We start from the raw sequence: 63,555 nt of genomic DNA on the forward strand, positions 1-63,555 counted from the left end.
CACTTTTATATGGAATCTCAAAAAACCAAGCTCACAGTTATAAGGAACAGATTGGTGGTTGCCACAGGTGGTGGGTAGGAGGTGGGTGAAATGTGTGAAGGGAGTCAAAAGGTACAAACTTCCAGTTACAAAAAAAATTCTGTAACTATGTATGTTGACAGATGTTAACTAGACTTACTGTGGTGATCATTTCAAAATATATACAAATATCGAGTCATTACGTTGTACACTTGAAACTAAAATATAAAGTATGTTAATTATACCTCAATAAAAACTCTTTCTCTGAGATTATTGTTTATCAAAAATGGGAGAACTACAGGGAAAATTTTTTCTTCAAAGGAAAATTATGTATAAAACCTTCTGGTTTATTTGATTCTCATTCTATGGGAGCTATTTATAACTGAGAGCTTTAGGCAACTTAGAGCAATGGAAATAACTCTTGTCTAGAAATATGCAAATAGACTTTGGCAAGACTGGGAAGGAAAGGCCATCCCCTCCTGGAGAAAAACCGCTGAAAAGGAGGCCAGGAATTTTCAGTTGATCTGATTACCTGCAAACAATACCTGGAACAGTTTTGGTCTCAGAGCATTTTACAGATTTAAAAAATATGCAGTTTTAAATTTTTTATGTGGGTTATATCTGTCAACATCTACTGTATTAAATATTAACATGAAGAATTTTAATAGATTTTTAAATTCATTTAAAGCTTACAATAAAGTAACTATTACATCATATAAACTTAAATTATAAATTCTCACACAAAATGTATTTCCTAAAAGAGTCATGAGGAGATAGGAATTTTAAAAAAATATTTGAATACAACTCAATAACAATAAAACCCAACCAAAAAAATGGGCAGAAGACCTAAGTAGACATTTCTCCAGAGAAGACATACAGGTGGCCAATAGGCACATAAAAAGATGCTCAACATCACTAATTATCAAAGAAATGCAAATCAAAACTACAATGAGGTATCACCTCACTCCAGTCAGAATGGCCATCATCAAAAAGTCTACAAATAATAAATGCTGGAAAGGGTGTGGAGAAAAGGGAACCCTCCTACACAGTTGGTGGGAATGTAAATTGGTGCAGCCACTATGGAAAACAGTATGGAAGTTCTTTAAAACAATAAAAATAGGGCTTCCCTGGTGGTGCAGTGGTTGAGAGTCCGCCTGCCGATGCAGGCGACACGGGTTCATGCCCCGGTCCAGGAAGATCCCACATGCTGCGGAGCAGCTGGGCCCGTGAGCCATGGCCGCTGAGTCTGCGCGTCCGGAGCCTCTGCTCTGCAATGGGAGAAGCCAAAGCAGTGAGAGGCCCGCGTACCACAAATAAATAAATAAATAAATAAAAATAAAGTTACCATGTGATCCAGCAATCCCACTCCTCAGCATATAACTGGAGAAAACTCTAATGTGAAAAGATACATGCACCCCAATGTTCATAGCAGCACTATTTACAATAGCCAAGACATGGAAGCAACCTAAATGCCCATTGACACGAATGGATAAAGATGTGGAATATATACAATGGAATACTACTCAGCCATGAAAAAGAATAAAATAATGCCATTTACAGCAACTTGGATGGACCTAGAGATCATCATACTAAGTGAAGTAAGTCAAAGAAAGATTAATACCATATGATATCACTTATATGTGTAATCTAAAATATGATACAAATGTACTTGTTTACAAAACAAACAGACTCACAAACATAGAAAACACACTTATGGTTACCAAAGGGGAAAGGAGGGGGAAGGAGTAAATAAAGAGTTTGGGATTAGCAGACACAAACTACTATGTATAAAACAGATAAACAACAAGGTCCTACTATATAGCACAGGGAACTATATTCAATATCTTGTAATAACTGTAATGAAAAAGAATATGAAAAGATTATATATATGTATAACTGAATCACTTTGCTGTACACCAGAAACTAATACAACATTGTAAATCAACTATACTTCAATTTAAAAAAAGAAAAAGAAAATCTCCTTAATATCTGTTTTAATATGTCTGTTGAATTCTTATACATGTTCCTGCATTTAATTTGTTGTCATTATGGTACATAATGAATCTCTGGAAAATTTTGCCATACATTCATGAGAAAATGAGAGTGAAAAAGGTAAATAACTTTACCTTACAGACCCTGTGAAAGGTTGACCTAGAAAAATAAAAGAACTGACTCTTTAGTAAAGTGGTATAATGCAACATTATTGAACAAAACTCACTATTTCATTTTGAGCAAATTAGACCATAGGTATATTAAAATGTAGCTGATAATATTTAGTTCTTTGTAAAAAGATGTTTAAAAATTAGCAGGATGCCACACTTTAAAAAATAAAGTAGATCAAACTTTATTAGAATACAGTTCTTATTAAGAAAACTGAGGTGGCTCTGAAAAGAGCCTTTGGTTTGCGATGCTCAGCTGGTCTGGAGGCAGCTCATTTGCGGGTGGTGTTTCTGATGACTACCTTGGTGGCCTCAGACACGACGTGCTTTCCGATATTCCCAGGCAGCAGCAGGCACAAGGAGATGAGGATCTCTCTGGAGGTGATGATGGAGCACTTGGTGGAGCGGGCCAGGAGGGAGGCATAGTCTGAAATACTCCCAGTGATATTGTTAAGAAAATAATTCATGCTGTGCATGACATTTAATGAAATACCAATGTTAGAGTGGACCTGCTTCAGAGCCTTGTAGACAGGGGTGGAGTAATAGCTACTAGAGTATCTCTATCCATCTCCCCCTTCTCTGTTTTGGAAGTGGCTTTATTGAAGCCCTTCTTGGCAAAGATAGATTTAGAAGAATGCTCAGCCATGATGGACATAGTTTTCCAATACCTTAGAATGAAAGAGAAATGTGGTAGTGACCGCGAGCTATTTATATACCGTGTATGCAGATGAGGTATTGAGTACCGGCAACATCTGACTAGATGAAATGTAATGCAGGAAACCCTATCAATGAGCCCCTACGTGGTTAAATGTGATTGGGTAGTTCTACCTGGCAAAAGCCAATTAGAAGGCATCGAATAACCTGACTATCTAAAAGCTTCCTGTAGCCTCCACTGACAAACCGCTTTACAGGCGCCATCTACAGCGCCTAAGTTGTAGAAAATTCAGCTTCAGGTCTTTGAGACTATGACTTCTGTAACCCAGGTACATAATGCCAGAGCAATGACGCTGGCCACGTTTGGGCCATTTGTCCACCAACCCAGAATCTGATATCCTGGGCTAAGCCACCCTGGCTTGAACAGGAACTCTCCAACTTAGGGGATGAGCTCCTGGAAAACAAGGGACCTGCCTGGAAAGTCACTGCTCCAATTCTGACCAAAAGCCTCAGTGAATTGCCAAAAAGGGAAAAATGGCAAAACCAGTCTCCAAATACAGAACACAAACAAAAATAAGTATATTTATGAAAAATGTAAAATATCCTTAAAAGTTAACCAAGATTAAAATTGTTTGTCTTTACTTTTTTATTTTATTTATTTTTGGCTGCGTTGGGTCTTTTGCTGCATGCGGGCTTTCTCTAGTTGTGGCAAGCGGGGGCTACTCTTCGTTGCAGTGTGCGGGCTTCTTGTTGCAGTGGCTTCTCTGCTTGTGGAGCACAGGCTCTAGGTGCACAGGCTTCAGTAGTTGTAGCATGCAGGCTCAGTAGTTGTGGCACACGGGATTAGTTGCTCTGCGGCATGTGGGATCTTCCTGGACCAGGGATAGAACCTATGTCCCCTGCATTGGCAGGCGGATTCTTAACCACTGCGCCACCAGGGATGTCCCAAAACTGTTTGTCTTGACAATACACAAATCCAAGAAAACCACCCTTAACCATATAGTTGGTGAATAAATATGAGAGCTGTTGCCTGGGGAAAAAAATAATAGATTACACATCTAAGTAACCTCCTTAGGGAAAAAAAGGAATAATATAGAAAATATTATTCTATGAAAAAGATAGCTCTTTCAAATATCTATGTGATACAATTGAAAATATTGATAAAATGTGTGGATTTGTGGAAAGTATAAATTACAGAAATTAAACCTCCCCCAAAAAAAGACTTAAGGATTAAGAAAATGGAAGAAATTGAGGTCATCAAAGAGCTACCATCCCAAATGGCCAGGCTTCCAAAAGTACTTAATGTCAGACCATTAAGAAGAGGTATTTTTGTTGTTGTTGTTGTTAATGAAAACAATAGATTATGAAGAAAATTACATTTTTATTTAAAGGAAATATATGAAAGAGCATGCTAAAAAGAGTTGAGTGGTCATATTTATAAACAAGGATATAAAAATTCTACATAAATGATTAACAACTATATCTGGTATAGTAAAAGATGAACAAAAAAAGACATAGCAGACAAAATGTTTCAGATTGAGTAAAATACAAATATGTTTCACTTTATAATGTAAAGGGGAAAAAAACCTTCAATTAATCTCCATATATGCTTTAAATCCCTTTGCTAATATGATGTTTGTTTCATGGTGAAATACTAAAATTACCATCATTAGAGACAGGGTGCACAAAAGCTGAGCCTTCTCATCAGGACTATTATTTATCATTATCTGGTATATTAGAAAAATTTTATAAAAGGACTTGAAAAAGGATTTTATGGCAAAGACGTAGACAAACTATCACAAAATAACCTGCAAGTAAATCCCCTGTGGGGGAACAGAATGCCACATTATTGTCTTACACATCAAAATAAAATTTGGGGAAAGCAAAGGTTCTTTTTAGAGTTGCGTGTTCAGAGAAAGCTGTGGACATGTTCAGAAAAAACAATTCACTAAGTCAATTATATCATGCTAATTGTTGTTGCTTCAAAACACCAGTGTTTGTCATTATACCATACAAATGTTTTTACCAAAGTTATTCTAGCACATTTGTCTCATACATATTGTATTGGAAGGCATTTTGATGTATTGAATCCATTAGGACAGTTGCGTGCTTTGGCTGTTTGGTACTTGTAAATTCAGAAAATAAACAGAAGGATTAATAAAAGAACATCTAAAATGCACCTATAGGACTTCCCTGTTGGCGCAGAGGTTAAGAATCCGCCTGCCAATGCAGGGCACATGGGTTCTATCCCTGGTCCAGGAAGATCCCACATGCCATAGAGCAACAAAGTCCGTGCGCCAAAAATACTGAAGCAGCCTGCGTGCCTAGAGCCTGTGCTCTGCAACAAGAGAAGCCACTGCAATGAGAAGCCCATGCACCGCAACCAAGAGTAGCCCCCTCTTGCTACTGCATGAAGACCCAATGCAGTCAAAAATAAAATAAAATAAAAATAAAAAATAAAATGCACTATAATTTGGCTGAGAGTGCAGGGGTGATTGAGACAGATGGATCTGGTAAGTAGAGAGAAAAACCTCGCTTGGTGTTAAAGACTAGAAGGGACAATGAGTACATCTGATTTTTTACCTGGTAGGCGAATGAGGAGCAATCATGTTCTAATGCTCTGTTTTTTGAAAAAGGCTAAATAAGGGAAATGGCTTTAACTACAGTAAATAACATATTGTAAGCATGAATCAGGGAGAAAGAGTGTTAATAGAATAAAAATACCACAAACTTCTTTTGAATTGATTTTAATAAATAAAAGAAACAAACTAAAAGCCCAGAAGCAGATAAATCAAAATTTTCAAAAAAACAGTATCTTTGTCCAGGTTCCAAGACTCTGAAATTACTATTCTATTACATTCAGATTTATTTGGTTTTATTCCTTTCTGAACTGTAATCTTTCATTTAAAAAAACCTAAACTTAATGACCTGCAGTTATGCATCATTCTGATGATGGGAGAGTCCAATGAGAGCAGTTCATGCCCCATTCTCCACTGGCTCAGCCAATGAAGGACCTGCCTCTTAATCATATTAAATGAACCATGGTATATATGACAAACCCACAGCCAACATCATCCTCAATGGTGAAAAACTGAAAGCATTTCCACTAAGATCAGGAACAAGACAAGGTTGCCCACTCTCACCACTCTTATTCAACATAGTTTTGGAAGTTTTAGCCACAGCAATCAGAGAAGAAAAGGAAATTAAAGGAATCCAAATCGGAAAAGAAGAAGTAAAGCTGTCACTGTTTGCAGATGACATGATATTATACATAGAGAATCCTAAAGATGATACCAGAAAACTACTAGAGCTAATCAATGAATTTGGTAAAGTTGCAGGATACAAAATTAATGCACAGAAATCTCTGGCATTCCTATACACTAATGATGAAAAATCTGAAAGTGAAATCAAGAAAACACTCCCATCTACCATTGCAACAAAAAGAATAAAATATCTAGGAATAAACCTACCTAAGGAGACAAAAGACCTGTATGCAGAAAATTATAAGACACTGATGAAAGAAATTAAAGATGATACAAATAGATGGAGAGATATACCATGTTCTTGGATCGGAAGAATCAACATTGTGAAAATGATTCTAACTACCCAAAGCAATCTACAGATTCAATGCAATCCCTATCAAACTACCACTTGCATTTTTCACGGAGCTAGAACAAAAAATTTCACAATTTGTATGAAAACACAAAAGACCCCAAATAGCCAAAGCAATCTTGAGAACGAAAAACGGAGCTGGAGGAATCAGGCTCCCTGACTTCAGGCTATACTACAAAGCTACAGTAATCAAGACAGTATGATACTGGCACAAAAACAGAAAGATAGATCAATGGAACAGGATAGAAAGCCCAGAGATAAACCCACGCACATATGATCACCTTATCTTTGATAAAGGAGGCAGGAATGTACAGTGGAGAAAGGACAGCCTCTTCAATAAGTGGTGCTGGGAAAACTGGACAGGTACATGTAAAAGTATGAGATTAGATCACTCCCTAACACCATACACAAAAATAAGCTCAAAATGGATTAAAGACCTAAATGTAAGGCCAGACAGTATCAAACTCTTAGAGGAAAACATAGGCAGAACACTCTATGACATAAATCACAGCAAGATCCTTTTTGACCCACCTCCTAGAGAAATGGACATAAAAACAAAAATGAACAAATGGGACCTAATGAAACTTCAAAGCGTTTGCACAGCAAATGAAACCATAAACAAGACCAAAAGACAACCCTCAGAATGGGAGAAAGTATTTGCAAATGAAGCAACTGACAAAGGATTAATCTCCAAAATTTAAAAGCAGCTCATGCAGCTCATTATCAGAAAAAGAAACAACCCAATCCAAAACTGGGCAGAAGACCTAAATAGACATTTCTCCAAAGATATACAGGTTGCCAACAAACACATGAAACAATGCTCAACATCATTAATCATTAGAGAAATGGAAATCAAAACTACAATGAGTATCATCTCACACCAGTCAGAATGGCCATAATCAAAAAATCTAGAAACCATAAATGCTGGAGAGGGTGTGGAGAAAAGGGAACACTCTTGCACTGCTGGTGGGAATGTGAATTGGTACAGCCACTATGGAGAACAGTATGGAGGTTCCTTAAAAAAATACAAATAGAATTACCATATGACCCAGCAATCGCACTACTGGGCATATACCCTGAGAAATCCATAATTCAAAAAGAGTCATGTACCAAAATGTTCATTGCAGCTCTATTTACAATAGCCAGGAGATGGAAACAACCTAAGTGTCCATCATTGGATGAATGGGTAAAGAAGATTTGGCACATATATACAATGGAATATTACTGAGCCATAAAAAGAAACGAAATTGAGTTATTTGTAGTGAGGTGGATAGACCTAGAGTCTGTCATACAGATTGAAGTAAGTCAGAAAGAGAAAGACAAATACCGTATGGTAACACATATATATGGAACCTAAGAAAAAAAATGTCATGAAGAACTTAGGAGTAAGACAGGAATATAGACACAGACCTACTAGAGAATGGACTTGAAGATATGGGGAGGGGGAAGGGTAAGCTGTGACAAAGTGAGAGAGTGGCATGGACATATATACACTACCAAACGTAAAATAGATAGCTAATGGGAAGCAGCCGCATAGCACAGGGAGATCAGCTGGGTGCTTTGTGACCACCTGGATGGGTGGGATAGGGAGAGTGGGACGGAGGGAGATGCAAGAGGGAGGAGATATGGGAACATATATATATGTATAGCTGGTTCACTTTGTTATAAAGCAGAAACTAACACACCATTGTAAAGCAATTATACTCCAATAAAGATGTAAAAAAAATGAACCATAGTAATAGATCAAGAGAAAACTGACTCTCCCCCACTATATTTTTCCTCAAGCTATCTGAATATTAAGTTGATTTTATTTTTTCACCTTCCAGCATATATGCCTGGCAAAATAAAACCCACCACATTAACTTGGCAGGATGAAAATCTCACTAAAATTTTCTCCAGGACAGGGGTCAACAAAATGGTGTTGGTCGTGATTCCTAACCCATCATTGCCCTCCTCCTCTTTGATTATGACTGGTTACTCCTGGATAAGAAGAGAATGGAATGAGTGTGGTGTTGGGGAGGAGGAAGTTTGAAAAAATGGCCATTTGTGCTTTCTCCTTAATATGAGGGAGTTTAAAAGCAAATCTAGGATTACTTGTGGGCATGAGTGGAGCGTGGGAGCTCTGTACTCCCCTCTAGCAGGTTGTCAGTCCAGTCCTTGCCATGTGTCCTAGCGTTCATCTGGGGGTTGTGACATGCTCAGTCCTGCCCCTCACTGATCTGCTGTTGCCCTAAAGTTCTTGTGAAATCCTGAAACCTGACCATGATGTCACTAAGTATTCCTTCAAAAGGTCCTTATACAGAGGTACGTGTGAACAATGTCAGCTCTTGGGAGTTAAAGTTAGGTGGTGACCGTATGACTTTGGGTGGACATGATGTTTGACCAGGTATTTTGTCGTACACCACTGGGAATTTTGTTTTAAGAAAGCGTAAGGTTCATAGTTATTGTTCTTGTTAAAATAATTGGACTGGCATAGTGAATTCTATCCCTTCTAGGAACACAGTGTCTTTTCCCAGATGGGATCTTCACAGAGAGGTGAAGGGCATTACCCAAGGTCACACAGCTATTGGGTCAGAACTGACACCAGGACCCAGGTGATCTCCTGAATCTCACTTTACTGTCTGGTCTATCAGACATGGTATTAGCCTTTGAGTGTTTGAACCTATTAGAAGTGTATAGAAACTGTGCTTCTCTGCATCAATCTGCTTGACAGGAAATACTTTAAAATAAAAGCTAATACAGTGTTAATTTGTTTGACCCATCTTAATCTCCATTTGGAGAATTAATTCAAATTAAAATTCATAAGCATAAAATGCATAATGTTTTTCCCTTAAACTCCAACAGCTGGGGATGTCAGACATCAGGTTGAGTTCTAGGGGCTGTTCTGCTTTTCCCTCTCCCTAAATTCTTTCTTGTGGCCTCAAATCTGCCCCCATTTGTGACTTCACAGGTATGTATTTTTGTAGGGAGGAGAGAGATGGAGGGATTACAATGGAGTATCAGTGTTATATTTGTGATATTTATCCCATGTTGTTGTTTGTGGTTGTAGTTTGTTCATTTTCATGTCTGTACTGTAATGCATTATAGGACTATAACACTCTTTTTCTGTTAATGGACATTTGCATTGCTTTAAGTTTTGAGCTTAATAATCAGTCTTGTTCATGTCTTTTGGTGTACACAAGGACATATTTCTGTTGAAATATACCAAGAGTGCAACTGCTGAGTCAAAACGTATTTGAGTGTTTGGCCTTAGTAGATATTGACAGTTTTCCAAAGTGGCTATCAATTTACACTTCCTAGAGTAGGTATGTGGGTTCCAGTTACTCTATATCCTTGCCAACACTCAATACTGTCAGTCTTTTGATAGTTATCCATTCTCCCGTTTCATAGATGGGCAAACCAACTGGGCCTAAAAGAGGTTAAATACTTTTTTAAAGTGCAAAGTCTGAATTCTAGACTCTTTCCATTAGGCCATCAACTTTTACTTTATGGGTTTCCAGTACTCAAGAATTAGTTGTTTCAAAAATACACAGAATAATTTTTGTAAGTTTAAAATTGTATTAAATAAAGTTACTCCCCTTAAAAGAATGAAATGTTACCTGTACCCTGATATATATCTATATTAGTACTTACTCAGCATCATATCTTAATGATGATGGTTGTGGTGGTGGTGGAGGTTTAGTTGTTCCCTTTGGTCTAAGACATGGACTGACAAAATTTTCTGTAAAGGACCAGATAGTAAATATTTTACGCTATGTGCACTATCTATTATCATATTTGGTATTATCATATCCTTTCTTTAGGTTGTTCTGGTTACTATTCCTGCATAACAAATTACTCCAAAAATTAGCAGCTTAAAATGATCACTTATATTCAGGAAGTATTCAGCTGCTAGGTTCTTTATTATTATTATTATTACCACTATTTTCTTCCAGTTTTCTTGAGATATAATTGACATACAGCACTGTATAAATTTAAGGTGTACAGCATAATGATTTGATGATTTACATACATCATGAAATGATTATCACAATAAGTTTAGTGGACATCCATCATCTTATGTACATACAAAATTAAAGAAATAGAAAAAAATTTTTTTGTGATGAGAACTCAGGATTTACTCTCTTTTTCATATATAACATACAGCAGTGTTAATTATATTTATGTTGTACATTACATCCCTAGTAATTATTTATCTTTTTTTAAAAATTATTTATCTTATATTTGGAACTTTGTACCTTTTGTCTGCCTTCATCCAATTCCCCCCTCCCCCCACTCTAGCAACTACAAATCTGATCTCTTTTTCTATCAGTTTGCTTATTTGTTTTTGAAGTATAATTGACCTACAACACTAAGTTAGCTCCTGTTACACAACATAGTGATTTGGAATTTCTATACATTTCAAAATGATCACTACAATAAGTCAAGTCACAATATGTCACCATACCAATATATTACATCGCTATTGACTATATTCTGCACTGCACATTTCATACCTGTGACTCATTTATTTTGCAACAGGAAGTTTGTACCTCTTAATCTCTCTCATCTATTTCTTTCCTCCCCCCAACACCCTCCTCTCCGGCAACCACCTGTTTGTCCTCTGTATCTATAACTGTTTCTGTTTTGTTATATTTGTTTTGATTTTTAGAATCCACATATAAGTGAAATCATACAGTATTTGTCTTTGTCTGACATTTAATTTAGCATAATACCATCTAGGTTCATTCATGTTGTCATAAATGGCAATATTTCATTCTTTTTATGGCTGAGTAGTATTCCATTATATATCACATCTTCTTTATTCATTCATCTATTGATGGGCACTTGGGTTGCTTCCATATCTGGGCTATTGTAAATAATGCTGCAGTGAACATAAGGGTACACATCTTTTGTAATTAGTGTTTTTGTTTTCTTCAGATAAATACCCAGGAGTGGAACTGCTGAATCATATGGTAGCTCTGTTTTTAGTTTTTTAAGGAAACTCCATACTGTTTTCCATAGTGGCTGCACCAATTTACATTCCCACCAACAGTGCATGAGGGCTCCCTTTTCTCCACATCCTCGCCAACACTTATTATTTGTTGTCTTTTCAATAATAGCCATTCTGACAGGTGTGAGGTGATATCTCATTGTGGTTTTGATTTGCATTTCTCTGATGATTAGCGATGCTGAGCATTTTTTCATGTGCCTGTTGGCATGTATCAGCTCTTCATTCCATTTTTATTGAAAAATAGTATTCCATTATTATACCACACTTTATTTATCCATTCATCAGATGATGGACATTAGGGATATTTCCACTTTTTAATTATTATGAATAATGATGCCAAGGACTTTTGCATACAAGTTTTTGTGTGAACGTAGTTTTTCATTTCTCTTGGATCTTTACTTAGAAGTGAAATTGTCAAGTCACATGATAACTTAAGGTTTAACATTTTGAGAAACTGCCAGACAGCCTGTTTTCCACAGTGGCTGCATCATTTCCCATTCCCACCATCACTGTGTGATGGTTCTAATTTCTCTACATATTTGCAAACACTTGTTATTATCTGCCTTTTTTTATTATATCCATTCTAGTGAGTATGAAGTGGTATCTCAATGTGGTTTTAATTTGCATTTCCCTGACAGCTAATGATGTTGAACATCGTGCTTATAGGTCATTTGTATATTTCCTTTGCTGAAATATCTATTCAGATCCTTTGCCCATTTTTATTTTATTTATTTATTGGCCACATTGCTTGGCTTGCAGGATCTGAGTTCCCCGACCAGGGATTGAACCCACACCCTTGGCCGTGATGGGCAGAGTCCTAACCACTGGACTGCCAGGGAATTCCCTGCCCATTTTTAAATTGTTTATTTTTTTTATTGAGTTGTAAGTGCTCTTTGTATATTCTAGATATAAGTCCCTTATCAGACATATTACTTTCAAAATTTTTCTCCCTTTCTGTGAGTTGCCTTTTCACTTTCTTAATTGTGTTGTTTAAATGAAAAGTTTTACATTTTGGTGAAGTCCCATTTTTCTATATTTCTTTTATTGCTTAAGCTTTTAGTGTCATATCTAAGAAACCATTGCCTAATCCAAGATCATGAAGAATTACACCTTTATTTTCTTCTAAGAGTTTAATGGTTTTAGCTCTTATATTTAGGACTTTATTTTTTTTGAGTTAAGTTCTGTATGTGGTGTGATGTGGGAGTCCAAATTCATTTTTTGCATGTGGATATCTAGTTGTCTCACCATCATTTGTTGAAAAGACTCTTCTTTCACCACTAAATTTTCTTGGCACTCTGGTTGAAAACCAACTGACTGTAAATCTGAGGGTTTATTTCTGTACTCTCAATTCTATTCCATTGGTCTATATATCCTTATGCCAGTACCACATTGTCTTTATTCCTGTAGCTATATAATAAGTTTTGAAATACGGAAGTATGAGATCTCAAAATTTATCCTTCCCTTTCAAGATTGTTTTTGTCTATTCTGAGCTCCTTGCATTTCCATATGAATTTTGGGATCAGCTTATCAAAATCTGCAAAGAAACCATCTGACATTTTGATAGAGGTTGTGTCGAGTCTGTAGATCAGCTTAGGAAGTATTGCCCATCTTAACAATATGAAGTCTTCCAATCTATAAACATAGGCTATCTTTCCATTTATTTAGGTATTCTTTAATTTTGTTCAACAATACTTTATAGTTTTCAGTATACAAGTCTTGGATTTTCAAAATAAATTTATTTCTAAATGGTTTATCATTTTTGATGATTTTTTTTTAAATCTAAGCAAGTTTTTAAATTTTTATTTATTTTTTTGGCTGCCCTGGGTCTTAGTTGCGGCACGTAGGATCTTCGTTGCTGTGTGCAGGATCTTTTAGTTGTAGTATGCAGACTCTTAGTTGCAGCATGTGGACTCTTAGTTGTGGCATGCATGTGGGATCTAGTTCCCTGAGCAGGGATTGAGCCCAGGCCCCCTGCATTGGGAGTGTGGAGTCTTAACCACTGGACACCAGGGAAGTCCCCTCTTTTTGATGATATTTTGAATGGAAATGTTTCCTTACTTTCCTCTTTGAATTGTTTTTTGCTAGCATATAGAAACACAGTTGATTTTCGTATGTTGATCTTGTATTCTACCACATTGCTGAACTCTTTCTTTCTCATAGTTCTTTAGTGGATTCCTTGGGATTTTCTATATGCATGATCATGTCATTTGCAAACAGAGATAGTTTTACTTCTTTCCTTCCATTCTGGATACCTTTTGTTTCATTTTTCTTGCCTACTCTGAAAAGCATTTAAGTGTATGTCAGAAAATATGGCTCTTCATTTTCCTTTAACTATTAAAGTAATTATACAAGTTTAATTTCCATAATAACCTATATCTTACTACTGATCAGAAATGCTTCCTTATCATATACTAAAAACTTTTATACCTGGAGATGTTAGTGGGCTCTCTGTTTTATTCCTCTTTCTATCTTTATTCCAGTACTACAGTGAGTTAAGACTGTAGCTTTATAAATCATTCCGCTTCATTGAAGTATGAGTTCTTCAATCAGATATAAATGAAATCTACACCAGATAAGGTAGCTAGCATAATGCCTGGCAGATAGGTGGTATTCTCTAGAGGTCAAAACCACATCCTCTGGTTATCCTTTGTGTCCCACCATCCACAGTAATTTGGGGTTATGGATAGTTAATAATTAATTTTACTGCATATTGAGCACCCAACATAAAAGGATTATTTTTCTAACCAAATGTCCAAAGATAACTAGGGTAAACAAATGTACTAAGAAGATTATGTAATTAAATCTGTACCGATGTACAATTGTGATGCTCCATTTTTTTCCCTTTATAAACAAAGCCTACAGAATCACTACTGGAGCCCCAGTTCCAGCAAAGGATAAATGCATAACAAATAATTGTTATGGGAATTTAAAACCATAAAACGTTTTAAAACATAAGATTCTATTTTAGCACCTTACTAATTATCTCCATGGATAAATATTAAAGGTGGAATTGCCGGGCCAAAATATAAAATATTTTTATTTTTAAAAAATTTACAAAGTTGCCCTTCAGAAAATTTTACCAGTACACTCAACAAGAGCAGGCAGGGTAGGGGGGTGGGAGAGGGTAGGAGCAGGAGTTTGGGATTAGCAGATGCAAACTGGTATTTATAGAATGGATAAACAACAATGTCCTACTGTAGAGCACAGGGAACTATATTCAATATGTTTTGATAAACCATTATGAAAAAGAATGTATATATATATATATATATATATGTATAACTGAGTCACTTTGCTGTACAGCAGTAATTAACACAACATTGTAATTCAAGTATATTTCAATAAAAAATAAATTTAAAAAAAACAAGAGCAGGGAGAAATGCATGTGTCCCCAATCCCTTAACAAATCTGTTACACATTTTAATGTAATCAAATCCATCAACGCTGTTCTTGTTTAACTTTCAGTTATTATATTTTTAAAGACCTTCTACACAGAAAGCTTATGTAAAAGCAGAGGCTAGTTATTCACAGCGTGTTATAACAAGGGAGTTAGCTCCCCTAACTTGTGTTTGGCAGAGACTTAAAGACAGGCAAGGGAATGGGAAAGCTTTAGAGTGAAAAAAAGGAAGACCAGGTTTTCTCTAATTGGAAGTTGTTGTCAGGGAAAAGCTGGAAGCCAGGTAACTAGAAGCAGCGGCATTTTGTTACTGGTTTGGGTAGCATATTTAGGTTTCTCTAATTGGGGCTGGGCAAAAATAGGGAGGCTGGCAGTCATTGATCAAGTCCTGAAGATTGCTGTAGAGGCTGTGATTTGGCTTGCGGGGCTGCTTGCTACAGAGGTTGTGGGTCACAATTCTATTGTCATATATGGTCTGGTCATCGTCCGTTGTGTATTCAGTCTCTCACTTAAAAAACTCATTCTTTCATTCTGCTTCAAATATAATTTCATTTTCAGATCTAAATATTTAATTCATTAGAAAATTTATGTTTGAGCATACCAGGAAAAAGGGACAGCTTCATTTTGACGGGAACATTTTTCTTAATTTTTTTCTAAAGTGCAATATTCTACCCTTTGTACAATATTAAAGTTCACATGCGTAAGATTTCATTGGTGAGTCTACGTTCTCTCAACGGAATTTAAGAGCAACGTTATAGACTCCTCCCCCGGACCGCCCAGCCCATTAATAAAAGCTTCTGTGTTTTTTATTAAAATTCTTTCTGTGACCAACTTCCCAAGAAGAGGAAAAGGACAAAAGGGCCGGGAGAGGTTGGCTGGGGGACCTGCCGGAGGGAGGCGGTGGGCGGCTTGCAGACTCCGGCTGGTGGGCGGGGTGCGAGGGCGGAGCTCGGGTGACGCAGCGCTCACGTGACCGCCGGGCTCCGAAGTGGGCACCGGTCTGGGTGCCAGCTCTCCCTCCCTGCTGTCGGACCGGGAGCCGTCTGGGCGCCCCTAATTGTTGCTCCAGGTTCTTTCAGGTCAGTGTGAGAGCTCTCGTCGCTGCCTGCGTGACATCGGAATGGGGAAGGAGGAACGGGCGCGGAAAGGAAAAAGGTTGGGGATGGGGTCCGGGTCGAGGGGAGCTGGCCAGAGTGTAGATAGAGATGGCGGTGGGAAAAACGGCTAAGGGGGAGCAAGCGGCCATTGGGCAGAGGGTGGGGAAGGCGGACACCCCAAGTACCCATTCGCCTTTCTACACACTTCTTCTCTACCCTCCGTCCATTTTGGAGCCGGAGATGATGAGTTGGGGGGTGCCCCAGCAGTGAGACAGTGGAAATAAACCCCTTCTGGCACTCTGTGCGCAGAGTAAAAGTTGACCTCAAGGGTGGGGGGGCGAGTTTCCTCTGGGGGAGAAGGACGCAGAGATCCAAAATTAGTTTGGAAAACATCCTGGTCTGGCGCCGGAGGAGTGAACAGAAATGGCGGCTGGGGTGCTGTGGGGGCGGAGGAGGTGGGGGAGGGAAACGTTGGATGAGGAGGACCGGGATTCGGAAAAAAGACCCGAGTCCCTGTGCATCCACCGATGCCTCATTCCCGGTCTCCTGTCTGTCTTAAGGTGTACGTGTCTGTTGTTCCCAGTGCTCTACTGGGCTAGAGAAGGAGGAGGAACCTGTCCAGAATACCCGCAGGTCAGTGAAGGAGGAGGGCACTGGACAGGGACCCAGAGGGGTGGGGAGTGTGGACGGCACGGCTCGGGCAGAATTGGGGGCCCCACTGCCCACTTCCCAACACATTTACACACACTCTTCCATGCTGAGCAAGCGTAGGGAAAAATGGCAGGATCTGTCTGGGAAATGGTTGGCTCACGTGTGCACGAGGAATGGTGGGGTAAAGGGTGGGCAGAAGGCACACTAGGAAGGCCGGGCCAGGTCAGGGGATCCCTGACAAGGGACGAGAAGCGACTGCTACTATCCGGACCTGCATTCCGTCCCCAAGCCCTCAGTCTCCCTTGTTTCCTCTTTGTCTTCTCTTCCCCCTGCCCCATCCCCAGGACAGGAAAAGGAAGGGACACTCAACATGGAAAAACTCTGCAGTGAAAATGAAGGAAAGCCTGAGAACCAAGGCAAGATGGAAAACAAAGGACAGCCACCGGATGCGGGAAAGCCGGGAGTAGCTTGTACTGTGGAAGACAAGGAAAAGTTAGAAAACAAGGGAAGGATAGATCTCAAGGGAAAGACAGAAGATGAGGAAGTACTAAAGGATAAAGAAAAGCCAGACAGTGAGGCAAAGCCAAAAGAAGGAAAACCAGAGAGTGAGGGAAAGCCAGTGAGCGAGGAAAAGCCAAAAGAAGAAAAGCCAGCCAGCGAACCAAGGGCTGCAGGAAAGCGCCCAGCTGGGGATGATGTACCCAGGAAGGCCAAAAGAAAAACCAACAAGGGGCTGGCTCAGTGTCTCAAGGAATACAAGGAGGCCATACACGATATGCATTTGAGCAATGAAGAGATGATACGAGAATTTGACGAGATGGCCAGGGTGGAGGATGAGGTGAAGAAAACCAGACAGAAATTGGGGGGGTTTATGTGGATGCAAAAAAGTTTACAGGACCCCTTCCACCCGAGGGGCCCAAGGGAACTCAGGGGTGGCTGCAGGGCCCCACAAAGGGGCTTTGAAGACATTCCTTTTGTGTAGTGCCCCTGGCAGGCATTTGCAAGGCCCTATGCTTTATTTAACCTTATGCTAATACTATGCTTTAGGTGTCTTTATCCAACTTTATGCTTTAGGTGTCTTTATCCAACTGCAGCCCTGTGTGTTTCAGTAGCAGATTTTCATCCATTGCATGGAAAAATGTTTATGGTGCATTGTAAAATGTTTAAAAAACCAGTTTTCAGAACCATATATACGGCATCAGTCCATTTTTGTAAAACTACAAAGATACCTAGTGATTCATGTACAGAAAAAACTCGGAAAGCTGTGTCTACTAAAAGATTAACAGTGGTTATCTGTGGGTGATTTTTTTCTGTTTTTTGTTCATCTGTTTATATTCTCTTTAAAAAACACATTACTTTTATCATAACAATAAGAAAGATAAAAAATATAGGAAAGCAATACCAAGCAATCAAAAGTACTGTTCAGCTTACGAAGGCAGTGGAGACACATAAAATTTCTGTTGTCAGGACATGAAATGATAAGTAAAAGTCACATTACCTCTGGGACTCAAAGCTGGAAGAATCAACCTGGCAATTATTATAGGTCCATTATTGTAAGGGAGAGTCTTAGCATCAGTGAATTGGGGATAAAACTTGCCTTCCAGGCCTGTGGAGAATATCCGATGAGATGTTGAGTGTGTGAACTGTGTTAGGCTGGCTCCTATCCTCTCTCCTGCACTAGCAGGACCAGAACCCCATGAAATGTTTGGGAGAGGGCTGAGGGAGCTCTCACATGTGTCCATAAATAAATCCAGACAGCTGAGAGGTGGGTGTCACTCTCCCCTGTGTAATGCCATGACTCTTGGGCGCTGTGCCTCTTCTAGTTTGTCCTGTACCCTCCTAAGGCCCCCACTGCTGCTAATGTGCTGGAGATCGTGATGGACTAAAGAAACAGTGTCACAACAGAAGGGTGGAGAATTCTCTACCTACAGTAGAGTTTCCCTAACTCCGGTGGGTAGCACCCAGTTGTCGCTTGGGCCTTGATATTTATGAAGGTCTTATAAAACACACCTTTCCAAGTTTTTTGTTTGTTTGTGTTTTTGCATACAGCCCTCTCCACTGGATTTAGATACAGGAGATTGAGCCAGGAGAAAAATCTGAGTGACCAGATGCTGTGCTATTCTCACCTGTTAATCTCTTGTCTGCTGACATTTTCTTCTTAGAAGGAGCTGTCCCCTAGGAAATTCCTGTTAAGCCCTGGCTTATCATTTCAGCAGACCCATCTACCTATGTGATTTTTTTCCTCTGGCTCTTCATTAGCCTTTTATTTGCTTATAGTGTTTCTTTAAATAAACTTTTATTTTAGGACAGTTGTAAATTTACAGAATTATTGCAAAGATATATAGATTCCGTTTACCCCATACCTAATATCGCCTATTATTAACAGCTTACTTTAGTTTGAAGTGTTTATCACAATGAACCAATGTTGATACATTATTATTTACCAAAGTACATACTTTATTCATATTTCCTCAGTTTTTCCCTAATGTCCTTTTACTGTTCCAAGATCCTATCCAGGTTACCACCTTACATTTAGTCATTATGTCTCCTTAGGCTCCTCTTGGTTGTGACAGTTTCTCACACTTGCCCTGTTTCTTATGCCTTGACGTTCTTGAGAAGTACTGGTCAGGTACTTTGTATAATGTACCACAATATCAGTTTGCTTGATTTTTTTCTTGTGGTTAGACAGGTGTTAAGTGCTTCTGGGAAGAAGATCGCACAGGTAAAGTGGCATCATATAAAGGATATATGCTATCAATATTATTCCTGTTGATGTTAACGTTGATCACCTGGCTGAGGTAGTGTTTGTCAGGATTCTCCATGGTAAAGTTACCCTTTTATTTCTCCCTTTCCAGACTGTACTCTGGAAGAAAGTCACTCTGCACAGTCCACACTTAAAGAATGTGGTGTTATTTCAAAGTTACCTCATTTCCAAAGTTACCGCCTTGAGGATGGAGTATCTCCAACATTTATTTGGAATTCTGCATAGGATATTTGATTTCTCCCCCGTTTATTAATATATTCAATTTATTTATATAAGTTGGGCTCATTAATTTTATTCTTTGGACTATAATCTAATACTATTTTATATACTTTCATTGCTCAAATTGTTCCACTTTTGGCCATTGGAAGCTCTTTCAGTTGGCTCTTGGATCTATTTGACATACTTCCATCATTGTGTATGTGTGTGCTTTTTTAAAAAAACTCTTTCTGGCACTACAAGATGCTCTAGTCTTACCTTGCATATTTCCTGCCCAAGTCCTAGAATCAGCCATTTCTCCAAGGAACCCTGGTACCTTTGGTTGGAGAATGGTATTAAAAACCAAGATTTGGGTGTTAGGTGTACTCGTTACTATTGGGATATCATTGTTTATAGGCCCTCTCGGTAGAGAAAGAAGATATATGGGTATATAATAACCCATGCATATATATGCATCTCTGTCTCTCCATATATATGTATGTATGTGTATATATATGTGTCTTTATATATTTTTAAATATATATAGAGAAAATTTTGTCTTTAGTCTTACAGACTCCACTCATTTCCAAAGTTACCTATGCCAGTGCCTAATTTTTCCATCCCTTTCAGTGAAGTTGTTTCATGCATTTGTGATACACTTAGAGTCTTTTGTCACATCCTGTGTTGTGGGAATGCTATTATAAATGGCACTTTTAAATAATCAAATTCCAATTGTTCATTACTGGTATATAGGAAAGCAAGTAACTTTTTTTTTTTTTTTTGCGGTACGTGGGCCTCTCACTGTTGTGGCCTCTCCCATTGCGGAGCACAGGCTCCGGACACGCAAGCTCAGTGGCCATGGCTCACGGGCCCAGCCGCTCCGCGGCATGTGGGATCTTCCCGGACCGAGGCACAAACCCGTGTCCCCTGAATCGGCAGGCGGACTCTCAACCACTGCGCCAGCAGGGAAGTCCCAGCAAGTAACTTTTATATATTAATTTACATCCTGCGATCTTGTGGCCAGGAGTTTGTCAATGCTTTGGCATTTTCTACATAGACCATCATGTCATCTGCAAATATAGTTTTATTTCCTCCATTCCAATCTGTATACTTTTTATTTCCTTTTTTGTCTTACTGCACTAGCTAGGACTTCCAGTATGATGTTTAATAGGAACAATGAGAAGGGACACCCTTGGCCTGTTCCTGACCTTAGGGTTAAGTGTCTACTTTCTCACCACTAAGTATAATGTTAGTTTCTTGTATTCTTTATCAAATTGAGGAAGTTCCCCTCTAATCCTAGTTTGAGAGCTTTTATCATGATTGGGTGTTGGATTCTGTCAAATGCTTTTTCTGCATCAAATAATAAAGATCATATGATTTTTCTTCTTTAGTCTGTTAACATGTGGTGGATTATATTGATTGATTTTCAAATGTTGAGTCAGCCTTGAATACCTAGAATAAATTTCACTTGTTTGGTGCCTAACTTTTTATATGTTATTGGATTCAATTTCATAATATTTTGTTGAGGATTTTCTGTATGCGTTCATTAGAAATATTGGTCTTTAGTTTTGCTTTCTTGTAGTATATTTTATCTGGTTTTGGAATTAGGGTAATAATTGGTTTCACAGAATGAGTCAAGTGTTCTCTACTTCAGTTTTATGGAAGGGATTGTGGAGAATTGGTATTATTTCTAACTTAAATGTTTGGTAAAATTCACTGGTGATTTCTAAATGTTTACTGGTGATCCTTAAATGTTTGGTAGAATTTGGTCCTAGTGATTTCTATCTTTGGAAGGTTATTAATTATTGATTCAATTTCTTTAGTAGGTACAGAATTATTCAGGTTATCTTTTTCCCCTTGTGTGAGTTTTAGTAGTTTGTACCTTTTGAGTAATTAGTCCATTTCATCTAAGTTATCAAATTTGTAGGCATAGAGTTGTTAATAGTATTCCTTCATTAAGAAGATAATGTCCATGGAATTAGGAGTGATAACCCCACTTTCACTTCTGATATTTTAATATGAGCCGCCTTTCTTTTTTTCTTGGTTACCCTGGTAAGAGATTTAACAGTTTTATTTATCTTTTCAAAGAACCAGCTTTTGGTTTTGTTGATTTCCTCTGTTGTTTTCCTGTTTTCACTTTCCTTGATTTTGTCTCTAATATTTCTTTTTTCCTGTTTGCTCTAGGCTTAAATTACTCTTCTTTCTTTAGTCTCCTGAAGAGAAAGTGTAGGTTATTGATGTTAGAACCTTCTTCTTTTCCATATATGCATTTAAGCTAGAAATTTCCCTTTAAGCACTACTGTTGATTCATCCCAAAGATTTTGATATGTTGTATTTTCATTTAGTTCAAAGCATTTTTACATTTTTCTTGAGAATTCTTCTTGGATTCATGTGTTATTTAGAAGTGTGTTGTTTAATTTCCAAATATTTGGGTTTTCCATCTATCCTGTTATTGATTTCTAGTTTAATTCTACTGAGAGCATACTTTTATGATTTCTATTCTTTCAAATTTGTTAAGGTGTGTTTTATGACCTAGAATAGGACTCTCTTGGTGAATGTTCTATATGAGCTTGAAAATAAATATGTTCTGATGTTGGATGGAATGTTCTATAAATGTCAATTAAATCAAGTTGATTGATAATACTCTTCGACTATATCCTTATTGATATTCTGCCTGCTTAATCTGTCAATTACTGGATGGCGGCATTGAAGTCTTCAACTCTCATAATGGATTTGTCAGTTTCTCCTTTCAGTTCTATCAGTTTTTACCTCATATATTATGACACTTTTGTTAGGTGCATATACACGTTTAGGATTATTATGTGTTTTTCTCAGAATTGATCCCTTTATCATTATGTAGTGCCTCTTCTGATCTCTGATAATTTTCCTTGTTCTGCTTTGTCTGAATGTATGTAACTACCCCAGCTTTCTTTTTTTGTCCAGGTTTCTTCTGATTAGTGAAGATCTTTCTCTGTTGCTTTACTTTTAACCTCTCACTCTTTAAATTTAAAGTGGGCTTCTTGTACACAATATATAGTTGGGTTTTTTTAATACACTCTGATAATTTCTATCTTTAATTGGTGTATTTAGACCATTCACATTTAAAATGATTCTTGATATATTTGGATTTAATATCAACCATGTTTATAACTGTTTTCTATTTGTTGCCAGAGGCTTCTTCTGCCTTCTCTAGTTTTTTTTTAATACATTTATTTATTTATTTTTATTTTTGACTGCATTGAGTCTTCATTGCTGCACGTGGGCTTTCTCTAGTTGCGGTGAGTCGGGGCTACTCTTCATTGTGGTGCATGGGCTTCTCATTGCAGTGGCTTCTCTTGTTGAGGAGCACGGGCTCTAGGTGCATGGGCTTCAATAGCTGTGGCTTGCAGGCTCTAGAGGTCAGGCACAGTAGTTGTGGCGCATGGGCTTAGTTGCTCTGCGGCATGTGGGATCTTCCGGACCAGGGCTCAAACCCGTGGCCCCTGAATTGGTAGGCGGATTCTCAACCATTACGCCACCAGTGAAGCCCCCCTGCCTTCTCTAGTTTTAATTGAGTATTTTACATGATTCCACTTGTCTTATTAGTGTATCAGTTATATGTCTTTAAAAGAATTTTCAATGATTTTCCTCGAGTTTACATTTTTAACTAAGATCACTTTCAAATAACACTCTTTTGCTTCACTTATATGTAGTACAGATACCTTATTACAGAATGTTCATTCATTTCATTCATCCATTTGTTACAGTCACTTAATACATTATTACTTTAGATAAAGAGTTATTTTTATATCAATTAAGAATAAGACAAAGGCTTCCCTGGTGGCGCAGTGGTTGAGAGTCCGCCTGCCGATGCAGGGGACACGGGTTTGTGCCCTGGTCCGGGAAGATCCCACATGCTGCGGAGCGGCTGGGCCCGTGGGCCGTGTCCGCTGAACCTGCACGTCCGGAGCCTGTGCTCCGCAACGGGAGAGGCCACAACAGTGAGAGGCCCGCATACCGCAAAAAAAAAAAGAGAGAGAGAAAAAAGAAAAAAAAATTCATTTTACTTTCATTTATTGCGTTTCCATAGCTCTTCCTTTATGTAGATCTGAGTTGTTGGCCTCTATCATTTTTCTGCTGCCTGAAGAAAATCTTTTAACATTTCCTGAAGGAAAGGTTTGCTGATGCTGAATCCCATCACTTTTTGTTGTCTGAGAAAGTATTTTATTTCTCCTCCACATTTGAAGGATTATTTCACTGGGTATAGAATTTTAAGTTAGTGTTTTTTTCTTTCAACACTTTATTTACACAGTTAGATAGGAGTGTTAACACTGAAATGGAGGATTTATTTATTCTCCTGTATTTCTGTTAAATTTTATTTTATTTATTTTGAGGTCAATTTAATAAATGCATACAAATTTTAAATATTATGAGGTGACACTCCTTACCTATTTTGTTATTAATTTAACTATAATGTCTTTCTTTTGGTTAGTGTTTTCATGGTTTTTTTTCCCTGTACTTTTACTTTCAGTCCTTATGTATCTTTATATTTCAGATAGTCTTTTGTAAATAGTACATAGTTGGGTTTTTTCCAGTCTGAAAATCTTGTTTTTTAATTGTTTCAAGTATACCATTTACATTTAATATACTTACTGATATTAATACTGGATATAACCATTGTACCAAGTTCTGTCTCTATGTCCCACCTGATTTATGTTAGTTTTTTCTTCTTTAGGATTGGTTATTTTCTTATTTTTACCCCTCTATTAGCTTAGAAGTTTTACACTCTTACTCTTCCTTAATAGTTATCTGGCAATTATAGCATACAGTCTTGACTTATTAAAGTCTTGACCAATATTAATTTATACTTCTACACACTCCCTAGATAATGCCCAAACTTTAAATACTTTAGCTCTCTTGACTCTTATGTTGTCAATATAAATTAACAAGATAATATTATTTTATATAATATTGACTTAAATTTATATAGATATTTAGCCTTTTAATTGCTTTTTATTCCTTTCTTCATCCCCAGTCTTCCATCTGAGATCATTTTCCTGTTATCTGAAAAATGCCCTGTAGAATTCAGTACTTACTTTGGTTTATGCCTGCTGCTGGAAACTCTCTCTGTTTTTATTTGTAAAGCTTTTATTTCACCTTCATTTTTGAAGGGTATTTTTGCTGGTTATTAATTTCTTGGTTGGCATTGATTTTCTTTCAAGATACTAAAGATGTCATTTCACCGTATTCATGCTTTCATCATTGCTGTTGCAAAGCTAGTAATTAGCCTAACTTGTTCCTTTTGAGGCATACTCTATTTTTTTTTTGGCTACCTTTTTGATTTTTCTCTTTGTCTTGAATTCTCTGCAAGTTCACTATTATGCATTCTATATGTGGGTTTCTTTTTATTTATGCTGTTTGGGATTTGTTGGACTCCTTGGATCCTATGGATCAATGTCTTTCATCAATTTTGAATAATCCTCAGCCATTAATTCTTTAGATTGCCTCTGAACAATTCCATTTCTCTTCTCCTTCTGGAACTCCAATTAAACATGCATCAGACCTTATCGTACCCTCTTGTCTGTATTTTCCATCTTTTTGACTACCCATGCAGCCTTATGGATAATTTCATCTGAATAGAATTTCTAGTTCTTTAATTCTCTCTTGGGCTGCATCTAATATGCTGTTAAGGGCATCCACTGAGTTTCTAATTTCAGCTTAGTTACTTTTTAGTTTTGGAGGGTTTTTTTCCCCTACTTTTTCTGATTTCTTGTTCCCTGTTGAAATTTTCAAGATTGGATTTTATTTATCTGAGTACAGTAAGCATTGTGGTTTAGTAGTCTGTACCTGATAACTCAAATAATTCAAAGCTAATGGATCTGTTTGTGTTGTCTATTCTCTCTGGTGCTTTTTACCTATGATGGGTTTTATCTTCGTGTTGCTGCTTATCTTTGTGTATGGGCATTGTATTTAAACAACTGTTTGTTGAAATAATTTGAGGCCTAGGATGATGGAATCTTCCTCCAGAGATTTTGTTTGCATTGGTCAGGTCTGTAAGGATGCTTCCTGTCTAAAACCACCTCAATCTATACTCAAAACTTAAACTTTACTAGTCCACCTAGATGTTGCAAAGCCAAGCGAAAAAACTTTGTGAGGGCTAGTTTATTTTCAGTTTACAGTTACCCTTAAAGTGAAACATTTGAAGTTCCTAAGAAACCCCTCCCCTTTTAATAAGCCTTGGGCTTTGATTTTTGTTACTCTAGTGCTTTGAGTCTGCTGAATATTCAACTCACTTTGACACTGGTTTATTCCTTAACCTTTATTCCTTAACCACAGATGACCTCAAGACAAATACAGCTAACCTTATGAGTATTAAAAGAAGACATGGTGAATTCTTCTTTCACCTCATACAGGAAAAGCGTTCTTAACTATGAATCAAAATCTAGATGCAATAAAAGAAAAGTCTAATAAATGTGACTACTTTTTTTAATGCATGGCAGAAATACATCATAAAGTCAAAAGGCAACTAACAAACTGGAAGTAAATATTTGCAACTTATATAACAGATAAAGGCCTAATATAGTTAATGTGTAAAGAACACTTGAAAAGTGTGAAGGACCAACAACCCAATAGAAAAATGTGGAAAAGACATGAACAGACAATTCACAATGATATTTAAACTGTTGTTAAACAGGAATGCCATCGATATAATACTTCTCACCTATCATATTAGTGAAAAGTAGAAAGTATGTCACACGCTATGTTGAAAAGTGTGTGGGGAAATAAGCACTCTCCTATATTGCTGGTGGGAAAGCAAAATGGGTCTGAGACTCAAGGGAGGGAATAACCTGGATATGTAGATTAGGAAATCATCTGTGTTTAGAGGGAAATGAACAGAGATCAGCCAGGGAGCGAGGACACATGGACTGAGGAGAGCAGAGGCTCTGGACATAGCTGCTACTCAAGGAGGCAGCGCAGCTACCTGGCGGGCACCACCACCAGGGCTCTGGAGTCAGACGGAGCTGGTCTTGAAAACGGGTTGTGAGGCTCCGTGTGGAGCGCTCCTGGAGAAGTCGGGTACCCTCCCTGCAATCAGCTGGCACAACTGGGGATAAAGGGCATCTCAGAGGGATGCTGAGCGAGGACCTGAGAGGCACCAGGTAAAGCACCTGCAGTCAGGAAGCCTCCCCCCACCTGCTCTGTTGGTAACTCCGCCTTTTCCACACACACCACCCCGCAGCCCGTCCGCAGCTGTCCGGTCCCTGTGGGATGTAGGTGAGGGGGCGGGGCGGGGGGAAACCGGGCTCGGGTGACGCGGCGCTCACGTGACCGGCAGGGCGCCAACGTGGGCAGCAGCCCCCGCGTCCCACCCCCCCCAGCCCCGAGGTCTGGTCCTGTCGCCCGCGCGGAACCAGCTCCCGGAGCTGCCCGGGTGGCGAGCGAGGGGCAAGCGGGCTTAGGCGAGCCAGAGGAGGCGCAGGCCCGGCTCGGGCGCTGCAGGTCAGTGTGAAGGTGGGCGCTGCTGGCGGCCCGGGGTGGGGGTGGAAGCGGATGGGACTAGGATCCGGGAGCAGCGGGGAGAGGGGAAGGGGTCCCGAGATGGGTGAGGAGGGGCATGGGGCGTGGTGTGGGCAGGTGGGGAGGAAGGACCCTGCAACTGGCCCTGCCGCCTCTTCGACGCCCCTCCTCTGCGCCCTCCATCCATTTTCTAGCCTGAAATGGGGGGGGGAGTGCGCCCCCGCAGTGCGACAGTGAAACGTAGACAAATTCTGAAAATAACTCCCTTTCACCCTCTCCACCCAGGAGGAAATATTGACCTCAGCGTAAAGGGTTGGGGGTGGGGCAGGTTGCTTGCACGGGAGGAAGACCCAGAGATCCAAAATAGTTTGGAAAGCATCCTGGTCTGGTGCCTGAGGCCTGAAAAGTAATGGCGGCTTGGATGCAGGGGAGGTGGGGGAGGAAACGTTGGATGAGGAGGGCCCAAATTCAGGAAAGGGACTTCAGTCCACTGACCATGCAGCCCCTCTCTGTCTCCTGTCTGCAGGTCTGCGTGTCTGTTCTCAGCACTCTGCAAGGCTAGAAAAGGAGGAGGAACCTTTCCAGAATCCCTGCAGGTCAGCGGAAGGAGGGAGAGGCACTGGACAGGCACAGAGCTGGGGGCTGGGTGTGGAGGGCACAGCTTGGGCAGAATTTGAGGGCCCCACTGCCCATCCCCCCCCATATATAATATACACACTTTCTGCCACGCTGAAGGATGGTACAAGGTGGCAGGGCCTGCCAGGGAAATGGTTGGCTCTCAGTGCAGGAGGAATGGTGGGGTGAAGGGTGGCCAGAAGGCACACTAGGCTGGGCCAGGTCAGGGGAACGCTGACAAGGGTGAGATGCCAGTACTATCCGGACCTGCATTCCACCCCCAAGGCCTCAGTCTCCCTTGTTTCCTCTTGTCTCTCTCCCCCCACCCCACCACATCCCATCCCCCAGGACAGGAAAACGAGGGGACATCTCAACATGGAAAAACTCTGCAATGAAAATGAAGGAAAGCTGGAAAGCGAAGGAAAGCCAGAAAATGAAGTAAAGCCTGAAAATCAAGGAAAGTCAGATGAGGAAGAAAAGCCAGAAGTGGAGGGGAAGTCAGAACACGAGGGAGAGCTCCAGAATGTCCCACGGCCAGAAGACCAGGGACAACCAGAAGATGAGAGGAAGAGAGAAAAGCAGGACAAGTCCAAAGCTGAGGGAAAACCACACGGTGAGGGCAAGCTGGAATCCCAGGCAAAGCCAGAGAGTCAGCCGCGGGCTGCCGAAAAGTGCACCTCTGAAGACTATGTGCCCCGGAAAGCAAAAAGAAAAACGGACAGGGGGACGGACGATTCCCCCAAGGACTATCAGAACAACTTACAGGAAAGGCATCTGGGCAGTGAGGAGATGATGACAGAATGTGCAGCTATGTCAAGGGCTCAGGAAGAGCTAAGGAAAAGACAGAAAATGGGTGACTTTCATTGGATGCAAAGAGATGTACAGGATCCATTCACCCCAAGGGGCCAACGGGGTGTCAGGGGAATGAGGGGCGGAGGTAGGGGCCAGAGGCGCTTACATGATATCCCATATCTTTAATGCCTTTGGCCTTCAATTCTGACTCCTCTGATGAGAATATCGCTGACCCTGCTTTCCCTGGCAGGCATTTGCCAGGCTATGTGCTTTAACCTTAAGCTGATTCTTTGCTTTAGGTGTCACTCTCATTACCAGCAGCCTTTTGATCCAACTACAGTGCTCTCTGTGTTTCAGTAGGGGATTTTCACCCACATGCATGGAGGAGATGTTCATGGTATACTGTAAAACAACAATAAAGAAAAAACAGTTTTCAGAACCGAATATATAGTATCAGCCCAATTTTGTAAAAATATAAACATTTGCACAATACATTTGTGCACAGAGAAAACTCTGAAAATGTTTGCACTAAAAAGGAGGCAACGGTTTTTTCCTGCATGGTAGCCAGAAAATAGGTCTCACCTGCACTCAAAAATGAATCCAATCGCCTGATGGTACCTCCATGCCGTTCGCCTGAAGGTATGCCCATCCCTTGTCTTTCCCTAGTTGTAACCATGTCAGTGGGCGCTGCTACACCTTCTCCTGGGTCCTCTACCGTCCTATGGCTCCCAACATGTATGATTCTTTTTTTCTTTGCTCACTCATCTCCACTTTTTCTTAAATGATATGGATTATGTTTGTCATAATAAAAAATCTAGAAATCAACACATGATAAACAATTGAAATGTTCAGTAAGCTTATGAGGGCAATGAAGACACTTAAAATTCCTGTTGTCAGAATGTAAAATGATAAGTAAAACATTGCCTCTGGGACTCAGCTAGAGGAATCAACCTGACAGTTGTAACAGATCCAGTGCTCTAAAGGTCAGTCTTGTCATCTGTGAAATGGGAATAAAACTTGCCTGTGTTGGGTGGGCTCCTTTGTAGCAGTAGGACCCTGGACCTTGTCAGACACTCAGGGGAGGGCTGAGAGTAGGTCTCATCTATGCCCAGGAACAAGTCCAAGTAGCTGAGAAGAGACTGCCACTCTTATCTGGATACTACTGTATCTGTTGGGCACTCCTGTTGTGCCCTGTACCCTCTGCTGACAGCTACTGATATGATGGAGTCCTCATGGTGACAAAGCCCCTCTGATTCCCTATAGTTCCCAAAGGGCCAAAGCCCCTATTTGACTCCTATAGGAATGTAGGTTAACCCCCTCTTCCAGCTTCAGAGTTGTACCTACCCTGGTGGTAGTGCCCCAGGGCTGTTTGGGCTCCACTATATTGCATAGTTCTTAAAGTAGTCATTAATATTTTTAGTTCATTTTATATTTGCTTAGTTTCTTATCTCTTGACTCATATATTTTGGGTCCACCAGGGGTTGTATCCTGAGACAAATCTGTGGACGAGACAGTGGATGATTATTTGAACTACACACCACAGTACCTCAGGGAAGCCACATGTAAATTTACATACCTTTCTTAGTGTGAGTTTTCGCTCTAAAAAGTCTCCTGGTTGGCTTCCTACACAAAATCAAAGGACTTGTAATCAGAGAGGGTTACACAAGTGAGTTTCAAGCTGAAAATATCCCTTCCCATTCCAAACCAATTCCAACTGAGAAGTGTAACAGTGCTCTTAAAAATATTAAAAACTCTCAGTGTTAGGCATTTTTATTTAACCCACTAGTATGTTGCTTTTTCCAAAGACTTTTTTTTTTTTGCGGTATGTGGGCCTCTCACTGTTGTGGCCTCTCCCATTTGCGGAGCACCGGCTCCGGACGCGCAGGCTCAGCAGCCATGGCCCACGGGCCCAGCCGCTCCGCGGCATGTGGGATCCTCCCGGACCGGGGCACGAACCCGTGTCCCCCACATCGGCAGGCGGACTCTCAACCACTGCGCCACCAGGGAAGCCCCTAAAGACTTTTTTATTCATCCTAACATCCCTTACACTGTACTTGACACATATACTTAATAAATTTTGATTGAATCAGGAGCCCTGAGTTAAAAAAGATACAGTGTTCATGGATCAGAAGACTCAATGTGTTAATATGGTAATTCTCTCCAAAAGTGATCTATAAATTCAATGCCATCCCATTAGAAATCTCAGCAAACTGCGATTCTAAAGGTTTTATGGAAAAGCAAAGGAACAAAGTTAGAGGACTCACTACCTGATTTCAGGGCTAACTATAAAGCTACATTAATCAAGACTATGTAGTATTTGCATAAGGACAAACATATAGATTGATGGAATAAAACACAGTCCAAAAGTAGACCCACATATATATGGTCAATTCATTTTTTAAAAAGGACCCAAAGGAATTCAGTGGAGACTTTTCAAGAGATGATGCTGGAACAATTGAATGTTGTCTTGGTCAGTTTGGGCTGCTATAACAAAAATACCACAAACTGGAATTTCTCATAGTTCTGGAGTCTGGGAAGCCCACGATCAGGATGCTGGCAGATCTGGTGTCTAGTGAGGGTCAGATTCCTGGTTCATAACCAGATGTCTTCACATGGCAGAAGGGGCAAGGAAGCTCTCTGGGCCTCTTTTATAATGAAACTAATCCCATTCATGAGGGCTCCACCTTCATGGCCTAATTGCCAATTACCATCCAATTATTTGGTAATTCCAAATACCATCCAATTGGATGAATTTCAGGGTTACACAAACATTCAGTCTATAGCAGACATCAATATACAAAAAAAGTACCCTTACCTCACACCAAATACAAAACATGAATTCAAAATGGCTTACAGAACAAAATGTGAAACCCAAAATTATAAAAACTTCATTTAGCGAATTCCCTGGTGGTCCAGTGGTTAGAACTCTGTGTTCTCCTGCCAAGGGCCCAGGTTTGATCCCTGGTCAGGGGAACTAAAATCCCATAAGCCATGTGGTGTGGCCAGAAAAATAAAATAAAATAAAAACTTCATTTAAAAATAGGAAAAATAGGGCTTCCCTGGTGGCGCAGTGGTTGGGAGTCCGCCTGCCGATGCAGGGGACGTGGGTTCATGCCCCAGTCTGGGAGGATCCCGCATGCCGCGGATCAGCTGGGCCCGTGAGCCACGGCCGCTGGGCCTGCGCGTCCGGAGCCTGTGCTCCACAGCAGGAGAGGCCGCAACCGTGAGAGGCCCGCGTACCGCAAAAAAAAAAAAAAAAAAAAAAAAAAAAAGGAAAAATATGGAATAGTTTGTAGGTTCAGAGTAAAATATTATTGCTTATTAATTCTGAAGTGGTTTAAAGATTTTTTGAAATTAACTTTCTGCCACTATCTACTTAATAGGCTCCAGAGGTTTCTCCTACTAAGAAAGGGGAAAAGGCAAATGCTAATGATAAAACATTTACATGTGGACAATAAAATTTAAGATATCATTAAAAAATTAGGGAAAAAAGGGTAATCCTGGATTAGCATATGACATGAATCTGTGCCATATGACAATTTAAGATAATAACGGGACAATGAGGGTACTGACAAATTTCTGTGAACTTCAAACAAGTCTGGAATATCTATACTAATAACATATAACCATACATATATAATCTAAGATGGCTTAATACTTATTTGACAATGTTTTCCATGTAATTTAACATACCAAATAAACCTAATTGTTTTAATATCTCTTTTATAAGGTGAGAGACTATTTTTTTTAGATTTTCTAAGTACCCACTGGGAAATCTCAAAAATAGTTTGAGGTCAAAAAGACTCCATTTAGAATCTGATTTTGGGAAGTTGTCAAAAATTCCAAGTTTGGGGCTTCCCTGGTGGCGCAGTGGTTGAGAGTCCGCCTGCCGATGCAGGGGATGCGAGTTCATGCCCCGGTCCGGGAAGATCCCACATGCCACGGATTGGCTGGGCCCGTGAGCTATGGCCGCTGAGCCTGCGTGTCCGGAGCCTGTGCTCCGCAACGGGAGAGGCCACAACAGTGAGAGGCCCGCGTAGCAAAAAAAAAAAAAAAATTCCAAAAGTTTGAACATTTGATTAAACAGTATCACAGATCAATATGAAACAATACTTAATTATCTATTTAACCATTTAACCAAAGTGACAATAAAAGATTTTTAAGGTAAATACAGAAGGTTACAAAACCGTGAAAAAATATAGCTCTTTTCACATTGAGAAGACTCAATTCTCCCATGTAATCAAAGACCTGATAAAGATAATATGAAACACAAAAAATTATTTTGGTAAGACAAAATCGTTGCTTTCCAGGCAGATTACCCAAAAGGTAAAGAGAAGCATTTCACAATCTCTTATCAAGAGAAGACCAATAGTCCAAACACTTTTTCTTTTTAACAGAGAGAAAACCAAACTCTAATTTTGCACCAGTGTCCTTTTTTTTTTTTTCCTTTTTGGCTGCACTGCGTGGCGTGTGCGATCTTAATTCCCCAACCAGGGATCGAACCTGTGCCCCCTGCAGTGGAAGTACGGAGTCTTAACCACTGGACCTCCAGGGAAGTCCCCGCACAAGTGTACTTTTGATATTAAGGCTCATTCTTTAAAAATTTACAAATAAATTCATTCTAATCTTAGACAGCTTGACCACACATAAAATCCCTTTCCCAAGATTCCTTTTCCTCAAACGTTCTACCCACTCAGGTTTTCTTCCCTGTATTTTTCCTCTTTCTCATTCTGGAACACCCAGTAATTCTACTTTAGAACAAAATTACTCTTTTTCCCTTAACAAAAACATGTCTTTCATACCTCTTCTTATCCAAAACACACATCCTATTTTCCTTACCTACTTTTCGTACACAGTTGTTTCCTTTCACCCTCATTATTTCTAGTATTTTTAATTACATATATTGATTAGCTTTCTTAACCCTTAGAAACCTTAATTTCTAGTGAAACTAAAAAGTAAGCAATTGTGGACTGCCTGTTACACAACCATTCTACAGATCGGTAAAGTTAAAAATATATTTCATAATTTCTAAAAGTATATCCTTCCTGATAGTAAAATTTCCAGTATGGCACAACACATGTTTGCTGATAGACAGAAATATCTTCAGCTCCTTTATAAGAAGATGCCAAAGTAGATAAACCTATGCTCAGTAGTTTCAGTATTATTTTATTTGAAAATGATCTAGATATTCAATGCATATCCATCATTAGTTAGTGTAACTTAAAGGTTTCGAGTTATCAAAAAGATTTTTGAAACTATTTTTAAGTAGACATACCATAAAATATAATTACTGTTGAAAAATTCACATATAAACTTTTAATTACAGCTATGTAATTCATCTGTTTAGGTTACTCATGAAAATTTCATGAGGCATTAAACAGCTAACCATCAACTTAAGTTATTTTTCTTGCTAACAAATCCTGTAACAGAAATAACATGACTTTTAGTAAACCTGGCTAGAATAAAAGCTGTATGTCTGCATTATATTTAAGGCTGATAACTCTGAAGACATGCCTGTTTTAATTAAACCAACAAAGTTAAACTAGCTTTTATTTACCAAAGATTACCCTAGACCACATGAACTTGAAAAACTTTGGGGCTAGTTTCTATATTTCTGAGAGAATCCTTTTTTTTTTTTACTGGATCAACAGCTCAACAGCTCAACTTTTAATTATCCAAATTCCTATATTAAGATTCAGGGGATTCTGAATTCCATGATTACAGCCACCTGGCATAAACAAGAGTAAATTTTCTCTGCAACAAGTTTACATCATCCTAAGTCTACAGTCAATTTGATCAACAGTCTGTCTACACAGTAGAAGGTAGACAGGTACAAAATGAGCCCAAATAACATGAAAAAAAAAAAACTCAGCAGAAACAACACACAACAAATACAGATCTATAGGAGTTCCAGACACTGGAATTATAAGACTCAATTTAAAAATAAATTTTCTGGGACTTCCCTGGCAGTCCAGAGGTTAACACTCAACACTTCCACTGCAGGGGGTGCAGGTTCCATCCCTGGTTGGGGAACTAAGATCCCACATGCTCTGCGGAACGGCCAAACAAAAAAATTAAATAATAATAATAATAATTTTTCTTACTAAATAGGAGATAAAAGACATGATTGAAAATTTCAGCAGGTAACTGGAAATTATAAAAAACATGAAATAGAAATTCTATAACTAAATTTTTAAAATTTATTTTGTATTGAAGTATAGTTGAGTTACAATGTGTTAATGACTGCTGTACAGCACAGTGACTCAGTTATACATATATATACATTCTTTTTCATATTCTTTTCCATTATGGTTTATCACAGGATACTGAATATAGTTCCCTCTGCTATACAGTAAGACCTTGTTGTTTATCCATTCTATATATACCAGTTTGTATCTGCTAATCCCAAATTCCCAATCCAACCCTCTCCCACCCCCCTCCCCCTTGGCAACCACCAGTCTATTCTCTATGTCCTTGATTCTGTTTCTTTTTCATAGATAGGTTCATTTGTGTCATATTTTAGATTCCACATATAAGTGATATCACATGGTATTTGTCTTTCTCTTTCTGACTTGTTTCACTTAGTATGATAATCTCTAGTTGCTGTACCACCCTGCCTTGATTACTGTCGTTTTGTAGTAAGTTTTGAAATTAAGAAGTACAGGATATCCTATTTTATTCGTTCTATACTAAGATTGTTTTCTCTATTCTGGATCCTTTGATTTTGAAATCACCTTGTCATTTTCTACATAAAAGCCAGATGTGATTTTAATAGGGATTGCATTGAATCTGTACATCAATTAGGTAATATTTACCATTAGAACAATACTGTCTTTCAATCCATGAACATGGGATTTATTTCCATTTATTTAGGTCTTCTTTAATTTCTTTTCAACAACATTCTGTATTTTCAATTTATAAGCCTGGACTTTCTTTTGTTAAACATATCCCTAAAAATATTTTTCTTTTTGATGTCATCATAAATGGAATCATTTTCTTCAGTTCATTTTCAGATTGTTAATTTCTATTATAAAGAAATACAATTGATTTTTGTATATTGATACTGTATCCTGCCACAATGTTCCACTCATGTATTAGTTCTCATAGTTTTATAATGGATTCCTTAGGATTTGCTATGTACAAGGTTATGTTATCTTCAAATTGAGATCATTTTACTTCTTCCTTTGTTAACTGGATGCCTATTTATTTATTTATTTTTGCCTAATTACCTTGGCCAGAACCTCTAGTACAACCTCTAGAAATGGCAATAGAAGACATCCTTGTCTTGTTTCAGTTCTTAGAAGGAAATTTTTTAGTGTTTCACCCTTATGTATGATGTCAGTTGCATGTTTTTGTAGGTTTCCTCTATCAAGTTGAGGAAGTTCCTTGTATTCCTAGTTTGTTGAATTATTTTTATCATGAAAAAGTGCTGATTCTTGTCAATGTTTCTTCTGTATCTGTTGAGATGCTCATGTGGTTTGGGGCCTTCATTATGTTAATATGGTGGTTTATATTGACTGATTTTGTGTTATACCAAACTTGCATTCATGGGATAAATTCCACTTGGTCATTGTGTATAATCCTTTTTATATATTGCTGGATTCAACTTGATGGTAATTTATTGAGGATTGCATTTATATTCATGAAAAAATATTGGTCTGTATTTTTGTTGTTGTTGTACCTAGTCTTGTTATGATGTCAGAGTGATACTGCTTTCATAGAATCAATTGGGAAGTTTTCCTCATCTATACTGTTATGGTAATGAAACAAGACCATTAAGCTGAGGTGGCTCTAATGACTTGGTAGTCTATGTAAGCAAATAAAAACCTAAGGCAGGGTCAGTTTCTATAAGTTTCTCAAGGTTAAGAAGAACACAGATGTAGAGAACAAACATGGACACCAAGCGGGAAGCGGCGGAGTGGTGGTGGTGGTGGTGTGATGAATTAGGTGATTGGGATTGACATGTATACACTGATGTGTATAAAACTGATGACTAATAAGAACCTGCTGTGTAAAAAAATAAATAAAATAAAATTCAAAAATTAAAATAAAATAAAATAAGAACTAATCACAAGCAGCCAACTAGGCTTTCCCAAGTAATGAAACCACTTAAGCTATAGCAAATTAGATAACTTTTTTGCTTTGCTTCTGTGTCTTCTCTATAAAATCCTTGCCCCTAGGTCCTGTTGGTGGAGTGCTTTTAACAACTTCTGGTTGTTTATAGCCCAATTTGAATCAATGTTTGCTCAGATAAACTCTTAAAATTTTTAATATTCTTCAGATCTTTTAATTGTCCTGGTGTCAGAAGTGGGATCCAAAATAGATCACCAATGGCCCTAAGGAGAAATGAGCAAGAGTAGATACCTGCTGATCCCATTGTGCTCACTGCTTTCTTTCTGTGTCTGGAGGTCGTGAATAAGTCCCTCATGGATATCCAAGCTCTACAGCTTTTGCATCATGAGGATCTGACTTTACTTGAGCATTTATTTTTCCAGACTGGGTCTGCAGTTGGACTGGTCTGACTTAAACTGGACTGGGCCAGTGTGAGGCCTCAGGTAAATAAATTTTGTTTTAAGAGGAAAAAAGAAAAAATTGGTTCATTCGAGTCCAAGGAGTCAGGGACTACTCCATCTGGGATTCCAGCTAACTATATGTATAAAAATTATGGGCCCAGAACTTGTGTTTGTCTGAAAAAATGGTTTAACCTTACCAAAGATAATCTTTAATTACAGTGGCCACAGTGAGAAACTTTTAACCTAGATGAGCTCATCCATTTACAAGGTGTCCTAAAGAAAAAGGATTCTCAGCCAAGTACTCAGAAGAGTAGAGAGAAAATTATTTTTCCTCCCCTACAATTTCTGATAACACAGATGGGACCCTCTGGGACACCTCACTTGCTCTGGAGCCTATAGATGGGACCGCAGGAAAACTGACAGAAGCCAGTGAAAGGTAAGAATTCTGACCAAAGTCAGCTCTCCTGGATCTCAGTCTGTAGTGTCCAGGTAAGAGAGGAAGGTAAAATTTCATGGTGTCCCTTTTTTTCTAAATTTGGACTCCTGTGAGTTTGGTTTTGGGGTACCCATTTGTTATCAATCCTTTCCATCCCAGGAACAACTATTACTTTCCTGTCTGTCTCTCATTTTGTGTACTGAGGACTTGGCTTGGCTTTCTTCCTGTTAGGGTACACAAGTCATTGCTTACATGTACAGGCAGCTCAACCGTCAGGTTTGGGCCCCGAAGAATATGACCAGACAGAAATGTGGGTTGCACTCTATTTATGGCTAGTGTCCTACTGACTGTTGCCAGCTCTCAGGGGACTTGTCCAAGTCTTTCTTTCTTTTGGTTATCTTTGCAAGTGGGCCTGGACCATGGGAGAACTATACCTTTTCACCATCTTTGGGGAAGCTTCATGTGTCCACAGTTAAGCCATAAAAGGCTTACTGATTTTGGTTGGAAGTAACTAGATAGGAATACACTTGGCTTAAAGGTATAAGGAAAAAATAAATTTAAAAAGAGTTCAATACTGCCAGGAATATTTACTGTTTCTAAAAACCTTACACGATATTTGAGAAAATTTTTCTTTAAAAGGAACTCTGGTCAGAAGTTTGCCAAATTGGAAGCTGATATTCATAGCCTGACAGGAACATTTTTAGGCCTTCTCCCCTAAGCTAAAATGGAACTATGTACCCAGAGTGGAAAAAACAAAATGAAACGTTCTGAAGTCTTTGTGGAAAGATTTACTAAAACAGACAGATTTAGTAAAAGATTTATTAAAACACCAGGACTTCCCTTCCACCCACCAATGTAGGGGACATGGGTTCGAGCCCTGGTCTGGGAAGATCCCACATTCTGCAGAGCAACTAAGCCCATGCGCCACAACGGCTGAGCCTGCGCTCTAGAGCCTGCAAACAACAACTACTGAGCCTGCATGCTGCAACTACTGAAGCCCGCATGCCTAGAGCCCATGCTTCGCAACAAGAGAAGCCACCACAATGAGAAGCCTGCGTACTGCAACAAAGAGTAGCCCCTGCTCGCCACAACTATAGAAAGCCTGTGTGCAGCACCGAAGACACAATGCAGCCAAAAATAAATAAATAAATAAAAGAATCCTCCTGCCAATGCAGGGGACATGTGGGTTCGAGCCCTGGTTGTCCAGGAAGATCCCACATGCAGTGGAGCAACTAAGCCCATGTGCCACAACTACTGAAGCCCATGCACCTAGAGCCTGTGCTCCACAACAAGAGAAGCCACTGCAATGAGAAGCCCACGTGCCGCAACGAAGAGCAGCCCCCGCTCGCCACAACTAGAGAAAGCCCATGCACAGCAGCAAAGACCCAGTGCAGCCAAAAACAAAATATAAATAAATAAATAAATAAATTTATTTATTTAAAAAAAATTCCAAAGATACACAGCTCTAAATCTAGGACATAGAACTCTTTTGATTTCCGTCTTAGTTGGATATCTTCTCCCTGATATAAAGAAGCAAATTGTATTGTAGTTGGATTGGTGGGTTAACCTCTTGATATCACTCAGGTTTCAACCCAATTCTCTGACAAATTAATGACAACTGTACTTGTCTTACAGACTGAGTCTTTCAGAGAACAGAAATGTGACTCTAGAAGCAATTTAAAGTTCACCTATCCTTTTTACCAAATCCTAAACCTGCTCTATTCATCTCAAAAATGCTTACAGATATTGTAAAAGATCAAGACATTGGAAACAAAACTATAATTCAAAAAGATACATGCACCCCTATGTTCATAGCAGCACTATTCACAATAGCCAAGACATGGAAACAACCTAAATGTCCACTGACAGATGAATGGATAAAGAAGATGTGGCACATATATACAATGGAATACTACTCGACCATAAAAAGGAATGAAATAATGCCATTTGCAGCAACATGGATGCAACTAGAGATTATCATACTAAGCAAAGTAAGTCAGAAAGAGAAAGACAATACCATATGATATCACTTATATGTGGAATCTAAAATATGACACAAATGAACCTATCTGTGAAAAAGAAATAGACTCAGGGACATAGAGAATAGACTGGTGGTTGCCAATGGGGAGGGGGGTGGGAGAGGGTTGGATTGGGAGTTTGGGATTAGCAGATGTAAACTGGTATATATAGAATGGATAAACAACAAGGTCTTACTGTATAGCAGAGGGAACTATATTCAGTATCCTGTGATAAACCATAACGGAAAAGAATATGAAAAAGAATATATTTATATATGTATAACTCAGTCACTGTGCTGTACAGCAGTAATTAACACAACACTGTAATTCAACTATACTTCAATAAAAAATAAATTAAAAAAAGACAGGGTGGTACTGCCATAAGGATAGATATATAGATCAATGGAAAAGAATTAAGAGTCCAAAAGTAAACCCTCACATTTAGGGTCAATGAATTTTTGACAAATGTAACAAGACAATTCAAAGGGGGAAAGAGTTGTTTTAAAACTAATAGTGACAGAACAATTGGATATCCAGATGCCAAAGATTTCATTTAGACCACTACATCATACCATACAACAAAATTAGCTCAACATGGATTATAAGTATTAATGCAAGAGCTAAAATTATAAAAACTCTTAGAAGAAAACATAGGAGTAAATCTTCCTGACCTTAGGTTTCACAATGTTTTCTTAGATATGACAACAAAAGCATATGTGACAAAAGGTAAGATATATTAGAAGTTATCAAAATAAAAAAATTTTGTGCATCAAATGATACCACTGGTGGCACAGTGGTTAGGAATCTGCCTGCCAGTGCAGGAGACATGGGTTCAATTCCTTGTCCAGGAAGATCCCACATGCCGCAGAGCAACTAAGCCTGTGAGCCACAACTACTGAGCCTGTGTGCTGCAACTACTGAAGCCCACGTGCCTAGAACCTGTGCTCCACAACAAGAGAAGCCACCGCAATGAGAAGCCCGCACACTGCAATGAAGAGTAGCCCCCACCACTTGCTGCAGCTAGAGAAAGCCCGCACGCAGCAATGAAGACCCAACACAGCCAAAATAAAGAAAGAAAGAAAGAAAAGAAAGTGAAAAGACAACCCACAGAGTGGGAAAAAATACTTGTGAATCGTTTATTCAATAAGGAACTAATTTCCAGAATATATAAAGAACTCTGGAAATTCAACTATAAAAAGACAAATAGCCCAATTAAAAATGGGCAAATGATTTGAATAGGTATTTATGAAAGACATATAGATAACCAATAGACACATGAAAAGAAGCTCAACATCATTAGTTGTTGGGGAAATGCAAATCAGAACCAAAAGGAGAAAACTCTTCATATACAGTATGATGGTTAAAATGAAAAGGATGGAAAATAACACGTTTTGGTGAGGATAATGAGAAACTGGAGCCCTCAAACATTACTGGTGGGAATCTAAAATGTTGAACCCAACTTGGAAAATAGATTGGCAGTACTTCAAAATGTTAAACAGACTTCTCATATGACCCAGCAATTCCATTCCTTGGTATATACCTGAGGGAAAATGTCATAGCAGCATTGTTTATAATAGCCAATAAAGAAGTGGAAGAAAACCCCAAATGTCTATCAACCAAATAAATAATATGTGGTATATCACATAATAGAATATATTTGGCAATAAAAAGGAAGAAGTACCGATATATGCTAGAACATGGATGAACCTTGAAAGCAATATGCTAAGTGAAAGAAGTCACAAAAGACTCCATATTTTATTACTTAATTTACAAGATATTGTCATATCAGGAAAGCTATAGAGACAGAAATTTGATTAGTGGTCGCTTGGGGCTGGCAGCAGGGTGGGTATGATTGGTAATGGATACCAGGTTTCTTTTCGGGATTATGAAAAATGTTCTAAAATTAGATTGTGTGATGGTTGCCCAACCCTATAAATATACTAAAAACCATTGATTTGTACACTGTACATGGGTGAATTTTATGGAATATAAATTATAACTCAATAACACTGTTGAAGAGAAATTATTATATAATAAATATAATAATGCACTGTGGGTTTATAACACATGTAGAAGTAAAATGTAAGACAACAGTAGAAAAAAGGATCAGAAGGGGGATACACAGGTGTAAAGTTCTTCCATTATCCACAAAGTCATATAATATTATTTGAAGATACCATGTGATAATGTTACTGAGTCCAAGCTCAGTCTGCTCGCCACACGACAGGCCAATAAATCGGGAGACTAGGTGTTGAGGCAACGAATATGACTTTATTTCGAAAGCCGGGTATCCAAGAAGATGGTGGACTAGTGTCCTTTTCGGGGGTTGGATGCTAGTTTCTTTTATAGAACAGAGATGGGGAGGAGGTGAGGAAGTTAAGTAAAAAGGCCATAAGTCTTGCAAAATATTTCCTGGTTTTGGCCACTCTCAGGGAGGGGATGTGTTAGTTTGTTCTTTTCTGCAGCCATTCACAGGTTGGCAGGGTTAGGCTGTTTCCCTGTAAGCTGAACAAAGGTACTTTAGTTTAACATTCAGGCAGAGGGGCAGGGTTCCCCGAGGCAGGCCATCATGTATGCCTATAGCTATAGACCGAACAAAAGCAATGGAAAGCTAAGGTCAAAGTAAAAGAAACAGGTCCAACATGGAGTCAGATTTTGTTCTTCCCTGTTACAATAATATAAAATAAATACTGCAAACTCCAGAGGCATGGCTCAGATATTTTACCTGGAGGGAGAAGCAGACTGTAAAACAGAGAGCTCTAAATCTCATCCCAAAGGAAATGACTTCATTTAACAGTGTGAAGAAGATCAAGCCTAAAGGAGCTCTTGAAAACAGTGGAGGCTGTATTGTGTGGTATAATAAAAATATACATTGGGTCTTGTATAGAGCTCCTGGCATAGAGCTCCTAAAACTCTTGGGATTCCCTAACTTATAGGAGTGTCTTTTTTTATTCATTATGAGCCCCTTTTAATTACATCTGAGTTTATACTAATGAGGTGACTCATGGTGGGGCCCCAGATAGTTTCAGGATGGGGGCTGGCCACCACAAAGACCAAATAAATTATTAGAGGGGTGTGTGGACAGAAAACAAGTTTCTTGCCATTCTGGTAAACAAGATGTTGCCCACTATCAAGCCATCAGCCACTGCAGCCACCCCCAACAGTGCACCCTGAGGGGAATTCAGGATGAAGAAAAACAGGACATTGGCCCTAGGTAGTTAAGATTCATATCAAAGGAAAAATTTCAATGAGCCAAGACTCTTGCATCTTCCCATATACAGAAAAGCACTAAAATCATTAACTTGAGATGTCTGTTTTTGTGATTAGCAATAACTTTTTGACGCTCGAGTACATGGGTTTATTTTTGATTTTTTTCAGCAAAAACTCCTAGATATCCTGCCTCCTCCCTTATCTCTTTGGAACAGTTCCTCAGAGCTATCTGAGAGGCTGTATCCCGGGCTATAGACCTCCGTAAGGCCACTGAATAAAACACAATTCTCAGCTTTTAGGTTGTGCATTGTTTTTCAATCAACAGCTAAAACGTTCAGTCCTAACACCCTGCCCCTCTTCCCTGAGCTCTGGAGAGGGAAGAAAGGCTGGAGATTGAGTTCAATCACCGTTGGTCAATGATTTAATCAATCATTCCTATGTAATGAAACGTCCATAAACCACCCTAAATGACAGGGTTTGGGGAGCTTCTGGGTTGGAGAACACATGAATGTGCTGGGAAAGTGGTGTGCCTAAAGAGGACAAGGAAACCCTGCACTTCTACTTCCCCCCAATACCTTGCCCTATGCCTCTCTTCCATTTAGCTGTTCCTGAGTTGTATTATTTAAAATAAACCAATACTAGTAACTAAAGCATTTTCCCAAGTTTTGTGAGTTGTTCCGGTAAATTATTGAAACTGAGGAGGAGGTCATGGGAACCCCCAAATTTGTAATCAGCTAGGCAGAAGTGTAGGTAGCCAGGGCGCCCCATTTGTGGCTGGTGTATGAAGTGGGGATATTCTTGTAGGACTGAGCCTTTAACCTGTGATGAGTTAGTGTCAGAATTGAATTGAATTGCAGGACACCCAGTTGAAGAATCAGAAAATTGGTTGGTGTTGAAAAACACACTGCCTTTGGTAACAGAAATGGTGTCAGACAACACCACGCATGGTGAAAAGCAATTGAGAGGACATTGGTAGATTCATTGGAGGTATAGACTAAACTGTAGGTCAGCTCATTTAACAGAGAGAAACTGGGAAAGAGAGAGCTAGCAGGAGACCTGGGGGCAGAATTAATCTCAGTCTGCAGAACAATTTATGCCTCAGGGCCTTGTTGAAAACAAGAGAGCAGTCAGCAGGCAATTAGTGGCGTTTTACAGCTGTGTATGGTCAGGGACGTAGAGAGCCCTGTCAAAACCACTGTCATCCCAAGGTGACTGTGGGCATACCTAAAGCTGTGCCCACTGAGGAGTAACACAAGAGGTTTCACACCTCATGCATGTGGGCCCAGGCATTATTTATTTAGAAACCAGCTGGATCATCAAAAATAATCTAAATTCTCTAAAATTATCTAGCTAGTCACTAAACAAATAAACATGAAAATAACAATAACAAGCCCCAGATGGGGAGGGGGAGTTGCTACAATATATTACCTAAAATGTCCGGTTTCCAACAAAATATTATGAGACATGCAAAGAAACAGGAAAGTATGACATATATCAGAGTAAAAGCAGGCAACAGAAATTGCCTATGAGAATGAACAGATGTCAGATTTAACAAAGACTTCAAAGTAGTTGCTATACATGTAATCACAGAACTAAAAGGAACTATGATTAAAGAGGTAAAGGAAGATATGATGACAATGTGAAACCAATAAAGAGAAATTATTTTTTTAAAAAAGAACAAATGGAGGGCTTCCCTGGTGGCGCAGTGGTTGAGAGTCCGCCTGCCGATGCGGGGACACGGGTTTGTGCCCCGGTCCGCGAAGATCCCGCATGCCGCGGAGCGGCTGGGCCCGTGAGCCGTGGCCGCTGAGCCTGCACGTCCAGAGCCTGTGCTCCACAATGGGAGAGGCCACAACAGTGAGAGGCCCGCGTAACGAAAAAAAAAAAGAACAAATGGAAATTCAGGAATTGAAAAGTACAGTAACTGAAATGAGAAATTCAACAGTGGATTTAAACTGGCAGACTAACTAGTGAACTTGAAAATAAACTGATAGATATTAATCAATCTGAACAACAGAGAGAAAGAAGCTGAAGAAAAATGTACAGAGCCTCAGAGAAATGTGCGACACTATTAAGTGCTATATTGGTTAAGGAAATGACTCCCAATGGTAATTCGAATCCAGAGGAGCCAAGTGAAGAGATCCAGAAATTATTACAGCAGGCAAGTAGCTAGGTATGAGCAGAGAAATGGGGGCAGGTGCCAGGTGGCAGGAAATCATGCACCTTGTAAACAGTGGGGGTCCATAGGCAGACAAAGGAAAGCAGGAACCTCCAGACTGACAGGAAACCACACATTTCAGGTGATAAGTGTCCGGGTAGCAGACAAAGAAAGGTGAGGAAAGAAGGGAATCTCCTACATCAGAATGTAACCTGTTGCTCATTATGCTCTCATTACAATAAAATTAGCCTTACAGTTAAGAAGTACCCATCATGCACCGATGCCATGACGCTCCTGATCTAAGCTAAATAAGTACAATAATCCCTCCTCCCCTCGGGAAGATGGAGCTGGGATGAAAAATCAGGGAATACAACCTCCAAACTCCTCCTCCTCCAGTGAATATTCCACCCCTTCATTTGTATGCCCCTCATAACTGGCTTGCCAAAGAAATCCAGGGCAGCAGCTCCTTACCTGTCTGCCCACTCTCCCTCTGAGGGCCTATCCTTGCTTAAATAAACTCTCACTTTACTTTCTTTTTTTTTTTTCTTGCGGTACACGGGCCCCTCACTGTTGTGGCCTCTCCCGCTGCGGAGCACAGGCTCCGGACGGGCTCAGCGGCCATGGCTCACGGGCCCAACCACTCCACGGCATGTGGGATCCCCCCGGACCGGGGCATGAACCCGCGTCCCCCGCATCGGCAGGCGGACTCTCAACCACTGCGCCACCAGGGAAGCCCTCACTTTACTTTCTTAACCTCTCTGCTTCATCTCTGAATTCTTTCGTGATGAAGAAAGAACCTTAAATTCACTGGGAACAAAATGATACATTAGAAGGTTAATATAACAAAAGCTATGAACATATACTAGCTTTCCTTTCTTCTCTCCAAAGTTACATAAAGTAATAATTATAACAGTGTATTGTTGGGTTTGAAGATGTATGGGTGTCATATATATATATATATATATATATATATATATATATATATATATATTGGGTTGGCCAAAAGTTTTGTTCGGGTCTTTCCATAACATCTTATGGAAAAACCCAAACAAACTTTTTGGCCAACCCACTATAACAATAAGATCACAGAAAGGGGGAAAGGGAATAGAGTTACACAGGAGTAATTTTTCTGTATCTCATTAGAATTAAGTTAGTTATAAATCTGAAGCTGACTCTGGTAAGTTAATATGTATATGGTAACTAAAAATATAGCAAAAACATTAATGAAATTAGAATGCAACATTAGAAAATATTCACTTAATGCAAAAGAATAGAGGAACAAAAAATATATGAGACATAGAAAACAAAAAGTAAAATGGCAGAAGTAAATCCAACTGTATCAGTATTAACAGAAAGTGTGAATAGATTAAACTATCCAATAAAAGGCAGAGTTGTAAAGTCTAGTAATATGCTATCTACAAGAGACACACTTCAAATTCAAAGATACAAATATATTTAAAGTAAGAGGATAAAAAAGATATACAAACAGCAACCACAAGAAAGTTGAAGTGGCTATAGTAATATCAGACAAAGTAGACTTTAAAACAAAAATGTTAGTAAAGACAGACATTTTATAATGATAAAAGGGTCAATCTATCAGGAAGATATAACAGTTATAAACATATATGCACCTACTAATAAAGCTTCAAAATACATGAAGAAAAATTGACAAAAATAAAGGGAAAAGTAGACAATTCAACAACAATAGTTGGAGATTTTCAATATTTAATAATGGATAGAACAACTAAGCAGAAGATCAACAAGAAAATAGAAGACTTGGGGCTTCCCTGGTGGCACAGTGGTTGAGAGTCCGCCTGCCGATGCAGGGGACACGGGTTCGTGCCCCGGTCTGGGAAGATCCCACATGCCATGAAGTGGCTAGGCCCATGAGCCATGGCTGCTGAGTCTGCGCGTCCGGAGCCTGTGCTCCGCAACAGGACAGGCCACAACAGTGAGAGGCCCACGTACCGCAAAAAAAAAAAAAAAAGAAAGAATAAAAGAAAATAGAAGACTTGAACAACACTATAAACCAACTAGACCTAATAGACATCTATAGAATACTCCACCCAATAATAACAGGATTATTCTCAAGTACACATGGAACATTCTCCAGGATAGACCATATGCTAGGTAATAAAACAAACCATGATAAATTTGAAAGATTAGAAATAATATTAAGTATGTTTTCCGATAATATGGAATGAAAGTAGAGAACAAAAACAGAAAGAAATTTGGGAAAATCACAAATACATGGAAATTAAACAACATGCTCCTAAATAACCAATAGATCAAAGAAGAAATCAAAAGGGAAATTAAACTATATTGAGATGAATGAAATTGAAGATACAACATACCAAAACTTATGAGAGGCAGCTAAAGCAAGGCTTAGAAGGACATGTATTGCTGTAAATACCTATATTAAAAAAGAAGAAAGATCTCAAATCAATAACCTAACCTTTTAACATAAGACCTCAGAAAACAGAGCAAACTAAACCTAAAGCAAACAGAAGGACGGAAGTAATAAAGACTAGACAGCAGCTAATGAAACAAAGAACAGAAAAACAACAAAGAAAATAAAGCTAAAAGCTGATTCTCTGTAAATATCAATAAAATCGACAAACCTATAGATTGAAAAGAAAGAAAACTTAAACTACTAGAGCCAGAAATGAAACAGAGGACATTACAACTGACTTCACAGAAATAAAAGAATTATGAAGGAATACTAAGAATAATTGTATGCCAATACATTAGATAACTTAGATGAAATGAACAAATTCCTAGAAAGACACAAACTACCAAAACTGACTCCAGACAAAATGGCAAATATGAACATACCTATAATAAGAGAATTAATTAGTAAACAAAAAGCTACCAAGAAGGAAAAGTCCAGGCCCAGATGGCTTCACTGGTGAAATCTGCCAAACATATAAAGAAGAATTAATACTACTTCTTCACAAATTTTTCTAAAAAATACAAGAGGAGAGAATACTTCCTCACTCATCCTATAAGGTCAGTATTATCCTGTTACCAAAACCATACAAAGACATCATATGAAAAGAAAACTACAGATTAATATCTTGTATAAATATGGATGCAAAAACCCATCACAAAAATACTAAAAACTGAATCCAGCAACATATAAAAAGAATTATACACCAGGAGCAAGTGGGATTTATTCCAGGAGTGTGAGGTTGGTTTAACATCCAAAATTCAATCAATGTAAAACACCATATCAATAGAATAAAACACAAAAACCACGTGACAATCTGAAAAGGTGCAGAAAAAGCATTTTAAAAAATCGAACACCTTTTCATGATAAAAACACACAACACACTATAAATAGAAGACAACTTCCTCAACCTGGCAAATGACATCTAGGAAAAATGCACAGCTAACATACTTAATGGTGAAAGACTGGATGTTTTCCCCTTAAGATTAGGAACAATACAAGGATGTTTGCTCTTTCCATTTCTATTCATCATTGTGCTAGAGGTTCTAGCCATGGCAGTTAGGCAAGAAAAAGAAAGAAAAGGCATCCAGATTGGAAAGGATAGAAGTAAAATTATGTTTATTCAGAGATGACATGATTTTATATGGAAAATCCTGAAGGATCCACTAAAAAACTATTACAACTAATACATGTGTCCAGCAAGGTGGCAGGATAAAATTTCAATATACAAAAATCAATTGTATTTCTATATACTTGCAATGAGCAATCCAAAAAATGAAATTAAGAAAGCGATTCCATTTACAATAGCATCAACAAAATAAAATACTTGGTGATCAATTTAACAAAAGAAGTGTAAGAATTGTACATTAAAAAATTAAGAATGTTGTTGAAAGAAATTAAAGATCTAAAAAAGGAAAAACATCTTATGTCCATGGATCAGAAGACTTAATATTGTTAAAATGAAAATAATCCCAAACTGATCTACAGATTAAATGCAATCCCTATCAGAATCTATTTGAACATCTCTGTAGAAACTGACAGGATCACACTAAATATTCGAAATAGAGCTACCATAGGACATAGTAATTCCACGCCTAGTTATATACCCAAGAGAAACAAAAACATATGTCCACACAAAAACTTGAATATGAATGTTTATAGCAGAATTATTCATAATAGCTAAAAGGTGAAACAATCCAAATGTCCATTAACTGATGAATGGATTTTAAAATATGGTATATCTAGATGATGGAATATTATTTGGCTATAAAAAAATAAAGTACTGATACATGCTGCAACATTTATGGACCTTGAAAACATTTTGCTGAGTGAAAGAAGTCAATCACAAAAGACACATATTACATGATTCTATTTATATGAAAAGTCTACAATAGGCAAATCCATAGAAACAGGAAGTAGAAGAGTGGTTTCCCTGGGTTGGGGAGAATGAGGGGGGATGATGGGTGATAGCTAAAGGGTATGGGCTTTTGTTCTGAGATGATGAAAAAGTTCTAATATTGACTGTGGTGATGGTTGCACATATTTGAGGATATACTGCGAAACACTGAAATGTACACTTTCAATGGGTAAACTGTATGATATGTGAACAATATCTCAATAAAACTGTTTAAAAAGAGAATGAAAGAAGCCATCATTATAGATACTCCAAACATTTAAAGGATAGTAATGGGAATATTATGAGTAACGTTACATCAATAAACTCAATAACATAGATAAAATTGTCAAATTCTCTGAAAGATACAAATTGCCAAACTCACTCAAAAAATAAATCGAAAACCTGAACAGAAGAATGGTTTTTAACCATCATGTCTCTAGAAGAAAATAAGGACCCTAATTCGTAAGCATATCTAACTTCCATGGTGTAAACCATGGCCAATTTCAAGCTATCGAAGCGACATCACTGAATGAAGATTTGTTAAGAGATGAAAACAATCAGCTCTCATTAGCTGGTACAAGCCAGCTCCAGCATGACACTGTCTGTTATCTATAAAAGAAAATTAATTTGTTATTAAAAACCTTCCAGGAAAACCCCAGGCCCAGATATCTTCACTAGTGAATTCTATCGAACATTCAAGGATGAAATAATACCAATTTTAAATAGACTCTTTCAGAAAGTAGAGGAACAGGTCTCCTCTTATATAATGAGGCCAGAATTACTCTGATACTAAACAAAAACATTACAAGAAATCTAAGACCAATATACTTCATGAACATAAAAGCAAAAATTCTCTTAAAAATTTTGGGAAATTGAATCCATCTATATGTAAGAAGTATAATAAATATATCATGACCAAGTGAGGTTTATCCTAGGAATGAAGTTGGTTGAGCACTCAAGAGTCAATGTAATAGATAGCTAGTGGGAAGCAGCCGCATAGCCCAGGGAGATCAGCTCGGTGGCTTGTGACCACCTAGAGGGGTGGGAGGGAGGGAGACGCAAGAGGGAAGAGATATGCCAACATATGTATATGTATAACTGATTCACTTTGTTATAAAGCAGAAACTAACACACAATTGTAAAGCAAATTATACTCCAATAAAAATGTTAAAAAAAGTCAATGTAATTCATCATACTAACATGATAAAGGAGAAAAATTATAACCATTTAAATAGATACATAAAAGGCATTTGATAAAAGACAATACCTACTTATGATAAAATTTCTTAGGAAATTATGAATAGAAAGGAAGTTCCTCAGCCTGAAATAAGGCATCTATGAAAAAACTACAGCTGACATCATACTTAATAGTGAAAGACTGAACACTTTCCTCCTATGAAAGGAACAATTCAAGGATGTCTGTTCTCACCACTGCTATCCAACAATGTACTGGAAATCTTAATTAGTGCAGTAAGGCAAGGGGAAAAAAAGTGTGCAGATGGGAAAAGAAGTAAAACTATCTTTATTTGCAGGAATATTACAAGCATGTACATAGAATGCCCTAAGAATCTATACAAAGTTATTAGAACTGATAAGTGAATTTAGCATGCTCTCAGGATAAAATGTCACTATACAAAAACCAAGTATATGGGGGCTTCCCTAGTGGTGCAGTGGTTGGGAGTCCGCCTGCCAGTGTGGGGGACATGGGTTCGGGCCCTGGTTCAGGGGGATCCCACGTGCCGCGGAGCGGCTGAGCCCGTGCGCCATGGCTGCTGGGGGCTGCACTCTGGAGCCCGCGAGCCTAAAATGCTGAGTCCACGTGCCACAACTACTGAGGCCCGCGTGCCTGAAGCCTGTGCTCCACAACAGGAGAGGCCACCGCAGTGAGAAACCTGTGCACCGCAACGAAGAGTAGCCCCTACTCGCCGCAACAAAGAGTAGCCCCTGCTCACCGCAACTAGAGAAAGCCCGTGAGCAGCTGTGAAGACACAATGCAGCCAAAAATAAAATAAATAAATTTATTTAAAAAATCAAGTATATGATACAGCCACTATGGAGAACATTATGGAGGTTCCTTAAAAAACTAAAAATAGAACTACCATACAACACAGCAATCCCACTACTGGGCATATACCCTGAGAAAACCATAATTCAAAAAGTCATGTACCACAATGTTCATTGCTGCTCTATTTACAATAGCCAGGACATGGAAGCAACCTAAGTGTCCATCGACAGATGAATGGATAAAGAAGATGTGGGGGTTTCCCTGGTGGCGCAGTGGTTAAGAGTCTGCCTGCTGATGCAGGGGACACGGGTTCATGCCCTGGTCCGGGAGGATCCCACATGCCTCGAAGCGGCTGGTTCCGTGGGCCATGGCCGCTGGGCCTGTGTGTCTGGAGCCTGTGCTCTGCAACGGGAGGGGCCACAGTGGTAAGAGGCCCACGTACCGCAAAAAAAAAGAAGATGTGGCACATATGTACAATGGAATATTACTCAGCCATAAAAAGAAACAAAATTGAGTTATTTGTAGTGAGGTGGATGGACCTAGAGACTGTCATACAGAGTGAAGTAAGTCAGAAAGAGAAAAATAAATACCGTATACTAACACATATATATGGAATCTAAAAAAAAAAAAGGTTCTGAAGAACCTAGGGGCAGGACAGGAATAAAGATGCAAACTAGAGAATGGACTTGAGGACACGGGGAGGGGGAAGGGTAATCTGGGAAAAAGTGAGAGAGTGGCATGGACTACCAAATGTAAAATCGATAGCTAGTGGGAAGCAGCTGCATAGCACAGGGAGATCAGCTCCGTGCTTTGTGACCACTTAGAGGGGTGGGATAGGGAGCTGGGAGGGAGGGAGATGCAAGAGGGAAGAGATATGGGGATATATGTAATCAGCTATATATGTATAGCTGATTCACTTTGTTATAAAGCAGAAACTAACACACCATTGTAAAGCAATTATACTCCAAGAAAGATGTTAAAAAACAACAACAACAAAAACACAAAAAACAAAAATCAAGTATATATCTTATGTACTGGAAATAAACAATTAGAAAATGAAAAATTTAAATGCCATTTGCAATGGCATCAAAATGAGTGAAGTAAATAGGGGTAAATTATAGGAAATACCTGAAGACTTATACACTGAAAACTAACAGTATTTTGCTGTGAGTAATCATGGAAGACCTGAAAAATTACAAAGTATACCATGTTCATGTATCAGAGGACTCAATACTGTCAAAGTGGCAATTCTCCCCAGATCTGAATACTCAGTATAATTCCAATTAAGATCCCAGCTGGCTTTTATTTGTGTATGAAAATCTACAGGCTGATCCTAAAATCTGTAAGGAAATGCACAGAATCTGTAGCAGTCAAAACAATCTTTAAAAAGAGTATCAGAGGACTGACAATAACTGACTTTGAGCCTTCCTATAAAGCTGTAGTAACCAAGACAGCATAGCATTGGCAAAAGGATGGGAGTGAAGATACACGGTATGTGTGCCTGCCATTTTTGTTGTCCGGTTTGCATGTTGCATTTCCCGTGCCCCATGAGCACCAAATTCAAGTGGACCCTTGATGAATGGGTGCTTAGCAAGACTCAAAGCAAGAAAATGGCAATGTCCTTACATCTATAATTGCTGATAGCCAGGAGAGGCCACCTTTTTGGTTCCACTCAGAACTTACTTCCAGGGACTTCCCTGGTGGTCCAGTGGTTGAGAATCTGCCTTCCAATGAAGGGGACACAAATTCAATCCCTGGTGGGGAACTAAGATCCCACATGCCACAGGGCAACTAAGCCTGTGCACCACAACTACTGAGCACGCAGGCCACAAGTGGAGAACCCACGTGCCACAGCTACAGAGCCCACATGCTCTGGAGCCTGCACGCCACAACTACTGAGCCCGCATGCCACAACTAGAGAGAAGCCCGTGCACTGCAAAGAAGATCCCGCGTGCCGCAACTGAGACCCAACACAGTCAAAAATAAATATTAAAAAAAAACTTACTTCCAACACATAGTCATATTCCAAGAACCCCAAATGACCAAGAAACCCAATCATATCCTTATTGACATGTATTACTTCCTTGAATTTGCCAACCACTTACTGTTGAAAATGATGACAAAGAAGAAAAGATAGAACAACCCACAGTTCCAGTTCCATTCTATGCGTGCAGAATGTGCATGTGTGCACGTACCAAGAAGTAAAATAAAAACAGTTGAGTCAGTTTTGTGCAGCATTCCACTGTTCTGGTAAGAAGTGAATACATATACAAAATATGAATTATGCAACTTTGGTGCTTCTGCACATGAGTCAAATGCTCTTATATGCATTTAAAACTGACATTGTACAATATAAAGATGGACTATATCATTTATGCTAATAGTTAAAATTTTCAACTGTCCTTTACTTAGAACAACATTAAATAATAAATAGAAAGCACCATGTCAAGGTCAACATCAGTGGTCATAAATCACATTGATAGCATGCAGCCGTGATATGATGTGATGAAATTGCACTTTATCCTGTGATCTTCCTCCCCCACACCCATAACCCCAGTTTAACAAAGAGAAAAACATCAGACAAATCTCAGTGGACAGGCATTCTACAAATACCTGCCTAGTACTCATAATTATAAAGATCATCAAAATCAGTAAAAGTCTGAGAAACTGTCACAGCCAAGAGGAGCCTAAGGAGAAATGACAACTAAAAATATGTGGTATTCTGGATAGGATCCAGGAGTAGAAAAAGGGCATTACGTAAAAAAAAGGAAATTTGAATAAAGTAGACTTTAGTTAATGACAATGTGTCAATACTGGTTCATTACCTACAACAAATGTACCATACTAATAAGATGCTCCGGGGTACAGAGTATATGGGAATCCTCTATAATACCTTCTCAGTTTCTTTGTAAATCAAAAACTGTTCTAAAAAATGAAGTCGACTAAAAGAAAAAGTCAAAAGGGAGACCACAGAAAAAAGAAAAGCTTTATATGTTAGTACCTTTAATAGCACTTTTTTCCTTGCTTTTTGAACAAAGGGCTTTGCATTGTCATTTTACACTGGGCCCCGCAAATTATGTAGCCTACCCTGCCTCTGTCCCTACCTCTGTCACCCAGACTTCAGACTAGTGTTGTTTTGGACCCTTTTGAGAGTCCCTGAGGCCAAGAGTGAGTAAGGCTCTGAGTATGCTGGGGCCCAGGAGGGAAGAGTTCTGTGCTCTGAACTCATCTGGATTCTGGGAAAGGCAGCAGCAGCCAGTCTGGAGAGGCCCCCACTCAGGCCAAATGGTGTTCCTAAGAGAAGCCCTTTCTCACCTCACCGCGGTGGGCAGTGTGGAGTCAGAGCATCCTAGAGCTGCAAGGGACCTCGTTCACCACAGCCCCTGACCCCATCTTTTAGGGCGAAGGAGGAGGACACAAAGAGAGGCATGGAGAGGGGTAGAAGGCTCCCAGCCTCCAGAGCCCTCCAGCCAGTGACAGCCTGAGTCCTGCCCAGCCCAGAGCCAGGTACTGCCTCCCTTCAGCCCAGGTCTGGACCAGCCTTCCCTGTCCCTGAGTGTTTCCCAGAAGCCTCAGTTGCCACCCCACCTTTCTTCAGAGTCCCTTGCTTGTTTCTCTGGGCATATGCAGGATGTGTGTGTATTTGTGTGTGTGTGTGTGTGTGTGTGTGTGTGTGTGTGTGTGTGTGTGTGTGTGTGTGTGTGTCTGTCTGTCTGTCTGTCTAGGCTCAGTTAGGATGAGGCCAGAAGCAGAAAAGAGGGGCTCTTGTCATTGCATTTCCCACTTGGCTATTTCCCCCAGGGTGGGGTTGGGGGAGGTGAGCCTGAGAGCCCCAGGCTGGACAGAGCCTGCTGCAGTCCCAGGCAGCAAGTCTTGAGACCAAAGTACTGCCATGGGTGTCATTAGGAAAGAATGCAGAGGCAGTAGCAGCAGGGGCAACCTCTGGGCTGGAGAGGGCAGAACTCCGCAACTCCAAGTCCAGACAGACGGGCCCTGCAAAGGGAAACCAGACCTCCATGGGGTCTGGGGGGCAGTGCTGGAGAGGCGCTCAGAGGGCAGGGGGACTCTGTATCTGCCACAGAAGTACAGCCTCACCAGGGAGCAGGAATCCCTGAACCAGAAACCCACCCTGGGCTTCCTCAGATCCCCCAGAGAAAGGCCACACCCCTGAAGACTGTTGTCATGGCAGCAGCTGCCAGGGCTGACTGCCTTCCCCTTTTCCTGTATGGCTGCCCTGCCTGCCTTCTGGGACCTTCGGCTCCTGTTCCCTGACATTCCCTTTGTACCAAATGGTTGTCACCGTGGCAGAACCCCCTTCACCTTATGCTCTCTGGAGAGCCCTTTCTCTCAAGGGAATCTCAAATCAGCTATTGTCAGGCAGAGACTTAGAGCCAATACGAAGATATTGCCTTCATTCCTTCTTTCAGGTTCTAGTTCCTCATACCTCCCTTGTCTGACCCCCATGTTTACCAAGTGCTCATCGAGGGTTAATTTGGGAGCTTTCAGAGGCAACTATGTCTTCTATCAGCAGCAGCAGAAGGTAATTCCACCCTGAGAAAGGAAAGGAGGGGAGCTGGCCTGGCGGAGGGTACTCCTGGCTGCCACACCCAAAGGGAAAAGGAATTTTTTCATTTGGAGTCAGAGCTCTTTGCTGAAGATCTCCTCTAGATCTTTCCTGAGCTTGCTGAATTTATCATCCCATTTAGTACTAATGGTGTGATGTAAATTAATATTTTGTAGCTAATGTACTGAATGACAGAATCTGAATACAAAGAATGAGGGAGTGAATCTAACTGACAACATTTAACCCAGAAAAATACAAGCTTCTGCACTTGGGTTAAAAGTAAACTGATATACAGAAGTGCATTAACAGGGGTTTGGGGATCTCAGTTGACTGCAACTTAAAGTGGATTCAACTGTGTTATATGGCATCCACAAAATCTACTAAGATCTTAGGATGCATCTGTAGATGTATCGTGGCTATTCTAGAATGAAGGGTGTGGTAAGATCACTCCATGCTACACCAGGAAGAATATCCAGTATTTTCAGACATTTACAAATTCAGGAGCATGTAGGATGGTGAGTGACTTTGAACAAATATATCACGTCAGAAGGAGCTGAAACAACTGGGGAGGTTAAACCTAAAAAAAACAGTCTTGGTGAGAACATAACTGTTGAAGGATTAAATGAGATAGTATATGAGATAGTGCTTAGTGCAATGCCTGGCACACGGGCTCAATTAATGTTAATAATAAAAGAATGATAATTAGTAGTAGTATCAGTACTGTCATACTATTATTATTGTTACTAGCGCTACTCCAGGTCCTTTACACATACTGACTCATTTATTCTTTTTACCAATCCTATGAGGTAGGTACTATTTTGTCTCCAATTTTGCAGATGGGAAGTAGAGTCACAGAAAGGTCAAGTATATTGCCCAGTGTATCTCACAGGTGGGCAGGGGAAAGAACAAGAACATTAACTTTGGCAGTGTCAGGTTGTCAAGGGTAAAAGGCACTTTTGTTATTTTAAACTTGTTTTGTAACACTCCAGAGGGCAGAACCAGGACCAATGTGCATAAACTACAGGGAGGCAGATTTCAGCTGAAAGGGGGAAAAAAAAACACTGAATGATTAGAACTGTCTGAAATTTCCCTGGAGTATCCCTTAAGGTAGTGAGTCCTCCATCACAGGATGTGAGGAAAAAAAGGATAAAAATGAAGAATGAATAAAGGGGGCTCCTCTCGGAAAGAAACCATACAAATGATGAAGCCAACCCTTGGTGAAAAGAATAAAGAAGGTAGAGTGAAACTTGGTTTAAAAGACACATATCATTGAAAAATTGAAAGGTAAAACAGTTATGGAAAATATATAAAGGTGAACTAATATCTATCTGTCTTGCTGCTATCTCAACACAAAGTAAACTAGATGTTGGAGAAAAGTGACAAAAAGCTCTTAAAATGGGAAATTCCACGTATGAATTTCTGTTTGGAAACTTACTAGACAGGCCAGGATCCTCACAGATCTGATGGTCACCTACCCTGAAAGTTTAAATTATAAGGAGAGGTATAGTCTGCTCTCTGGAAGAAAGGCCATCTGCATGACAAAGTAGCATCCAGGCTGATGTGAGATGCAGGCATGAAGTCGAAGATCATAAAACACCATTAGATCCAAAAGTACATGCTTATAATAACAACTGTGTTAGCATGATTTTAATCCTGCTACTTTGTGTGTGCTCCCAAGAATTATTACATAGTTTAATATGAATGTCCTCTGTGCTGAATCTATCTTTTTGGGTATAGCAGTCCCAGGACCCAAATATTTGCACATTTAATGAATTGATATAAATTTCGTCAACCAGCAACACCAGTAGGTTGCTGGTTAAAGATTTAGACCCACAGCAAAATCTATTTCTTCTATTATAAATAATAATTACTCAATAGTATATATATGGTACATATGTAATATAAATACATACATACATATATATATATAATAATGCCATGCTCTCCACCAAAAGTGCTCCCATTTCAGATAGTAAATAAGTTTTCAAACTATTTGTACATAGATGCACAAATGTGTATTTTGATTTATGAAAATCAAAGTACTCAGTCTTTTTAGATTTATGTATTGATACTTCACAAACTTTACTCTTTCTAGAGCTCTAGAACTGAATGATTACCAATTTAGACTGGAGCTTCTACTTGTGATTTAGGTCTGGAGACTCAAGAAAAAATCCTTAAGTCATGGAAAAGTGAAAGTTTATCTCCGATGAAAGTGACAAGAGATGAAAACCATGTTGATAGAGCCTAAACGGACATGATGGAGTTATGGATGTGGATTAAACCTGGAAGAAGTGGCATATGATAGTGACTCATTAAGGAGAAACAGTCAAATTTCAGTACAGGATCTGAACTGTAGGGGAAATAATGGGCCTTGGTAGCTGATGACAGGAGAATGAGGGAGAGAGGTGTTATCAGGTGAAGAGGCAATAACCCTCAAGACTGGATGCTGACCGCCTCTAGTAACCAGGAAAAGGCAAATATAAACAGAGAGGTGAGTGACGACGATGTATGGTGTGTTAGGGGGTCAGGAAATATCGGCTGGTTGCGGCAGCACCGCCGCCGGTCAAAGTGGTAACTGGGGATCTGAGCTTGGCGGTGACGCGCGGCCATCACGTGACCAGAGCCTGTGTCTGCCCAAGTCCCTCTCGTCGTGGTCCTTTTTCCCTGTCCAGACACCATCTTCCTATTGCCCTTTGGTCGAGGGGAAAAACAGAAGGAAGTAAGTCCCCTCCGCCCTCTTAAATCGGTGTAAGTGTCGGTGCTGCCCAGTAACCCCTGGGATTGGGATGGCACAGAGTTCAGGCCTTCCCCTGTGCCCAGCCCCGCCCCGCCCCCGCGCCCATATTTCGGTGCAGAAAATGGTGGTCTAGGGGGTGGGGTGGGGTGGGGAGGTGAGTGGGCCCCCCCCCCACGGGAAGGAAACACGGACACTTAGAAACAGCTTCTAAGTAGTCCTTCGCTTTCACTTCCCGCCTGGAAACAAATGGCGAGCATTGCGGGGTTGGCGGGGGTCAGGGGGAGAACGAAGCTTTGAGATGGGGCGAGGGGGAGGGGAACACGGGGTGAGGCAGCTGGTGCCTGTAAAAGGGACGTGTGAGTCAGTCCCTCCCTCATCCCCTCTCCCCGCCCCCTACCCTGTCTTGTCTGTCTGCAGCTCCGCAGGTCACAGCGGGGCACCTGGAGGAGAGGATGCCTAGGAGCCAGCCGCCGGGAGAGGTCCAGGTCGGGGTAGGGTTGGGCAGCGGGCCGGGATGGGGTGAGAGGGAGGCCGCTTGAGGGAGCCGGGTCCGCGGCACTGCCAGCCCGCCCCGCCCCGGCCCCAGCGGGAGAGGCCTCTGTGGCAAGGCCTGCCGGGAAAATGGTGGGCTTTCGGAAGGAGGGGGTGACAAGGTGTGGGGAGGCCGGGGGGGAACGACCAGACGCAGCGGGGTCCCGGGGGCCGAAGAGACCCTCGGCCAGCGTAGGTTGGAGTACCCGGGCCCAGACTCGGGAAGAGGCAGGTACTGGAACCCATGGGCGGGGTTTTGGTCCAGACAGCGAGTATTCTGACTCGCCTTTGCCTTTCCTGTCTCCTGTGAATAACCGTGCTTAAAAAAGACCATCCTGAACATGGAAAAAGCCTGCCAAGAGCCTGAGGAGCAGCCACAGAGCTCGCCCAAGGCGGAGGAGGAGCGGCCTCCTGTGGAACACTCTCCCGAAAAGTCGTCTCCGGAGGAGCCGTCTTCGGAGGAGCAATCCTCGGAGGAGGAGTTCTTTCCTGAGGAACTCCTTCCTGAGCTCCTTCCTGAGATGCTCGTGTCCGAGGAGCGCCCTCCTCAGGAACGCCTGTCTAGGAAGGACCTTTTTGAGGAGCGCCCTCCCATGGAGCAGCCTCCTTGCGGAGTGGGCAAACATAAGCTAGAAGAGGGAAGCTTTAAAGAGAGGCTGGCTCGCTCCCGCCCGCAATTTAGAGGGGACATACACGGCAGAAATTTAAGCAATGAGGAGATGATAAAGGTAGCAGAGGAGATGGAAGAGATGAAGCGAGTACGAAACAAATTGATGATCATGCATTGGAAGGCAAGGCGGAACCGTCCTTATCCTATTTAATGTGTTCGGCCTTTAATTCTGTTTTGCCTGGTATGAGTATTATCACCTGACCTTTGTTTGCTTTTTCACATATACCTTACCCCGTCTTCCTAATCTTAACTTTGCATGGCTTTATTTGAGGTGTTTCGCTTGTAACTGGCATAAAATTGCCCCCCCATCTGCAAGTCCCCCTCTTTCAATCATAAGTCTTCTCCATTTGCATGGAAAAGATGTACATTATATATTATGAAGTGAAAAAAGCAATTTTCAGAAAGTGTATGTAGTATCCCCTTTTTGTAAAAAAGTATATTTATATATTAATATGAAATGAAAAAACTGAAAGTATATACTTCAAAGGCTTAACAGTGGCTATCTGTGGTAAGATAACAGGTGACTTGTTTGTTTTTCATTTTTGCTGCATCTGAATTTCTCATTTTTTCAAGATGAACACATTTTACATGTGTTGCAAAAAAAACCCAATATAATAGAAAAATTGTAAAGCAATTTAAAAATAATGTCAATCAGCTTATAAAGATAATGTGGCACTTAATAAATACTTGACAGAACTTAAATCCCATGTTTTTTTCTGAATCTCTTAGGCAGAGATGTAAACCAGGTACTGTACTCATATTTGTTTAAGGGTCATTCTTTTCCCATTTAAATAGGAATAGGAGAATTTACAGGGCTGCTGCAGAACCAAATGAGGTAAAGGTCATGTGAGCTGTACTTTTTCCCCCACTTGCACATGCTGGACCCCATCCCCTATAGATTCCCTTCAGATACTGGGGATAATACCCAAAGGAGGTCTCATTTGCACTCACAAATCCTGTGCAATTCCAGGTGAGTGCCACATTCTATTCCTGTCCTGCTATTCTCTTCCCTTAGATACCACCATGTCTGCTGGGTACCGCTGCCCCTTCTCCTGGGTCCTGCTCCTTTCATGGCCCCCATCACAGCTGAGGTGCCAGAGTCCTCAAGGTGCAAAGCTTTACTGATTGCTCTGGAGTCCCTGCTGGGCCAAAGCTGAACTGTGTCTCTTAACAGATATATGAAGGATGCCCCTCCTCTAGCTTTAATATTACACCTGTCCAGGTGGATACCATCCCAGTGCTGCTTAGACCTCTATGTCTTAAAGAATTCTTAGCAGAATAGTCTTTCCTATTTATTTTTTTCCCAAAAGCCTCCCCTTTTCTCCATTGAGCGCAAACATGAGTTCACTGGGACCTGGGCTCGGAGATGAATATGTGAGCCAGACACAATGCTTTGTGCTCAGAATTGGAATCCCCTCCCAAATAATCTCCAAGGATAACTATGGTTTTAATTGCCCAACATTTGCTTAGGGTGAGTTCTCTCCCAGGGGCTTTTGGCAGGCTTGCCTTACCAATTCATCTGACTTACTCAATATGTATAAGTTAAAGAGGAAATTAAGACCTAAGCTCAGGGACTTCCCTGGTGGTCCGCTGGGTAAGACCCCTTGCTCCCAGTGCAGGGGGCCTGGGTTTGAACCCTGGTTGGGGAACTAGATCCCGCACACATGCCAAAACTAAAGATCCCGCGTGCGGCACCTAACACCTGGCGCAGCCAAAATAAACAAATATTTTTAAAAAAGACAAGCTCAAACTAAGACATTTCCCTTCTGCCCCACCCCACATCAACAAGAAACATGCAAAAGTCATTAAAGCGCTGTGTGTGTGTGTGTGTGTGTGTGTGTGTGTGTGTGTGTGTGTGTCTGTATCAGGTGTTATGATTTCTGTTAAACTCCTTTTTAAAAATCTAAGATTTGTAAGTAATTAAAGTACTAATATATATGCATATACATATATATGTGTCTGTATCAGATATTATGATTTCTAAGATTTTGTTTTATTGATCATGTTAATTCTAGAAACATAGATAGTGGCTAATAATTTTTGAATTATGACCCAGTCCTGAACCCAGTCTGTCTGATGGACTATGTTAGCTTCAGTGTGTTCACATCTCTAGAAAGCATGAATTGCAATTCCAAAGGGATCACGTTAGGGGTGAATTTCCCCAAATTCAACATTAAAATTATTCAAATATTTCAGTTATCAGTGTTTCTCCTATAAAGTAAGCAGAGACCTGGGCTCTACCCCAGACCCACTAAATCTGCTTTTCTGTATATGAGCACACAAGGTGGAGAGACACTGCTATCTATATACAATATACTCCTGGTTTTAGTAAGAATAAACTATGACATAAATAGAAGAAAGTACAGATGATTATATCAGAATTAGAGAGGTGAAAGGCTTGTCCAACCATATATTTAAATAAGGAATTAGAAACAACCTCATCAACTTTACTACATAAAATTTAGATTTTTTTTGCAACAAAGCAAGACCATACACAGAATAAAAACCTAAGAGAGATGACAAAACAGCAAGATGTATTTTCTATGGTTGACATTATGTAATGCCTTGCATTACTTCCTTACAATATGAGTAAGGTACATCTGAACTAAATAAATTCAAAGTTCTCCTTTGGTAATCAGATCTCAAAATGGTAAGCCAGTCCTGTGCCCTTAATTTTGCTTTTGCTTTAATTTTTTCACTGTGTGATGCCATTAGGGGGGATCTTCATGTCTCCAGACCATTTCTCAAGGTTATGGTAGCCTGATGGATGCTGATTGGGTTGGATTCTGGCTGGAGTGAGTTGAGGGGCCAGCAACTCACTTGCCAGCTTTATAGGATGGAATGAATCCAGCCCCCTGACACTGAGGGGTGGTGCCGGGGCAGGATGTGGAAAGGCTCCACCAAGCCATACTCCTCTCCAGGGTGATCTGACTTCGGTTTCTCTGCACCAGCTTGCAGCAGGCACCAGACTCTTCTAGGCTAAAGGCCAGGCTGTCCTGGACATACACACCAGGAGGACAACGACTGTCCCATTGCAGGTCAGAGCACTTTGCCTCTCTTTCCTTTTCCCTGTCTCTTTTGGGGAACCTTTTATAGGGGAGGAGATAAAGCCCAAGGATTCCCAAGTGGAAACATTGGTCTGAACAGTCTTTGAGCAAACAGATGTCTGACCTGGTTGGGCCTGACCAGGTAACTTGGGGCTGAAGCAGAAGGGGCTGGCCCTTCTGTCAGAGTCCAGTGAAGTAGCCCCCCTGAAATGGGGTTAGACCTCAGACACGACCTCACCCATCCCTCTCCCACTCACGTTGCTCAGATTCCCAGAAGGGCCTCAGATGTGCCCTGGCCTGTTTGGGTGGTTCTGTGGTGACTTTAGGTCTGTGTGTGCCTGGTGCGGCGCTTCTGATGTCTGCATCAGCCCAGGCCCAGAGGCACGGGAGCCCCCAGGTAAAGGGAGCTTCAAAGGCATGTGGTCTCACAGCTCAGGAGAAACAGGGTGGCACCTCCTGTGTGAACACCCCTATGCACTGCAGGCCTAGCCCACGACTTGGAGGTCAGGGTAGTCAGACTGTGGATTGGTGTGAAGATGTTTTGGAGGCGTTGATGTTGGAGGGTCAGCAACATCCAGAGCCTGGTTCTCTGGCCCCCTCACCACTTCCCTGCCCGCACAGAAGGCTGATATCCCCGTCACGTGTCCAAGAAGCTACTTGCCTGGCCAACTCCAGAGCAGAAAGCGTTGAGGGTCCAGGACCCTGGAGAGAGCTGTCTGCTAAGCAGGATGCCCAAGCCCTTGGGAGACAGTGCCTGGGAGTGGGAGCCCCTCTGGTGAGGCAGGGTAGAGGGATTGGGTCCAGGGTCCTTGCAAAATGCCCAGAGACTCCTCCCTCTCCCATTCAGAAATATAAACTCAATTATTTTTACAAATG

General features: G+C 40.0%; 3 protein-coding genes across 8 annotated transcripts; all 3 read left to right on the forward strand.

The window, feature by feature from the left end:
* Positions 1 to 15,683: 15,683 nt before the first annotated feature.
* Positions 15,684 to 20,990, forward strand: TCEAL4 (transcription elongation factor A like 4). Of its 3 annotated transcripts, none has more exons than XM_079911086.1 (3): positions 15,684 to 15,988; positions 16,491 to 16,563; positions 16,931 to 20,990. In XM_079911086.1, exons 1-3 carry the CDS (start codon positions 15,954 to 15,956, stop codon positions 17,561 to 17,563), a joined length of 741 nt encoding a protein of 246 aa, XP_079767212.1. In that variant the 5' UTR covers positions 15,684 to 15,953; the 3' UTR covers positions 17,564 to 20,990. The 3 variants fall into 3 exon arrangements, with proteins under 3 accessions (XP_079767212.1, XP_079767210.1, XP_079767211.1); XM_079911084.1 differs by having other exon boundaries at positions 15,684 to 15,912; positions 16,926 to 20,990; XM_079911085.1 differs by having other exon boundaries at positions 15,927 to 15,988; positions 16,926 to 20,990.
* Positions 20,991 to 26,804: 5,814 nt separating this feature from the next.
* Positions 26,805 to 28,641, forward strand: TCEAL3 (transcription elongation factor A like 3). The gene is made up of 3 exons (XM_079911433.1): positions 26,805 to 27,019; positions 27,564 to 27,633; positions 28,001 to 28,641. The coding sequence occupies exon 3, from the start codon at positions 28,028 to 28,030 to the stop codon at positions 28,628 to 28,630; it is 603 nt and encodes a 200-aa protein (XP_079767559.1). The 5' UTR covers positions 26,805 to 27,019; positions 27,564 to 27,633; positions 28,001 to 28,027; the 3' UTR covers positions 28,631 to 28,641.
* Positions 28,642 to 58,362: 29,721 nt separating this feature from the next.
* TCEAL1 (transcription elongation factor A like 1) lies at positions 58,363 to 60,420 on the forward strand. Of its 4 annotated transcripts, none has more exons than XM_079910720.1 (3): positions 58,363 to 58,413; positions 58,849 to 58,916; positions 59,292 to 60,419. In XM_079910720.1, the coding sequence occupies exons 2-3, from the start codon at positions 58,884 to 58,886 to the stop codon at positions 59,781 to 59,783; spliced, it is 525 nt and encodes a 174-aa protein (XP_079766846.1). In that variant the 5' UTR covers positions 58,363 to 58,413; positions 58,849 to 58,883; the 3' UTR covers positions 59,784 to 60,419. The 4 variants fall into 4 exon arrangements, with proteins under 4 accessions (XP_079766846.1, XP_079766845.1, XP_079766847.1 ...); XM_079910719.1 differs by having other exon boundaries at positions 58,402 to 58,413; positions 58,849 to 58,922; positions 59,292 to 60,420; XM_079910721.1 differs by lacking the exon at positions 58,363 to 58,413 and adding an exon at positions 58,425 to 58,442.
* The last annotated feature ends 3,135 nt before the right edge of the window (positions 60,421 to 63,555 follow it).

This window comes from Stenella coeruleoalba (genome assembly GCF_951394435.1).
Source record: "Stenella coeruleoalba genome assembly, chromosome: X".
Classification (NCBI taxonomy): domain Eukaryota; kingdom Metazoa; phylum Chordata; class Mammalia; order Artiodactyla; family Delphinidae; genus Stenella; species Stenella coeruleoalba.

Coding starts and splice junctions, on each gene's coding strand:
- TCEAL3 (XM_079911433.1), top strand. CDS start 28,028: ATGGAAAAACTCTGCAATGAAAATGAAGGAAAGCTGGAAAGCGAAGGA.
- TCEAL1 (XM_079910719.1), top strand. CDS start 58,884: ATGCCTAGGAGCCAGCCGCCGGGAGAGGTCCAGGTCGGG. Junction 58,923..59,291: donor CGGGAGAGGTCCAGGTCGGG/GTAGGGTTGGGC, acceptor TGCTTAAAAAAG/ACCATCCTGAACATGGAAAA.
- TCEAL4 (XM_079911086.1), top strand. CDS start 15,954: ATGGGGAAGGAGGAACGGGCGCGGAAAGGAAAAAG. Junction 15,989..16,490: donor CGGGCGCGGAAAGGAAAAAG/GTTGGGGATGGG, acceptor GTCTGTCTTAAG/GTGTACGTGTCTGTTGTTCC. Junction 16,564..16,930: donor CCTGTCCAGAATACCCGCAG/GTCAGTGAAGGA, acceptor TCCCCAGGACAG/GAAAAGGAAGGGACACTCAA.